Genomic DNA, 72,089 nt, shown 5'->3' with positions numbered 1-72,089 from the left:
CCGCTCGACCATGAAATCCAAGTTTGTTCCCCTGGCCTAAGTGTCACAGTACCTGCAGTGGATCCTGAAGCAGTTTTGAATTCCTGTGTGATGGTCCGGATAGATTTCCTATTACACATTACAACCCTCTTTAATTGTCAGAGGTCTCTGTCAGTCAACAGACGACGCCGCCCTTGCGATTTTGTGCTGTAAGTGTCCCTTCACGTTTGCACTTCACTATCCCATCGGAAACAGTGGACCTAGGGATGTTTAGGAGTGTGTAAATATCCCGTACATACGTATGAGACAACTGACACTCAACACCTGGCCACGTTCGAAATCCGTGAGTTCCTCAGAACGCCCCATTCTGCTCTCTCACGATGTATGATGACTATTGAGGTCGCTGATATGGAGTACCTGGCATATGTGGCAGCACAATGCATCTAATAAGAAGAACGCATGTTTTTGGGCGTGTCCGAATACTTTTAATCACAAAGTGTATATACCTCAATGAAAGTGTAAAGGCGAACGGCGGACACATTCCCTATTTCTGTCCACTGACAGGCGTCCAGATACTTTTGGTAAGACAGTGTATCTTACTGGGGTGTGGCATACACAATCGAAGGGAATGTGTCTGGTAACGACCGCCCCTCGAGCGTTGTGTTTTTAACGATGGTATTCGCACCGCCACTGCAATGCGAGCAGGTGAACTTCTGTTACGTCCTGCTTGCGTCTTGAGTTTCAACGTAAGAACGTCGGGGTCAAACGTCTGCAGTAGGGAAACCTTCTCAAAACAGTGACCTTTACCTCCTGATGTCGGTCTTCAGGGTCTGCTGTAGTTCAGTGCAAGCTACCGCACGAATAGTATTTGACGTATAAGCGAGATCTGTGGTACATAACGTCAGCATTGCGAAACGAAACAATGTACAATTTTTACTTGGCTTCATTGTTATGGTATAGTTCTGTCAGGATGAAATTTCCTTTAATGCTCCCACAGGTTTTGGAGGCTTATTTTTATTAAAATTTACGACTGTATTAATTTCAATGAGGGATTGCAATATTTCAATTTGTTATAGATATTTCGTTCATTTGGTTAGAAGTGGTACTTGTGTCCTGATAGTCACCTTGCTACTCATGGTACAAATCCAAAATACCCTCAGACAGACAACAGTTTGTGGCTTTTGCTTTTAGTTTATTGTGCTACAATTTGAGTAACAATTTGGCTCTCGCTTCCTCTATAAATGTTTCTCCAAGAGAATGGTTTTGTTTTAAAGGTGCTGCGTTATCCACTAGTAATCGTTTCCTGGAATTGTGTATGTGGGAGAACCTTGCAGAACCTAGTTCTGCAAGGTTCGCAGGAGAGCTTCTGTAAAGTTTGGAAGGTAGGAGACGTGATACTGGGAGAAGTACAGCTGTGAGGACTGGGCGTGAGTCGTGCTTCGGTAGCTCAGTTGGTAGAGCACTTGCACGCGAAAGGCAAAGGTCCCGAGTTCGAGTCTCGGTCGGGCACACAGTTTTAATCTGCCAGGTAGTTTCATATCAGCGCACACTCCGCTGCAGAGTGAAAATCTCATTCTGGTTATATCTGTTCTGTTATAATTATCTGTTTCAGTAGCTGTAAGGAGTTAAATTGTAATTTCTTCGTCGCCCACTTACGGTGAAAGAGGTATTAGCTCGAGAATATGAGCAAACTCCCCCGTCAGATTTACAGTCGTGTACTGTGATACGTGGTCAGTCTTGCTGTGATTTTTAATCAGTTTCCGGCAACGGTTAAAGTGAAAGCCATTCATAATCTCTTCCATTACTTCAAAAATACTACTAACTGTGTGAATTCGATTTCTTGATATGATACGGGCGAGACTTTGCATTAAAATGACGATGAAGTGTCATGCAATCTGACTAGTGAATTATTTGCCTGATACGACGTGAAGCTTACAGTAGAAGTAAGATAAACCCAACTCAGAGGAAGGCTACTTTATTTTAATGAATAATACGCCAAACAAATGCTGATTTCGAATATTTCACTGGTCACTGTTTGAAAGAATGTTTATTAGCCTCAGTGAAAGGTTACATACCAGTCGGAATTAAACTGTTATTGTGATGATATCTGGTCTTTCCTAAAACATTTCCAGGTATGAATGTTGATTTTCATGTATAAGAAACAGTAAATTCAGTTTTTGGGTTTCAGCAGCTTAGTATTGTTCTGTGCAGATCACCTAGCCAATCTAATTAAGCTAAACTAAACTCCGTCCGAACAGCCCTTGGAAGGCCCCACGGTACCGACCGGCGGCCGTGTCATCCTCAATCCACTGGATGCGGATATGGAGGGGCACGTGGTAAGCAAACCGCTCTCCCGGCCGTATATCAGTTTCGAGACCGGAGACGCTACTTCTCAATCAAGTAGCTCCTCAGTCTGCCTCACGATGAAGTGTCATGCAATCTGACTAGTGAATTATTTGCCTGAAGCTTACAGTAGAAGTAAGCGTTTGGCAGACCGGATGGTCATCCATCCAAGTGCTCAGTCCGATACCGCTTAACTTTGGTTATCTGACGGGAAACGGTGTCACCACTGCGGCAAGGCCGTTGGCTTGCCAATCTAATTACTTTTAAATTGAAAGGAAGGTCAGCGTTGGCCGTAATATTGATGTTCTATTGATAGAAGAATCGATTTTCGATCACATAGTGATCATCTTCAGTGCTAGAAGCTGTGGTGTACAAATTAAACTCAGACACTGGTATCAAGTTATCAATAACCAAAACTGGTCGCTTCTCCGATGGTCTTCAATCTGTACAACTAGCAAGCAATAAAGGAAACCTAAGAAAAATTTGGAGAAGGAACTGAAGTTCAGGGAGAAGAAATAAAGTAATTAAAGGTCGCCGATGGTATTGTGATTCTGTCAGAGACCGGAAAGGACTTGAGAGTGCGTTTGAACGGAATGAACTCTGTCTTGAAAAGAAGCTGTAAGATAAGCATCAACAAAAATTAAACAGTAGGATAGGAATGTTGTAGAATTAAATCAGTTTAGTTGCTAGGGAACAGAATAACTGTGGTGGCCGTAGAAGAAAGGATATAAAATGCATCTGGGTGTAGCAAGGAATACCTTTCTGAGGAAGAAGAATTTTCTAGTATCAACTATATATTAAAGAGCGAGGAAAATTTTTCTGAACTTATTTGTTTGGATTGTAATGTCATACACAAGGAAAAGGTAAACAATAAGAAAATCAGAAAAGAAGAGAACAGAAGCTTTTGAAGTTTGGTGCTATAGAAAGATGTAGGTAGGTCTCGAAACTAATGAGGAGGTGCTGAATCGACCTGGAGAGAAAAGAAATTTTAGTATAGTTGAATAAAGGAAGTGGCTCTTAGATAAAACGCATTCTGAGGCATCAAGGAGTTGTCACCTTGACAGAGAAAGGAAGTTTGGTGCCTAAGAATTGTAGAGGGATTCCAAGGGATGAATACATTTTGTCGGTTGAAATAGTTGTAAATTGCAGTGGTTACATAGAGATGAAGAGGGGCCAAGGGTGGAAAGGTGCATCAAATCAGTCTTCGCACGGAAGGCCACGACAACAGCAACAATAATTACAACCAAGATTAGACTTTCGTATGATCATTAAAATTTAAATTTCATAACTGTAAAACCCAAAAAACTAACGGGAATTCTTTACAGACGAATGGAAAAACTAGTAGAAGCCGACCTCGGGGAAGATCAGTTTTGATTCCGTAGAAATATTGGAACACGTGAGGCAATCCTGACCCTACGACTACTCTTAGAAACTAGATTAAGGAAAGGTAAAACTACGTTTCTAGCATTTGTAGACTTAGAGAAAGCTTTTGACAATGTTGACTGGAATACTGACTTTCAAATTCTGAAGGTGGCAGGGGTACAATACAGGGAGCGGAAGGCTATTTACAATTTGTACAGAAACCACATGGCAGTTATAAGGGTTGAGGGACATGAAAGGGAAGCAGTCGTTGGGAAGGGAGTGAGACAGGATTGTAGCCTCTCTCCCTGATGTTAATCAAATTGTATATTGAGCAAGCAGTGAAGGAAACAAAAGCAAAAATTAAGAGTAGGTATTAAAATCCATGTAGAAGAAATAAAAACTTTGCGGTTCGCTGATGACATTGTAATTCTGTCAGGGACAGCAAAGGACTTGGAAGAGCAGTTGAACGGAATGGATAGTGTCTTGAAAGGAGGTTATCAGATGAACATCAACAAAAGCAAAACGAGGATAATGGAATGTAGTCGAATTAAGTCGGGTGATGCTAAGGGAATTAGATTAAGAAATAAAACACTTAAGCAGTAAAGCAGTTTTGCTATTTGGGAAGCAAAATAACTGATGATGGTTAAAGTAGAGAGGATATAAAATTTAGACTGGCAATGTCAAGGAAAGCGTTACTAAGGAAGAGAAATTTGTTAACATCGAGTATAGATTTAAGTGTCAGGAAGACGTTTCTTAAAGTATTTGTATGGAGTGTAGCCATGTATGGAAGTGAAACATGGACGATAAATAGTTTGGACAAGAAGAGAATAGAAGCTTTCGAAATGTGGTGCTACAGAAGAATGCTGAAGATTAGATGGGTAGATCACATAACTAATGAGGAGGTATTGAATAGAATTGGGGAGAAGAGGAGTTTATGGCTCAACTTGACTAGAAGGGATCGGTTGGTAGGACATGTTCTGAGGCACCAAGGGATCACCAATTTAGAATTGGAGGACAGCGTGGAGGGTAAAAATCATAGAGGGAGACCAAGAGATGAATAAACTAAGCAGATTCAGAGGGACGTAGGTTGCAGTAGGTACTGGGAGATGAAGAAGCTTGCACAGGATAAGCATGGAGAGCTGCATCAAACCAGTCACAGGACTGAAGACCACAACAATAATAACAACTGAAAACCCTCAAGATGGTCCTACATTGTATTCTCTGACCAGGCACCTACTGCACCTGAGGAACACATGTGCCTCGGCTAAACCTACATCCAACGCCTTCTGTGGATATTCGCTGTTGAAAGATTTAAGACTGACTTAATATAACAATAGCTTGTAAATAACTTTTGCGATTGTAGTATTCCAGTAAAAGGTCATATTAGAATCATCTTAGTATCCTAGCACTATGGATAGTATAATCAATGACTAGGTGTTATCTGTTGGTGACCTGCATAAATATTTGTATTCATTCGTATAAATATATTCTTTGTAAGGTTTACATTCCTATTTTCATTGGTACCGGATGTTCTGAAGCTCTTGTTTTATTTGACATTTGTCATAACGTCCACAGTAGAGTATTGCATCAACTGAATGGCAGTAATGTAAAACTCATTAATATTCTCCATGAGATTGCTGCGCTTAACCAAATTTGGTGGTGAATTTTATTGAACCTTTGTGGTGACAAGCATACTTCGCGTTTACTTAATCGCTGACATCTTTCTCAATACTCACTTGACGACTGAAGAACACTACTTGTAACGAAGGTTTAAATAAACCTGGCACTCTCATGAATTTGAATAGAGCGTGAATGGCACCATGCTGCTTGTGTACACTCTTGAGTCTGTCAACAGGCCTCGAATAGCCAAGACAGTTATCGACTGTGCGCGCATTGCCGCAATACGGCAAGGAGAACTGTGGGGAATGAGCTGTTGTCAGTCGATTTGGCACTCATCACAGCCACGCCTTCGAATATCCAACTATAATTGCGAGGAGTAAAATATTGATGATCTTCCTTGTAGTGGTAGCCAACGGTAAACATCAGCTGATTAGTGCTACGTGCAGATTATGGCTTGTAGGTACCGCGATAACAATGGAACAGTGCGCAGGCGCCTGGGAATGGCTAAGGCGATCCACACAATACGCAGCCGTACCCACGCGATCAATTTGACCGACAACGGTCCCATGATTTTTTCGTCCTTCAAGATAATAATGGACGATCACACCACGCCCATATTGTGAACACTGCCCTCTACTAGCCAGGAATCAACCGAATGCAGTGGTCTGCGGTATCACTTCTCTGTGACAGACTTTCTTAAACTGATTTCCACGGAATCCCTGAAATTCCGTGGAATTCGTTGAAGGGTTCCGTGATTTTTTTTTACCTTTTTTCATAACATTCTTTATAGTAAGTAAAAGAACAAAAATAAGGTACCCTCTCTACGCAATCAAGAAAGAATTACAACTAATCTTCGCTTACATTTACTAATTTTGATGGTAGGTAGGAACACGACATCAAAAGCCAATGAGGCTGTATTTATCAGAGAGCTGAGGGCAAACACAGCAACGAGGGAACTACTGTTCAATGCGTCATTGTAGCAGACTGTTCGAACGGCCATCATCGTCCGTGTCTCAGTGCATCGACATCGACAGTGGTGTATATCAGTATCGTCCATTATTGGAAAGTTAAGCTCCATTACACTTTGTAACCTTTATGTGTAGTACATAAACAAAAAAGCCTCTGTGTAAGGAACATTACTGTCTACACAATATTTCGAACCCCCCCCCCCCCCTCCACACCTACTCGTAGTCCCTCCTCGTGCTCCTATTTTCTCACACCTTTAAGCAAATTATATAAAAATTATTATTTACTTGTATTATTAAGTGTGTATTAATAGCTTGTTTGAGTTTTATATTACACCTTTAAGGATACTACCAATGTAAGCAAAGATTTAATCCTTTCAACTTTTTTAAATGAAGGCATTCTCAATCACGAAATCGTTTTTATTCATACCAATATCGTGTTTGCCTTTGTCAGGCATCATGAAATTATGTAAAAGAAAAGCAGAAGAAATTTCATTTGTTGATTGTCACAGCAGGTCATGAAATAAGAATAAAAATCACGTGCATAAGGCATCCGCTAGTTAAAAGTCTGATCGGAACAGAAAAGAATCTTCCATGTGTTCAGACCGTATCAGCATGACGTATACAGCTTTGATCTTTATATATTTTATTAACTTATATTGTTCTCCATGTACGGACACTCCTTGCCCGTCAGACAAAAGGTTTCGAAAATGGATTAGTAGAGTATAGATATTCTAAGACTTGGTTTTAATGCTACATGTGTTCTATACACAGTCCGTCCCGAAAGCTGAGTGGTCAGCGTGGCGGCCTGTCACGCCAAGCGGGACCGGGTTCGATTCCCGGCTGCTTTTGTGTTATCCTCATTATCATTTTATCATCACCAGTGGAATGCAACGGGAAACCACCACTGCAATCACTTCCCTAAACGCTCATGCGGTGGACCTCGCTGACGAGGCTTCCCCCATGACAAGACCTGCCGTCAGGCAGAACACAAACTTCAAAGTTCTACATATTTTTGTCTTACTTGAGTACAACGCAGAGAACGTTGTTACAATCCAGAAAGCCCTTCTTTGAGCTGTAGTTCAGATAGCGCGTCACGTTCTTTTGAACGGCGGTTATGTTGCCAAAAGGTTGACACTTCATTAGAATTTTTGCACTTTCTGATTTTGTGGTCCTGATTTATAACATCAAGTCTTGTCCTCCGTGATGATATTTTACAGGAAATAATTTTCATTTCACTCAAGTCGCGACAGGCGTCAACGAATCGTTGTTTTTATTCAGGAATCAAGCTGTGCAAGGCAAACTTTCCAAACAGATTCTCTTCTTCAAAACATTCTGGAGAATGCATTGAACACTTGACCTACAGGTATTGCTCCGCTGCAATCGATGACACACTATGGTCGAACATCCGATACTTAACACATCCTCACAACGGAATGGTACAATGTACATTTGTTGATTACATTTGTTAGTTCAAGCTGCCACGGTGATTACTGTAATTAAGTTGCTTTATAAACCAAGAAAAACTCGGAACGTTTCGGGCGAACGATGTACAAATGATGGCAGATCAGCATATGCATGCTGATATTGCGTCAACAGTAACTGCAGTGATACATCAATAACAAAGGTAAAAACAGGTTTGACATTTAATTTTGTCCTTGTGTAAATTCAAAGATAGGTTTTTCATTGCGCTTTATGAGAACCCGTTCCTGGTTGTGCAGGTTGGTGAAGGCTGTGTTCATATTCTGGCAACTAACACACTTTCTTTATTTCGAGGTAGCCCACAGCCACATATTTCATTCCTATTCAGGTAAGCCATTTCTGCAAGATTCGTTTTACCTCTTGAAACTCGCGTCCTCAGTTAATTAAGAGACATCCTAACGTGCAAATCAGCAGATCGATCTTCCTTGAGCTCCATAGGGAGGGCGAGTACTTGCTCACGGCAGAGTTACAATTTACATTTTCTGAGTTTCTGCCTTTATTTGTCGTTAAAAAAACTTGTTTCTTGTTCTGCGTTTGGATGGAGACACCTGATTGCCATGCAGCGGACAGCTTAGATAAGCAGTTTGATTTTCTCGCTGAACTGCTGATGCGGCGCACCGCATTATAAGAGACGATACAGTACTCAAATGCCTGTGTTGTTCTTAATTACGATGCAACGCAATTCAAAATAACGCAGGTACTGCAATATAGTATTTATCTGTCGTTACCGGGCAAGAGACTTTCATGTAAAACGTCTTACCCATACGGGAATATACATAATGACTGTGCGGTACAGGTTGCAAACGCATGGTGAGCGACATATGGAAGTTTGGGTCTAGCCGTAAGTTCTGCACGGATAGCCAAATGGTAAGGCGACCCCTCGCGATAAGCGGGAAATCCGTGTTCGAGTTCGGTACGGCGCAAATTTTCATTGTTGTCATTCCATTCTACAGCTGATTAATGTACTCCTTGTACGGGGTTGATTACTTTCTATAATGAGATAAATTTTCTCAGTGACTGTACGTTGGAAACACGCCGTCACTATATATCTAGTCCCATTGACAGCGACATACATTTCTTTAGCATGGGTGGAATTTTTCCAAACCGGTGGTACATAGCAGACAGCAAAGCGTACTGGCTGACATGGGCAGGATGTGGTGCTACGCAACCCAACTAGTAGCGGTTGGTTTTCGGTTGATGTTCCTTGCGCTTAACGTTTTTGTAACATCACAGTAGTATTGCATGAAAGTAAAGTTTTTTCTGGTTTTACGTCAAGATATTTATAGTAGTGATCAAGGCCTTAAAAGGGAGCAACCACTGTACCTATTTGTTATTTTAACTGCTTCGTCCGTCTGTTGTAGTTAGAACAACTTCATAATTACAAAGAAATATGACGTACTGCAGTATTAATTTATTTCGTTAACTGGGTTTCGGCTTATAAGTCAACTTTGAGCCTTAAACTGACTGTCATCGTCAATGACAATACAATGTTAGTGAAGAATATTCAGAAAGATGTTAGACTTCACGACAGAGGTTAAAGTTATACAGAAAATAAGAAAAGAAACAAGTCAGAAAACATTAATAATAAACTCTAGAAAACAGAGCCAATGTAATAATTTAAATTACAAAAAATGTATCAAATTAAATCTCCAGATCACTTTCCATTCTTTCCATATGACCAGTCTAGGGCCAGCTGCCCATCTTCACATCTCTTACAAAGATATTATTTTATAACTACAATTGCAACAAATTGCAAGTGGTTTAAAATTTAAGTTTAGAAAGCTTCAAGATTCTTAAAAAGAATTTGTCATGATACAGATTTGTGCAACAGTCTCTCTGTTACAGTTACAGTGTAACCTGTCGAGTGTGGAATTGTGAGTTTACTGTCATTACTAGGCATGTACTACCGTACTGCTACTTCATAAAAAAATTTTGAGAAACCAGATTGATGCAACAGCTACAGCGCTGAAAAGCTCCCTCTATATGTAGAGAAATGCTCCTAAAAGTAGCATAAAGCATTGATGTTGAATGTAACAGAATTAAAATATTTTAAAATAACTTCATAAAAAATTCTTATTTTTTTATTATTTGATATTGATGCTAACCGGAGCAAAGCTTTTAGGGCATATGAACGAATTATTTCCCTTGGGCGCTACTGGCTCTATGATTGTCAAGTGGAAGGAGTAAAAAACATTTTGGATATTTTAAGCCTCTTTTGTAGTTCTTAATAATAATGCCCGCATTGAAGTTTCACCTGTTACATTTAGGAACATCTATTCTGCAATAAATTAATCGACACAGGTCATTTTCAAGCACTACAAACTTTGTACCAGTTACGATTCCTGTAAAATAATTTTTAAAAATTTAATAATTATTTTATAAAGTTCTTTTAAATTGTTTTAATGCTAACAAATTCCTCCCCGGTGCTTTCTGCTATACTTAGCAGCATGCCTTATAAATAACGACGGTCCAAATACCTGGCGGGTTTTTCATGCTGTAGATATTGCACCAATGAGGTATCTTAAAATTATTTTATAAAGCCACAGCAGGCAAGTGTCTGGCTAGTTACAACAGTGAACTCTCAGTTCTACATTCTACAGGTTACTCTGTTAGTCTGTGTAGCAATTTTGGATGTTGCACAGCTATGTATTATAACCTATTTTCTAGGATTCTTGAAGCTTTTTAAACTTAATTTTTAAACCAGTTGTAATTTGCATCAATTGTAGTTACAAAATAAATTTTTGGTAATAGGTATGAAGATGGCCAACTGGTCCGCAACCTGTCGTATGGAAACCAAGGAAAGCGATCTGCAGACTGAATTTACACATTTTTATGTAAGTGCGATTGTTGTAACTTCACCAAGAGGAATAAGTTTAGTTTTCATAAATTTAGATTATATCGGCGGTCCCAATAAATTATAATTAGTTCATGATAAGTGTACTGGAGAATTGCTTGAATAGGTATAACGTAAGTAAGTTGATAGAAAACTGACTAAATAGGAACTGATAGTTGTAACAAGAGAAGATGTAGATAATCCCAATAAAATAAGTAAATGCAGGAAAAACACAAGAGTAGAATGTGAGAGGAGGCGTGGAAAACATTGGGAAATTGTGATTATGAAGTGAAGTTTATATGGTGAGAGTTGGGAGCTGTGGTTTGATCATATTACACAAGCTAGCACGCTATGCGTAACAGTATATAAGTTAGTCAACTTCGTATTGTGCATTGTCGTGTTACGCAGTCACTCAGACTCTGTGTACGGTTCTCTTTGACTGCAGTAGCAGTTAATATGCATTGAAAACAGTAACCACTCTATAGCACACTATTTGGATATTCCATAAATTGTATCTGCCGAACTCGTCCCGTCGTTCGATGGGAACACCTGACGTTGGCGACACGACAGCTCTGAAGCTCGTTACTAGCGGGCGCGAGTGCCGAAAGAGAGGCGCAATTCCTCCGGCTGGGAATATGAGGAAAGGGAGGGGGAGGGGGTAAGGAAAAATCTGCGTGCAGAAGCGCCGGCGGGCAGACCGCGGCCCGAGATTTCCCCGCGGACCGCCGCCACCTGCTCCGCCGGCTGCGCCGGTCCGCCGCCCCTGGGCGTCGCCGCTGCCGCTGCCGCTCACACGGCGGCTTCTGACACACCCGCAACGTCTCCGCACGGTCACCGCAGCAGCCGTCACGGCGATAACAAGGCGCCACCTGCTGCCGCCACACCGCCCGTCAGCGCACCTAATCATATTCTTCTTCACAGTAAGGAAAGATTCTTCGCTGTTCAGTCGCTGAACGTACTGAGCCTGAGGTTGAACAACACGTCACGTAATACACTGATTGTGACAACGCGGCAGTACTTTACCTGTCAGTGAGGTACACTGATGAGCCAAAATGTCATGACGACAAGCTTAGCGTGTTAGTCCATCTTTGGAACAGAAAACAACAGCAATTGAGTTTGGCACTGTTTCGGTAAGTCCTTGGTGGATTTTTGCAAGTATCTGGCACCACATGTTTACCCAGAGGTAACGCAGTTCCTAGAATTATGGGCCAGTGATTTGTTAGCACGCTGCCACGCTGCACGGTGCCATACAGTACCCCAGATGTGGTCTGCAACTTTCGCATCAGGCTAATTTGCTGGCGATGATATCAACCACAGTTCAGTATCCTGTCCCTCAAACCACTGTAGCACGATTCCAGCCTTGGGAAACGGTAAGTAATCCTTCTGAAACTGCCTTCACTGTGGAGGAATACATCAAGCATGAACGGATGCAAACGGCCATCGATAATGTACGCGTATAACAGAGGTGTCACGGTGCCCTCGATTACTATCACAACTCACAGGTATGGTGAATGTGCACCAGACCACAGTACTACCTCCACTGGCCTGCATCTATGGCGCGGTCCTTGTTTCGTGCACTTGTATGACGGCGTATACGGACACGAGGGTTGACCTCTTGTGTGAAGGAACGTTACCCATCAGGCCAAATGAAACATTTTCACAGATTCGCGGCCCAATTATGCCTCACCTGCTAAATTTGCAATTTAAGAGATCATTGCCTCAACATGTTGACACGTAGGGTTCGTCTGCTGTTCGTCTACCGTTCAACAACGTGCTATGAATGGTGCGCTCCGAAACACCTATGCATACACTAGTAGTGTCCGACACAGTCAGACCTGTAACAGCACGCCACCCACCGTTCCTTACAGAGTGGGTAGATCTCTATGTTCATTGAGGAGCCGAGAACATCCAGCCACCTATTGGTGGTTTCATAGTTCGTCAACTACTTTCCACATGTGTTCACAGCAGACGACGTTTCTCCATTGGTGCCGGGCCATAACAAACTGCCCACTGCCTGACTCGCTTATGTGTATGGACCATTTTCTACTCATATCAGCATTATAATGATGCCCCATTCCCCTCTGCTCCGCTTACACATTTACCCAATCGCCAAACATCCCCGAATCAGTATCAGCCAGTGGTCACTCTCGCGGTGGTCAGAGGTCACAACGTTTTGGTCCAGCACTATGTATCCCCGCATAATCTGCACTCCTTTACAGCTAACGACGCATGTATAGTGAGTCGTGTAAGATGTAGCTACCCTAATGTTTCGTCAACGGTTCAAGATATTAGAACTAAGTTACCGGCAAATGATAGTATTCAGAGAGATGTACGAGGTGCATTCAAGTTCTAAGGCCTCCGATTTTTTTTCTCCGGACTGGAAAGAGATAGAAACATGCGCATTGTTTTAAAATGAGGCCGCGTTCATTGTCAATACGTCCCAGAGATGGCAGCACCGTACGGCAGATGGAATTTTACCGCCGGCGGAGAGAATGAGAACTGTTTTAAATACTTAATATGGCGACGTTTTCCTTACTTGAACAGCGTGCAATCATTGGTTTGCTGAATTTGCGTGGTGTGAAACCAATTGAAATTCATCGACAGTTGAAGGAGACATGTTGTCATGGAGTTATGGATGTGTCGAAAGTGCGTTGGTGGGTGCGACAGTTTAATGAAGGCAGAACATCGTGTGACAACAAACCGAAAGAACCTCGGGCTCGCACAAGCCGGTCTGACGACACGATCGAGAAAGTGGAGAGAATTGTTTTGAGGGATCGCCGAATGACTGTTGAACAGATCGCCTCCAGAGATGGCATTTCTGTGGGTTCTGTGCACACAATCCTGCATGACGACCTGAAAATGCGAAAAGTGTCATCCAGGTGGGTGCCACGAATGCTGACGGACGACCACACGGCTGCCCGTGTGGCATGTTGCCGAGCAATGTTGACGCGCAATGACAGCATGAATGGGACTTTCTTTTCGTCGGTTGTGACAATGGATGAGACGTGGATGCCATTTTTCAATCCAGAAACAAAGCGCCAGTCAGCTCAATGGAAGCACACAGATTCACCGCCACCAAAAAAATTTCGGGTAACCGCCAGTGCTGAAAAAATGATGGTGTCCATGTTCTGGGACAGCGAGGGCGTAATCCTTACCCATTGCGTTCCAAAGGGCACTACGGTAACAGGTGCATCCTACGAAAATGTTTTGAAAAACAAATTCCTTCCTGCACTGCAACAAAAACGTCTGGGAAGGGCTGCGCGTCTGCTGTTTCACCAAGACAACGCACCCTGCACATCGAGCTAACGTTACACAACAGTTTCTTCGTGATAACAACTGTGAAGTGATTCCTCATGCTCCCTACTCACCTGACCTGGCTCCTAGTGACTTTTGGCTTTTTCCAACAATGAAAGACACTCTCCGTGGCCGCACATTCACCAGCCGTGCTGCTATAGCCTCAGCGATTTTCCAGTGGTCAAAACAGACTCCTAAAGAAGCCTTAGCCGCTGCCATGGTATCATGCCGTCAGCGTTGTGAAAAATGTGTACGTCTGCAGAGCGATTAAGTCGAGAAGTAACGCCAGTTTCATCGATTTTGGGTGAGTAGTTAATTAGAAAAAAAATCGGAGGCCTTAGAACTTGAATGCATCTCGTATATACAGTCCAGACCCATTGAGGCAACCACCACCTATGTTCGACGTCGATGTGTAATAACTACTCACAGATGAGAAGTGGCAACACTAGCAGTGGAGGGTGCATAATGTGTGTGTGTGTTAAGGGTGGGGAGGGGAGGGGGGGCACGCGGGATTCAGTGCAGCCGTTGTCGTAATGTGGGAAAGGAGAGATCTGACATCCAAAAGGGCATGACCGTAGATCATAAGGATGAACAGTGGCTACAGAGACGTGAACATTTGAATTGACGTGCAACAGTTGAGCAACTGACCACCTAGATGAACGAAGGGCGACCATCTGTCTCTGATCAACGACCAATCAGCAAACGTTGCTGAGAATGGACCTCCTCACTCCAGTTCATCGGTGATGAAGTTTGCAATCTTCACGCCAGTACCGCATCTGCAAATCCACTGTGTAGTGACAGGTTGCCTCTTCAGATGATCACGTTTTACGCTCCATCGGGCAGAAAGCAAACACCCTGCAACAATAAATGGAAGGGTTTAGATATGGGGAGTGAGCATTAGACCCTGGTGAACGTTTTCGTGGTATATGCTTGGTGATCTCGTCATTCTGAAAGGCACATAGGTTCAACCAGTATTCATCTTTCCTGAAAGACCATGTTCACCCCTACATGTAGTATAGTTTTCGCCGGCCGGGGTGGCCGAGCGGTTCTAGGCGCTACAGCCTGGAACCGTGCGACCGCTACGATCGCAGGTTCGAAGCCTGCCTCGGGCATGGATGTGTGTGATGTCCTTAGGTTAGTTAGGTTTAAGTAGTTCTAAGTTCTAGGGGACTGATGACCTTAGAAGTTAAGTCCCATAGTGCTCAGAGCCATTTGAACCAGTATAGTTTTCCTTGGGACGATGACACTTAGCAGCTGAAAAATGCAACGTGCCACACTGCACCAGAGTGAACTTACTGACTTTACTGGCGAAAAAACTCTGCGGATCTAAACCCAAAGTGTGTGTGGGACCACCTTTATTGGACTGTTCGTGCCATGAATCCTTACGTGAGGAACTTACGGCAGCTAGCCACCGCACCTGACTTGGTATGACTCCACATCCATTCCAGAATCTCATTAACCATCTTTCTGCATGTGGTGTAACGGTCGCCGCAGTGAAAGGCGGTTATTCTGGCTTTCGGCAGGTGGTCATTTTAATGTGGATGGACACGGTAATTTTATTCCAGGAATATTACCTTAACTTATATGTTAACTAAGACACTACCGAAAGTAAGGATTTTTTTTTAGGAACGGTACAACTTTTTCATTCGAAAGCTCCTGTAAATACGAGTAAAGTAACATAGCACTCGTTAATCGTATCCGAGAAATATCGTAAAATAAAAAAAAAATAAAGCTTCCTGAATTGGCTTATGTATAAAGACACCGAAGTGGGGCTGTCGTACGAGGTTCAGTCTTCGTATCAATCCTTTAGAATTTTTACTGTTTTCCATAATAGCTGTACCGACAATCGGGGATTCATGACGTTATCAGAGCGCTGTATGCGACGTTTACACTGATGGGTCTAAGCAGGGTAATTCAATCGGCTGAGCTGGGTTATTTGAGGAATATGTTCTCAACATCTGCGCACATGGTACATTCACAGAGTATGACGCTAAATTACAGGCGATCATGAGGCGAATGAATTAGGTGTGGTGTCTCACGCTTGTAAGATGGCTTAATCATTCAATTAGCGCCACCCTACATACCTTTATTCATATTTTTATGGTCTCATAGTACTCCTCCGGTCTGTTAACATAAGGAGATGTTCTTTTCATAATTCATATCGTTTTTGTTGTTGTGGTCTTCAGTCCAGGGACTGATTTGATGCAGCTCTCCATGCTACTCTATTCTGTGCTAGCCTCTTCATCTCCTAGTGACTACTGCAACGCACATGCTTCTGAATCTGCTCAGTGTATCCAACTCTTTGTCTCCTTGTACGATTTTTACCTCCATGGTTCCCTACAATACTAAATTGGTGATTCCTTGATGCTTCAGAACGTGTCCTACCAACCGATCCCTTTTTCTAGTCACGTTGTGTCACATATTCCTATTCTCCCCAATTCTATTCAGTACCTCCTCATCAGTTTCGTGATCTATCCCTTTAATGTTCTGCATTTTTCTGTGGTACCACGTTTGGAAAGCTTCTATTCTCTTCTTGTCTAAACTATTTATCGTGCATGTTTCACTTCCATAATAGCTACACCCCAAATACTTCCAGAAAGGTTTTTCTGGCATCGAAATGTATACTCGATGTTAATAAATTTCTCTTCCTCAGAAACGCTGTCCTTGTCATAGCCCGTCTTCATTTTATGTCCTCTCTACTTCGAACATCATCAGTTACTTTGATTATCAGGTAGCAAAATTCATCTACTACTTTAAGTGTCTCATTTCCTAATCTAATCCCCTCAGCATCACCTGATTTAATTCGACTACATTCCATTTTCCTCGTTTTGCCTTTGTTGATGTTCATCTTATATCGTCCTTTCAAGACACTGTCCACTCCGTTCAGCTGCTCTTCCAGGTCCTTATTTCTCCTCCGTGAATTTTAGTTGCTGCTCCAGTTTCTTTTGTTTCCCTTACTACTTGCTTGAATAACATCTGGGATAGGCTTCAATCCTGTCTCACTCCCTTCTCAATCACTGCTTCTCTTTCGTGCCCATCGACTCTTATAACTGTCATTTGGTATCTGTACAAATTGCAAATAGCCTTTCGCTCCCGGTATTTTACCCCTGCCACCTTCAGAATTTGAAAGTGAATACTCCAGTCAACATTGTCAAAAGCTTTCTCTAAGTCTACAAATACTGTAAACGTAGGTTTGCCATTCCTGAACGTATCTTCTAAAATAAGTCTTAGGGTCAGTATTGCGTCACGTGTTCCAACATTTCTACCGTCTGCTTGCAAAATGCATATGCCACATATTGCCGAAGGTCAGGCTAGGAACTGATTTAGCTGTTCACTTTTGTTCGTGAAAGGCTGTGTTTTCCCGTTTATGTGGCACAGCAGACTAGGAGAGAGAGACGGCAAAGGGAAGCAAGGAACCGACTTTCGGCATGGCTATAAATGTGTAAGCGGGATTCAGGGCCGAAGCTGCCTCCAGCCTCATTGTTTCTCTTCGCTCGGAGCTGGTCATTTTGTCACTATGACCAACGGATAGCAAGCTCTCATGCAAAGAAGCGTGGGATTTTTGAAAAATGAGAAAAAGAAAGCAGTGGCTGAAAACTTGTCAGTGGAACTGTAAGACACAGCAGATCAACGGCTTCGCAATGTTGCTAGGAAGACGGTTAGCTTCTGCCATTGTCCCCGTCTAAAAATAAATCAAAACTCTCTCTCTAGCAAGCACTCTGTCGAAATCTAGAAATTAAATTGCGGCAGTGGCCGCAATCTCGGAAAAACTTGGCTAGAGATTGGACGGCGCTCATAATCATTACCGTCATCGTTGGATGACTTGGAGTTTTTCCATAGCTAGCACGAAGTCAGAATTGTAGTGTGGCCACACTCACTGTCTTCTACCTTCTAGAATGATGGTCTAGCTGGAGCATCTTGGCCCTTGCATGCGAAAATGTGTCCCAAACGCTGTAAACCGCCATATATTGCCGGCACGCATGAAGCCACGAGTGTTGAAGCTTATTTGGCGAGATTTGGGCAGCAATGCTTTCCTGTTATATGTTTCAGGGAGGTGGTATTTGTTAATGTTGCGGAGTTAGCTGTTGCGGTAATGATGATCGCCATTAGCTGTTTGATTTGTAATACGCAGTTTGCATGTTTGAACGGTGTTTGCTCATCCACGTTCACTTTTCATTAGCACTTACTAAGATGCTTTTCGCTTGACCATTAGCACTACTCACCACGTAATCCTAAAATCGGTACCAAGATGGGAGTTCAACATAGTTGTTTCTTTAACTTTGAATTCATAGTCATCTTGTTGAAGGTTTTCCCAGCTCTGTGAACATTAAGGAATGTGAATAGCATCTTTATAAGCGTGCATATCATCCAGTAATTATAAGCCTCCCTTAAAAGATATGTAGTATTGTGTTGTGGTTGATCTGTGCGTTTCAATCCACTTAAATACAGATTTAATAAGATGTTATTCATTGCACAATTTGTTTCATTACCTTTTAAAAGTAAATTTGCATGTTTGCACTCCGTTTTTTGATCACGGGGACTTAAATATTGCGTCTCAGGGGTATTAACCTCTTCAACATCTAACCCACCTCAGAAAGCTACCAAAAGTTCTTATCTACAGCGACTTCCTAACCACGGTTCAGCCTACCCATGACATGTATCCAGCAGAAAAGAATGTTCAGCTAGTTTACGACACTTTTTTCCAATTTCAGAGGCAGAATGACAAGTTGTCATTCTCCTGTGTACCAACGCATGTGGACATTCAGAGTAAGGAAGCCGTGGATATAACAGTTAAAATGCCTGTTTGAAATATACAATTTATGAATAAACTGTCCCCGTACACGAAAATTCCTGGCTGTTAAGGCACAAGATTATGTGTCTATGGAAGAAGTAGGGGTTAATAGTTGAAGAACAACAAGCTCTGGTCGGTGAAACTAACGTTCCACCTTCCGACCACTACACCGCACAGTGAGCCAGTTCACTTCTAAACCAGAATATAACAGAAGAATTGATATAAAATTCTGCAAAACTGTGTTCTTTCTACATTGTTTGAGCCGCTGAATAGGAATCCTATGATGGAATTACAGAATTCAAAATGGCAAATCCAGTTCGGCAAATCAAAAATTTTAAATTTTGTAGATTAAAGCAAAACTTCGGGTATAAGTATTATGAGGTCGCTGAATACGAATTAGGAGTCGAAATTGCCATATTAAAATGTTTTTCAATAGAGATGAAAGTTACAGTCGTCACTTTTGTAATTTTTGCTTTGAGAAGGGTCATTGTCGGTTAGTCCTGTGAGAGATGTTTCGAAAATAACATCTTTTACCTCACGTGGCATCTGTTTAGCTTCTTCAGTTGTCATTTTCTTGACTCTCGAAATAAATGGACGTGTAGACGCCAGAAGGAGATGGAGTACGACATGCTTCTTTTTCTCGCGTTAATATTTGCGTATAAAGTACTCTCGGCAATGCCTGGTACCCTCATTCCGAACTTCCTATGCATATTAAGACTACTGACCAATCGGCTTCAATTATGGCCTATCCGTGCATCAAAACTATGTGGACCGATGTTAGCGTCGGACAGAATTCAGGCATAATATTCTGTGCCCAGTAAAGTCGGAATTCGACTTACGAGAAGTACTCATTTTTTCAAAGTTCTTGATAGATATACTTTAGTTCTACAGGTCTCTGTGCAAAATTTTATAGTTACGTCACATTTCTCGAAAAGAACTACTACTTACGGAAATTTGTGAAACATTGAAAACTTCCTTTACAAATTCTTTTCGTTGGAACTTTTGGACTAGTATTGGCTTGGTTGTTGGTTCTAACCGTGCTGTGGTTTAGCTGCGAGTGACTTTGAGCATTTCCAACTGCGAGAGTAACCAAATACATCAGCCTGCGAGCATAACACATGAGTTTGGCCATATTATATAATCTTTCTAAAAAAATCTGCGAACTGTTTAAATTTTGAACTTTTTTATTAATCACTTTAATTAAACAGATTGGTCCCAGTGCGTTAATGATCTGCCTAAAATGCTGTTCATGGAAGAGATCCTGTGCTTTGATAATTTTCTTAGCTTACTGGTCCTGAGACGAAAATAATTCTCCTCGTTAAGGAATTGCTTGGAAACGCGCTGCTTGCTGCTGTCAGTACGCCAGGTGCAAATTCTAACTACAGTTACTGAGAGCTTAATGCAATGCTCCAGACAACAAGTACACTATTTTGTGCATATGAATGGGAGACTCTTTGTAAATAAAAATGACTTGAACCGAGGATGTAGATAATGGTCTTATGTGAAATATTTCTTTAACAAACTGTATTTAAGTTATTATTAATCATAAGAAATTAATTCAGGGAGAGCATAAGGAAACAATTGACAGGAATGGGGGAAAGAAATACAGTAGAAGAAGAATGAGTAGCTTTGAGGGATGAAGTAGTGAAGGCAGCAGAGGATCAAGTAGGCGAAAAGACGAGGGCTAGCAGAAATCCTTGGGTAACAGAAGAAATATTGAATTTAATTGATGAAAGGAGAAAATATAAAAATGCAGTAAATGAAGCAGGCAAAAAGGAATACAAACGTCTCAAAAATGAGATCGACAAGAAGTGAAAATGGCTAAGTAGGGATGGCTAGAGCACAAATGTAAGGATGTAGAGGCTTATCTCACTAGGGGTAAGATAGATACTGCCTATAGGAAAATTAAAGAGACCTTTGGAGATAAGAGAACCACTTGTATGAACATCAAGAGCTCAGATGGAAACCCAGTTCTAAGCAAAAAAGGGAAAGCAGAAAGGTGGAAGGAGTATATAGATGGTCCATACAAGGGCGATGTACTTGAGGTCAATATTATGGAAATGGAAGAGGATGTAGATGAAGATGAAATGGGAGATACGATACTGCGTGAAGAGTTTGACAGAGCACTGAAAGACCTGAGTCGAAACAAGGCCCCGGAGCAGACAACATTCCATTGGAACTACTGACGGCCTTGGGAGAGCCAGTCCTGACTAAACTCTACCATCTGGTGAGCAAGATGTATGAAACAATCGAAATACCCTCAGACTTCAAGAAGAATATAATAATTCCAATCCCAAAGAAAGCAGGTGTTGACACATGTGAAAATTACCGAACAATCAGTTTAATAAGCCACAGCTGCAAAATACTAACACGAATTCTTTACAGACGAATGGAAAAACTAGTAGAAGCCGACCTCGGGGAAGATCAGTTTGGATTCCGTAGAAATACTGGAACACGTGAGACAATACTGACCTTACGACTTACTTTAGAAGAAAGATTAAGAAAGGCCAACGTACGTTTCTAGCATTTGTAGACTTAGAGAAAGCTTTTGACAATGTTGACTGGAATACTCTCTTTCAAATTCTAAAGGTGGCAGGGGTACAATACAGGGAGCGGAAGGCTATTTACAATTTGTACAGAAACCACATGGCAGTTATAAGAGTCGAGGGACATGAAAGGGAAGCAGTTGTTGGGAAGGGTGTGAGACAGGATTGCAGCCTCTCCCCGATGTTAATCAATCTGTATATTGAGCAAGCAATGAAGGAAACAAAAGAAAAATTAAGAGTAGGTATTAAAATCCATGGAGAAGAAATAAAAACCTTGAGGTTCGCCGATGACATTGTAATTCTGTCAGGGACAGCAAAGGACTTGGAAGAGCAGTTGAATGGAATGGACAGTGTCTTGAAAGGAGGATATAAGATGAAGATCAACAAAAGCAAAACGAGGATAATGGAATGTAGTCGAATTGAGTCGGGTGATGCTGAGGGAATTAGATTAGGAAATGAGACATTTAAAGTAGTAAAGGAGTTCTGCTATTTGGGGAGAAAAATAACTGATGATGGTCGAAGTAGAGAGGATATAAAATGTAGACTGGCAATGGCAAGGAAAGCGTTTCTGAAGAAGAGAAATTTGTTAACATCGAGTATAGATTTAAATGTCAGGAAGTCGTTTCTGAAAGTATTTGTATGGAGTGTAGCCATGTATGGAAGTGAAACATGGACGATAAATAGTTTGGACAAGAAGAGAATAGAAGCTTTCGAAATGTGGTGCTACAGAAGAATGCTGAAGATTAGATGGGTAGATCACATAACTAATGAGGAAGTATTCAATAGGATTGGGGAGAAGAGAAGTTTGTGGCACAACTTGACCAGAAGAAGGGAACGGTTGGTAGGACATGTTCTGAGGCATCAAGGGATCACCAATTTAGTATTGGAGGGCAGCGTGGAGGGTAAAAATCGTAGAGGGAGACCAAGAGATGAATACACTAAGCAGATTCAGAAGGATGTAGGTTGCAGTAGGTACTGGGAGATGAAGCAGCTTGCACAGGAGAGAGTAGCACGGAGAGCTGCATCAACCCAGTCTCAGGACTGAAGACCATAACATCAACAACAAGAAATTCATGTTACAGCACTCATTGACACAAGTGGCAACAATAATATCAAGCTCTTACTCTCACGCATGTTAGACAAATAATTGATAAACATAAAAAATACCTTACAGTGGAAGTTAGACGATCTTTAATGGAACACTTAAAGTTTCCTGATCCTGATGTGACTGTCTCATTCAACAATGTTTCCTAACTGCTCGCGACTGCAAACCAACTAAATAAGAAACATTACCTTCAATCCACTTCATACGCTTTTCTAATCTCATTATATCTCATTTCATCCCTAATCACTAATCGAATCTTTCTCCTCTGTTTAACAATATTAAAACACAAATCATTTTACTTAAACATAGATGCATACAACTTTTCGTCTACGTTGCCAAGAGTCCTGTGCTCGGCGTCTGTCTCACTATCCCTCTAACGATAGAACTTTCGCGCGCCTCGCTGCCAAGCAGCGATAACAAAACAAACGCACCTTCCAGCGGCACAACAACTCTGACCAAGGACTGTGCGCGATAATAAACGATTCAAAATTGTCGCTTTGTGATTGAGACCACCAAAGTGTGTACAATTCCAGAAATACAAGTAACGAACTCCCGGTATACGTGTTTCAACACTGTTAGCGAATTTACGAAAATAATTATGATCAAAATTCGGAAAAGCTGTACAGGAATTCTGCAGAAAACCTTAATGACATTTTTTTGTGAGATGATAGTTTACGAGATAATTGCAATAATGAATAGTTCATTTTTACCGTGTGGCACTGCCTCACTGTAGATAAATGTGTGTACTAAAAAGTGCAAATATGTGCGCGAAAACTACACCGGTTACTAAATTTATAATAAACATCTCTTCTGTATTTCATTTTATCCTGACAACTAGGCAGGATCGCTGTCAAAACTGAAAGAGACCACACAAACAATTTCTGAAAAATGTGTCGCCGTCCGATTCTCTGTTTACTGTCGACTGTCACGACACGTATCATTTTGACAGAGTGGAATGACACCGCAACACTAGACAAGTACGAAACAGGGCAATCGACGCAAGATTTCGCTGAACTGAATTCGGAACGGCCACCTTTCTTTTGTTCTGTCCAGGTTCTGAAGCGGGTTGGTCTACTGTGCGGCGGGAGGAACACGTCTCCGGATAGGGCACTGTTCTCTGATGCATCGATATCTGCTCCAGCGCGAGGTTCCATAAGTATGAAGTGCTTGTGGTGTACAGGCACCTGAACCAAACGATTTAAAGGTATGCGTCTTATACTAAGCCATGACGGTTGCAAGAAATTTACCAGATGACCTGTCCTCTGTTTTAAGAGACGATGATTCTAATGTGGTTCTCATTTTAAGATTTTGTGTGATGTCCGATCTTCTCAGTAGTCTCTTAGGTGGAAGATATTAATGTGTTTCCAAGGTATTTTCTTTCACTATTACTTTTCAACTGTTTATGTTTCTATTTTGGATGTTGTGTTGTTACGATCTGTGTATTTTAATCACTGACTGCCTTGATGCTTACATTTTCTGAAGTTCTGTGTGATAACTTGAGTGTGGGGAAGAGAGGGAGAACTGCAGGGCGCTTGAGGACTCCATTTTGTGTTTTACCTTGTGGTGCATAATTTTCACAAAAAATATCACATTCGCTACCAATTAGTAGAGTAAGGACGCTGATGACGTCGCTGTTGAGCGTGCCATACGTACTACCACCATCACTACCACCATCTTGCTTTTAAATTTAAGGAAATTTCTCGGATCCTTTAATGCAACATTTAAACGTCAACAATAACAATCTTTAAGTGACTATACTCTTATTTTCTATTGTTCCACTGAAAGAACGATTTTTCTTTCAATATATCGTTTTCTACAAGAGTTTAAAATATTAACCGTACAACAAAGTCACGTGCCACTGTGCGTATCGCAAAAAAAATGTTCAAATGTGTGTGAGAACTTATGGGACTCAACTGCTAAGGTCATCAGTCCCTAAGCTTACACACTACTTATCCTAAATCATCCTAAGGACAAACACACACACCCATGCCCGAAGGAGGACTCGTACCATCATTTATCAAAATCTTTGTTTCGCTATCTAAAATTTTCCACGATATAAAAGGAGTGTTTCGTCTTATGCGATTCATCAATTTATGTGGCAGGAACTGAGCGTGAAGGAAGTGGTAACGTCGCATATATATGTTACCAAGTATTCCTAGCGATTTCTTACAGTGTATACATGTAGCAGCACGTAGCGCTCCATCAGGTTTGTACGAATAAGAGGCAAAATCAGAACAGTCCTCGATCAGTTCTAAAGGGTTTCTGTTCCGTAAAGCCTCCAGTTCTTTAAGGAACGCTTGCCTTTCAAACAGTAGGGGACGTCTAAGTGTATTCGTTTTGGCATCGGAACTTTTGATTGAAAAGGGCCGTTTATGGACGACGTGATGGATCTATGCCGAATTTTCGTTGAGGAGTGGGACAATCTGGACCAACAGTGCCTTGATGAACTTGTGGATAGTATGCCACGACGAATAACAGTCATGTGTCAATGCAAGAGGACGTGCTACAGGGTATTCGAGATACCGAAATGTACAGCGATCTGGACCACCACCTCTGAAGGTCGCGCTGTATGGTGGTACAACATGCAATGTGTCGTTTTCATGAGCAATAAAAAGAGCGGAAATGATGTTTATGTTGATCTCTATTCTAATTTTCTGTATAGATTCCGGAACTCTCAGAACCGAGGTGATGCAAAACTCTTTTTGATGTGTGTAGTGCGCCTCGCAAGCATTCTAAGGTGGGTCGCAGGAGTGTGTTGCCTATCTCCGGTGTAGATGGATTGCATTTCCCGAGTGTTCTGCTAATGAACTGAAATCGCCCATCTGCTTTACACATGCTTGAGTCTGTATGATTGTTCCGCTTCATGTCCCTATGAATTGTTACAGCCATATATTTGTATGAGTTGATCGACGCCCATTGTGTCTCACTGATATTGCAGTAGCAGGATATTACGTTTTCTGTTTTGTGAAATATGAAATTTTCCATTTTTTAATATTTAAAGTGTGGAGTTTCTTTCACAGAGCACTCCATTATAGACCACTGTGTCATCTTCGGAAATTTCTGGGGTTGCTATATCGACGTTATAGGGATGCAGCTGCTTCACTTTTTTTTACCTGTCACTGAAGGTGGCTCGATAAACCAACCACACATGCAAGAGTTTTCAGAGGATCTGAGTTAGGAGCGGATAACTCACATTATGACATCTTACGACAAATGTAACTTGGAAACTTGCTACTAGCATATACCCATCACATGTTATTCCTTTCTTCAAACAGATACTGGTCTGTTACATCTGTCTATTGGGGAGGCAAAATGAGAGTTACGTAGGCGAAGAAATTATTATTTTATACAGTGGTGGATGAGGGCATATTAACTCTCCTGTTTTTCCCACAAACACAAATCAAAATTTTTCGTATCTCATTTTCTCAAATGCAAATACACTTTCTCAACACTTCCACCCACTTTTTCGTCTCCCTCTTTCATGTCACACCTCACTTACGTCCTGTATTCGCCTCATCTACCCCTCTCCTCCCACAAACACAAAAATATCATATGCTATGTTATTTCTCCTCTGTATTGTTTTTGTCTGATTTTTTAGGGTCACTCAGTTCTCAACTGGAAGCTATTTCATTCTAATGCCTCTATTTTCTTTAGACAGAATAGTATGATCCACCGTTAGTTTGCACACAGAAATGTATAAATTACGTACTTCTTCACGGAAGCTGCAAACTGTGAGTGCCGGCCACACACACACACACACACACACACACACACACACACACACACACTGTTTCAGCTGACAACAAGACCTTGAAGATAGTTTCGCATGTCTACTGAACTCTTCCTGTTCTTCAAATGGCCCATTTGAAGTAGCTGACTCAATATCTCACCACAATGAGTGAAATGATTAGCTGTAAAATATGTAAAGTGGTTAGAGCTGCCCATCGCAGATGCTTGGCATAGCACTTCACAGTAAGATTAATTAAACTGTAACAATTTATTCTTGAATGACAGATGTTAATTGTTGAATCCTGCCTAGTTCTCAACTATGGGGCGTCTAGGGAACCTGGTTTCTCAGGTCGCTAGACAACACACAAACTAATTATATTATTGAGTTTTATTACGAAATGAACAATGGCAATACTTCCCATTGACAATAAGACAGAAGTGTCGCAGGGAAAGGGCGACATGCAAATAAGAAACCTCTTCAGTATACACAACTGAAGTAATACAGTTGACTCTTCTTACAGATTGCAAGTCGTGAAGCTTCTGCAGAACTGGCCGCGGCGAATAGGGTGAGCCGCTTCTCTTCGCATACAGGCCACTGCTGTCACATTGTCGTCCTGGAGAGTGGTCGGTCAGAGTGCAATTGGCTGGCGTCTTGTCACACCTCTCCGCTCGATCGTTCCAGACTGGCGAGCTGGCGCTTGACTTTACACCGTAACATTCCTCCCCCCCCCCCCCCCCCACACAAAACGACGGACTGTCGTCGAAAAGGGAGCGCGAAAATGTGAGGGGAGGCAGGAGCGTGGATGCTGCGGTGGACTGGAAGCTGTGGCTGCAGGAAACGCCAGGCTTCCAGTCGAACGTCGCCATCCGGTCTGCGATCTGATGTCCCCCGGAAAACGACCAGACGGGTACGCGTCCACCTCCTGAGGTCCATAAGAAGATGTAGAAGGTGTCGGCTGCGGCGGCGTGGGAGGATCTAGCTCCAGCGGTAGGACGAGAGGAGGCGGAGGAGGCGAGGGCTCTGTCTCAGTGGGGTCGTCCCGCGGTGTCGTGATGACACCAGAGTAAATGGATCAGGATTAACAAGCATTAACAAGAATATACTATACTCATCGTAGAATAGCAGTCTTAACTAATTTTTTCTTTCAGAATACAAGGTGATTGATGCAGGCTGTCAGACAGAACTACACGTCTTAGTTTTAGTGATGAAATATGTTAGAGATAAGGAATAGTTGTGTAATGAGTAATGAAGTGATTTTTTGCAGATGATAATGAGTGATGATGAATAATGATGAAGAGTGTGCTACTATGGATAATGAAGTTTTTCTTTACAGGTGATGATAATAATGAAGTTATGATAATATGGATAATGCTGTTATGAATAATGAAGTTTTTTCTTTATAGATGAGGATAATGTTGAAGTTATGTATTTATGCTACGTAGTTATTTAAGTATTTGTTGCAGTTTGTTTTGACAGCAGGTGTTATATTGCATAGTAGGATGACGGAAAGTTTTGGAAAGGACAGCTATGGAGCACATTTTATACACATTTCACTACTTGTTAATTCGAAGTTCACCACTTTTCAGCATAGTGTGCGTTTCTTCTTTCAGGTCAATAATCCATTTTCAGAGCACTTCGGATTTCTTTATGCTATGCAATGAGAGAGGACGTGATATGCAGCAAAACGTTCAAATCAGAATCAGCTTCCGTGGCCTTTGCAATTTTCCTATAGTTGAGAGCAAAGAATTGAAGTAATTCAGAATCCTGAGCATCGACGTGACAACAAGATTCAGCAGAAGCGTCGAAGTCTGTATCAGGTCCTATCGGAAGACGTAAAAGTGCGTCCGCGTTACCATGTTGAGCTGTAGGACGATACACAATCTCGTACTGGTACTCAGACAACAACAAAGCCTATCTGAGCAATTTTTGGGCAGTTTCAACTGGAACCTGCTTCATCGGATGAAACAAGGATTGCAGTGGATTGGGATATGTTACTAAGTAGAATTTTCGGCCATACAAATAGTGGTGGAATTTGATGACTCCATACACAATAGTCAACGACTCTTTCTCTATTTGAGAATAGTTACACTGAGCTTTGGATAATGCTTTTGATGCGAAAGGAATTATCCTGTCTTTATCACCAAATCTGTGCGAAAGCGCTGCACCGATTCCGTAAGAGGAAGCGTTGACTTGTAACACAACCAGTTAGTCGGTATCAAAGTGAACCAAGCACTGATCACTGAGCAGTGCATCTAAGTTTTTGAAAAGCCTCTTGGCATTCGTCTGTCCAAGCAAAACGGACGTTCTTGCGACGCAAGTGATGCAATGGAGCTGAGATTTTTCTCTAATTCTGACTGATATTCTGTGACATTACAAGGAACTGGCAGGTCATGAATGACTAACAAATATGACTGAAGAGGATGTACACCTTGGCTGTCTATGACATGATAAAGATACTGTAACTCATGCTTAAAAAAAATACGCTTGTCCAGGTTGCACTTTAGTCCTGCATCAGACAACACTCGAAACAAAGCCCGCAGATTCGCAATGTGTTCTTCATGTGTACAACTAGCTAGGACTATATCGTCCAAATAGTTTAAACAGTTTGGTACTTGAGTATTCAGCTGTTCAAAATACCGTTGGAAAATGGCGGGTGTGGAAGCACTGCCAAAAGGCCAACGGAAATATTTAAACAAGTCCAAGTGACTGTTTACAACACACACTTTTTGAGATGCTTCATCTAGTGCTATTTGTAGATATGTGTCGCAAAAATCTATTTTTGAAATGTAGCGACCAGCGTCTAATCTCTCCATGAGATCCTCTGGACGTGGCAGTGGATAAGTATCAACCAGTCTGTGGGTTGACTGTAGACTTAAAGTCAACACAGAGGTGAATGTGACCTGAAGGTTTGTGGAACAAAAGCAGTGGACTTGCCAATTGTCTAGCTTGTATGGGGCGCAATAGTTCCGCTATCTTGCAATTCGTTACGTTCAGCTGCGACTTTGTCCCATAATGCAACTGGAACAGTTCTGGCTAAGCAAAATTTCGGCTGAGCGTGGTCTTTCATAGTAATATGTGCATCAAAATCGTTAGCCTTGCTTAAGCCTTCAGAAAAGAGTTAAAGGAATTCTTTCAGCAATATAGCTGCACTGTCTGTCTATTGTATTGAAATCAATCCCTGACAATACATTGTCCTGAATTTTAAAGCGAAACAAATCAAAAGAATGAAGGCCAAATGTGTTCTCACAGTCGTGTAATTGTGGCACAGTGTAAGCTACAGTTCATATATGCTAGTGATACATGGCAGGCAAAGAACATTTTCTTAGAACAGGAATGTCTTGTCCATTATAAGCTATCAGATGCATGCAAATTTTAGACAGGCATTGGGAGCCTAATAGTTCATATGTTTTACGGTGCAGCAATGTAACAGAGGCACCCATATCCAACTGACATTTCACACATTGTCTACTAATATGTAGTTGAACAAAAAGTTTGATGGACTGGCTAGCACTGAAGAAACTGTTCGATTTGTGACTTTATTTTTGTGAGTGGGCAGAATTCATAAGTATGTTCCCCTGAAACATACATATTGTACATGATCTTTCTTGCCACAAGCTTGTCTTGACGGGCAGTCTTGACGTTTGTGTCGTGAATAGTACCGAGAGCATAAGTTAATTTTTTTCACCTGTGTAGAGAGCAGCTTACACAGCACGGTGCACGTGGGCTGTCGCTGCCAAATGGGCCAGTCACAAGCAAGGGACAACTCGACCCGACAAATTGGTGACTGCTCAAATTTGTCAGCCGACACGGCGCCTGAATCGTACTGATATAGAATTTGCTTTACATGCTGAAATGACGTATCTGACTGTTTCAAAATCCATTCTCTGTCTGACATCATGCATTGTACACAACTCCCTATCATGCAACACAACATCTGAATATAAAGCACACAAGCACATATGAATTTGCATTTCCTTGTCATGCCCTGCAAGTCTGGTAACCACTCGGAGTAAGTTTGTTCTGACTGTTTCTTGCAAAAAAAGAATTGGTAACCAGCTGCTGCCACATTCACTTGTTGGTCATAACAGTCAACGAATTTACAGCCTCACCATAGGAAAGTTCATTCAGTGTGGCGTTAGGGAACAGTTTCTGAATAAGGCGAAACACTGCACTTGCTACTTTTGACAATTTCACGCTACCCTGTACGTTGTGAGCAATTACGTGAGCTGTGTTGCAGCCGGTTGAGCCACTCCTCATCTTTGTTGTTAAACTGGCAAAAAAGTGGTATGGCACTCCGAACTACAATTGTGGTATTTTGCATTGCAGTGGTTGCTTGTGTGGTGAGGGGTTGTGCACCATGTTTAGCAGTGAGGCCATTTGCTGGGTCTCAAACTGAAAAATATATGCTATCTGTGTTGTATTTATCGCATGCAGCTGCGACGCATCAGCAGGGTGTTGGAGAGTTGGGTTGCTCATTTTGGAAGAGACAAATGCAATAAACACACAAGGCAAGCAACAAAAATAAGCACTCAAGCAAAGAACATTTCCGCAACGCCCACGACAAAATACTAATCAGCAAAAATACTATAGGAAACACTGTTAAAGCAAGTAAACATACTCCTGAAAAGAAACAAGGTAGAATTAAGGCTCCAGCAAAACACAAAAGAAAATCCATTGCAACAAGGCACTGGATTCTTCTCAATACTCTTCGCCAGGTGTTGAATCTTGCCTAGTCCTCGACAACGGGGAGACTGGGAAACTTGTTTCCTCGTTTTGCTGGACAACATTCAAACAAATCGTATTATTGAGTTTTATTACGAAATGAAACAATACTTAACTTTGACAGTCACAAAGAAGTGTCGCAAACAAAGGGCGTCATGCATATAAAAAATTTCTTTAGTATATACAGTTCCTAATACGATTGAAGTAATACAGTTGACTCTTCTATTCAGGTTGTTAGTCGTGAAGCTTCTGTAGAACTGGCCATGGCCAGTCAGGTGCAATGTTTATATCCTCTTCACATAGAGGCTGCTACTGTCACGTTGTCATCCTCTAGAGTGGTCGGTCAGGGTGCAATTGGCTGGTGTCTTGTCACAGTCCTCTCCACTCTATCGTTCCTGACTGGCGTGCCGTCGCTTGCCTTTACGCCATGACATTCATTATTAAATAATTTTAATTTTAAACAATCCCTACTCTGTGTTTCTAAATAATCCTTGGATTTCTGTTATACATTATTTAAGGGATATGCTTTAACAGATTTTCTGATTATTTTCATTTCAGATTGCTGGTTAACTTCTTTAGGCACTTTATTCTACAATTTTATTCATGTGGGAAAAGATTGTTGTTTGAATGTTTTTTTTGTTTTTTTTTTATGTTGGTAACCAAAAATTTACTCTGGATCTTATTCCATGACTGTGACTGCATTTGTCTATGAGATAATAAGGTCTACTGGTGTTTTTCTGGACATGCACAACAGACTTGAGGACTTATTCATATGATGCAGCTACAGTCCCCAGCTCTTTAAACTGATCGGAAGAGAAAGCTTGCTTACTATTTTTAGTTTTTATCATGGCCACTTCTTGTGGTCTGAAGACTATTCCGGTAGTTTGTGTATGAGACTCCGAAAAAAAAAATGCTTCCAGAGCTAAAATGGTGTGCATATAGTCAAATAGGAATAATGTGTCATTATATGACATTATGTGTGTAAGTAGGCTGTTTAGGTTTTCTTATTGGCAACGTTACGTAGCGCTCTGTATGAAAAATCACTGGCTGTGCTGTGTGCAGTCTGTGGCTAGTTTGCATTGTTGTCTGCCATTGTAGTGTTGGGCAGATGGATGTGCGCTGGGCAGTGGGAGGTGAGCCGCCAGCAGTGGTGGATGTGAGGAGAGAGATGGCGGAGTTTTGAAATTTCTAAGACTGGATGTAATGAACTGCTATATACAGGGCTATTACAAATGATTGAAGCGATTTCATAAATTCACTGTAGCTCCATTCACTGACATATGGTCACGACACACTACAGATACGTAGGAAAACTCATAAAGTTTTGTTCGGCTGAAGCCGCACTTCAGGTTTCTGCCGCCAGAGCGCTCGAGAGCGCAGTGAGACAAAATGCCGACAGGAGCCGAGAAAGCGTATGTCGTGCTTGAAATGCACTCACATCAGTCAGTCATAACAGTGCAACGACACTTCAGGACGAAGTTCAACAAAGATCCATCAACTGCTAACTCCATTCGGCGATGGTATTCGCAGTTTAAAGCTTCTGGATGCCTCTGTAAGGGGAAATCAACGGGTCGGCCTGCAGTGAGCGAAGAAACGGTTGAACGCGTGCGGGCAAGTCTCACGCGTAGCCCGCGGATGTCGACGAATAAAGCAAGCAGGGAGCTAAACGTACCACAGCCGACGGTCAACAGGATGGTGCTCCAACGCACTTCCATCATGATGTTCGGCATTTCTTAAACAGGAGATTGGAAAACCGATGGATCGGTCGTGGTGGAGATCATGATCAGCAATTCATGTCATGGCCTCCACGCTCTCCCGACTTAACCCCATGCGATTTCTTTCTGTGGGGTTATGTGAAAGACTCAGTGTTTAAACCTCCTCTACCAAGAAACGTGCCAGAACTGTGAGCTCGCATCAACGATGCTTTCGAACTCATTGATGGGGACATGCTGCGCCGAGTGTGGGAGGAACTTGTTTATCGGCTTGATGTCTGCCGAATCACTAAAGGGGCACATATCGAACATTTGTGAATGCCTAAAAAAACTTTTTGAGTTTTTGTATGTGTGTGCAAAGCATTGTGAAAATATCTCAAATAATAAAGTTATTGTAGAGCTGTGAAATCGCTTCAATCATTTGTAATAACCCTGTATATTATGACTTTTGATGACTATTGAGGTAAATACACTGTTTGTTCGCTATTAAAATCTTTCATTTGCTAACTATGCCTATCAGTAGTTAGTGCCTTCCGTAGTTTGAATTTTTTTATTTAGCCGGCAGTAGTGGCGCTCGCTGTACTGCAGTAGTTCGAGTAACGAAGATTTTTGTGAGGTAAGTGATTTGTGAAAGGTACAGGTTAATGTTAGTCAGGGCCATTCTTTTGTAGGGATTTTTGAAAGTCAGATTGCGTTGCGCTAAAAAAAAATATTGTGTGCCAGTTTAAGCACAGTCAGGTATAATTTTTCTAAGGGGACGTTTCATGTGTTACACTCTGATGGCAGGAATCTAAGGGCATAGCACTCTCATGAAATTTTCCTTGCTGGTGTGTCTTTGTGTTCATTGTATGTCAAATGACAGTGAATGTTAACTCCGAAAATTTGTTTGCTTTACTATCTATGAAATCTTTGTTACATTTAATCTTACACAATGAATTTTCCTCTTTAAGCAAAAATCACGCTCTTTGATTTTCTTATAGACTGTGTAGCTTTACTGTGTGATGACAAATTACAACATCATTTAGGATTACATTAACTTTCTCAACTAAATTTTCTGATACTTTATCTGTGGCCGGCCGATGGTGGCCGAGCGGTTCTAGGCGCTTCAGTCTGGAACCGCGCGACCGCTACGGTCGCAGGTTCGAATCCTGCCTCGGGCATGGATGTGTGTGATGTCCTTAGGTTAGTTAGGTTTAAGTAGTTCTAAGTTCTAGGGGACTGATGACCTCAGATGTTAAGTCCCATAGTGCTCAGAGCCATTTTTAGCCACTTTATCTGTGGTTACAGCAAAATGAATTTTTCGCTGTCTCTAAAACTGTGTGGAAAGTCATTCATGGACCTAAGATATTGCCTGATGGACTCTATTTGCTTACGTACTGGGAATATGGTTTATGCTTCACTAAAAATATTTCGTTATTTGAAGGCTGAGCTACCTCTACCCTATGCACCCTGTTTTTCATGCGATCTCAACCAGTCACTGGGAATTTCTCTTATTCACTTTGATCCCAATTTTTCTGTAGAATATTATGGCAAACAGCACCAAAGATTAGCAGATTTAAAAATATACATGTACATTCAAATGAGGGAGATTCTATACTTGAACTATTCTGGAAAGCGAAGTGTGCTTCCCTGAGAAGATTATTTTTATTCAAGTAACACTCTTTTCTGTTTTATGTTTGTCGTAATGGATTCTACTAGTTTTGCGGATGGTGGCAGCATAGAAATGGGCCTGTAGTTTTCTGTATCCTTTGCGTGATCTTCCTTTAATATAGGCACAAATCCTGTCCGTCTCCAGTGCTCCAGGCAGCTATCTGAGCTGAATAACTTATTTTTTATATCAGTTAATGACGCTTCGGAACTGGCTATGCATTATTTGAGTGCAGAGAATAGTATTTTATATATAGCTTCTGTCCATTTACTTATTAATTTTTGTTGTTTTTCTGTTAACTTCACAGAATGTGTTGGCTAACAAATATATTGCTACTGTCATATCACATTTTCATCGTACAACAGTTCATTTTCCAAATTCTTTGCAGTTTCTCTCCATAAGCGCAAAATATTAATTCACAAAATTTGATAGTTGCTGGGATTATTATCGGCCTACCCCTGCCTTTTAAGTTATTCTTAATCTGTTTCCTTCTTTCCGTCCTTCTTGTTTTAAAATTTTCAAGGCTTTACTTTTATTTATTTTGAGCACTATGGATTGGTTTGTGATTTGGTGAATTTTTGTGGCAGTCCACAATCTTCTGCTAATGGTTTTGCATCTTTGTTAACAGTGTAGGAACTTTGGCTCAGACGGGTTTCCTCATAGAACTGAGGTACTGCACGGTTGGACTTTGTTATACCTGGTGTTATTCATTTTATTTCCGCTCATTGCTCATATGTGGATACATTCGGAAATGACTGCTGTAAGTGTACTTAATATTGTCCAGAAGAGAATTTATTCTACATTGTTTTGTGTATACACTTAATTCCAACTTTGGTTTAACAATACCCTCGAAAAATCTTAGATCTGGGATTTTTAAAAGAGATCTTTTGTGGGACTGTAGTCTGGTGGGACTGTCCCATGTAGTCTATAAGTTCATTAATTGATGTAAATGAATGAGACTCTAAGATCTTTTATAAGTATGCACAGTGTTCTCTGTTTGTATTTGCAGAAATTTTATCGATTTTTGTTTCGATGATTTTATTAACCTTGTAGCTCTGTTCACCAACTGTGGCATGCCAAAACTGTGAAGAATCTTAATGAGACTCCTACTGGTTTCATCCATGATATTAATGTTTGTATTTCTTTTCCTATGCGTAAGGTTACCTTGTTATTGGGCATTGAAAGTCGCTCCACAATCTCAATGAAATTGTTAAAAACGGTGTCTATATTATCACAACTCTTTTTATGTAAATACCAAGGTCTTTTAGTTCAATAGGCACTGTATACGTCGATAATCTGTGCAACAGTGCAAAAGAGACGAAGATTAGCTTCCATTCTTACGAATTATTTTATTTCATCTGCTCTTGTAAATGAAGATAATGTGACATTTGCTGTTTTAACGTGCCCTTGAATCATGAAGATTTTGTAACTGCAAAATGTAATACAATCATAAACATCTTAAATTATTAGCACTTTTAGTGTGAAACTGGAACTTTCTTGCCACTATAGAAGAAAAACATTTTTTGGTCAAATCAAGGAAACCACTAATCTGTATTTGTATCTGTTGGTTAATTTCGCCTGGTGCTCTTTCGTTACAGAAATAGCGACCATGTTGATCGTTTACTGTTGGTGATAAACCCATGCCACAAAACGTCGTAGTAATTCTTGATAGTGGAGTTATTGGCTTCGAAAGTGATTGCTCTTGAAAGAAATATTTAAATAGTCCACTGAAGACGGCACATTCCTTTTCAAAATATAACGAACCTAGTGGGTCACTATTTACAATGCTGTCTTAAAGATAGCCGGGTGGCAAACCTATTACAGGATGTAATTTTAAGCAACAAAGGGGTACATAGAGAGAGAGTGAGAGAGAGAGAGAGAGAGAGAGAGAGAGAGAGAGAGAGAGAGAATTAGGAAATGTTTGTCATACCTCGCTGAGGCGTGATTGTTTGTTACCCTTTAACTGTCTACTTACGGGATGACTGTTTCAGATTGCTCATCTGAGTGGTAGTTGACGTGGTCTAACACCTCATCAGAAGATGATTTGTTAGTCGTCCAGTGCAGAAATTTCATTCATAACTTATGGACGCAGTTGTACGCCAAGAAACAGACGTGACTTTCTTCCCCGTTATGCATGCTGCGACGATACATTGTTTTTCCTTTTTTTTTTCCAAACCTAGCGAGTCGGTGTAGGCGAATCCTACATATATTATTTTGTTTTCAATTCAAAATTTACTGGAAAAGATTATGATTTCACTGTATTCTTAAAGCTTGGACAGAATAGATTTGTAATCGACGTAAGCAAAGATAATTAGAGGAATTGCCAGATGCACTATTGAAGTCCCGTTACTGTTCACGATATACAACAACGACGTACTTAATAACGTCGGGATTTCCATCAAGGTGCTGTATATAGGAAGATAGCGATGTTAGAAAGTAAGCCTCAGAATTGTCTGTTCTTCTATGGAACGCAAAATCGACAAACAAGATTGCTTTAGTGTCCTAAAAATATGATATCCGCAACATTTCTTTCTAAAAATAGTAGGCATTCTTACAGGGTTATTACAAATGATTGAAGCGATTTCACAGCTCTACAATATCTTTATTATTTCAGATATTTTCACAATGCTTTGCACACACATACAAAAACTCAAAAAGTTTTTTTAGGCATTCACAAATGTTCGATATGTGCCCCTTTAGTGATTCGGCACACATCAAGCCGATAATCAAGTTCCTCCCACACTCGGCGCAGCATGTCCCCATCAATGAGTTCGAAACGGTAAGGCTTCTGCTTTAGCCTTTTCGGTAAGATTTTTCAAACCGTCGGCTGTGGTACGTTTAGCTCCCTGCTTGTTTTATTCGTAGACTTCCGTGGGCTACGCGTGAAACTTGCCCGCACTCGTTCAACCGTTTCTTCGCTCACTGCAAGCCGACCCGTTGATTTCCCCTTACAGAGGCATCCAGAAGCTTTAAACTGCGCACACCATCGCCGAATGGAGTTAGCAGTTGGTGGATCGTTGTTGAACTTCGTCCTGAAGTGTCATTGCACTGTTATGACTGACTGATGTGAGTGCATTTCGAGCACGACATACGCTTTCTCGGCTCCTGTCGCCATTTTGTCTCACTGCGCTCTCGAGTGCTCTGGCGGCAGAAACCTGAAGTGCGGCTTCAGCCGAACAAAACTGAGTTTTTCTACGTATCTGTATTGTGTCGTGACCATATGTCAATAAATGGAGCTGCAGTGAATTTATGAAATCGCTTCAATCATTTGTAATAGCCCTGTACTTTGGTGTGTTGGGTGAGTTAGCAGGAATTCTCACCAATGACTTATTTTCACTCCGCCTTATCATAGGATACCCGTGTCCCGTCACTTGTCACGATTCTGTTCAATAGGCCTTTTCTTTCCATACTGCAAACAAATTAGAGAGAAGCAATCGTGCCTAATAAATGAATCTATTACTCCTTGGAAAGACGTCTCGTATTTTCTCTATGAATCTCATGTGACAAGGGTCCTAGGCTGACGAACAACAGTCAGGCAATGATGGAGGGAGGGTCCTGTAAGCCACCTCTGTCGTCAATGAACCACATATCCTGAGCTCTCAATCAGACCGACATCAGCCCTTCCTATGATAAGTCCTATGAGGTTGTTTTAATTCAAGTCATTTCCAAACCTATACTTTATTTTGGATGGCTGACAAGGGGAGGCCGCCAATTGTGAAATTCAGATTCGATTCATACTGCGCATAATAAAAGCTCATGGCCAGAGGTGTAATGTGGCAAAGCACCAAGATGCACTTCTCAGCCGTTGTCGAGAAAATCGACAGTTAAAAGAAACCGTTGCCGTGAAATACTCTCTACGATTTTTAATTTTCCACAACGTGGTGGCGCAGCGGTAAGCGCTCAGGTTTGTAATCCGAAGGTCGCCGGATCGAATCTCGCGCCATGCAATTTTTTTTTATTAGTTTTTTCTAATTCAAATATATATATATATATATATATATATATATATATATATATATATATATACCTAAACTACTAATGAATTGCTTATGCATGTTGGTGAAGGTGGATCGCTCTCCAATTATACCGCCTCCATTTTTCCAACAGGGTGTATCAAAGCTCTCCCGTCCGCACTGATTTTCGACGATGTTATAAGTTGCGCTAGGGACCGTATCTACCTTCTTTCGAAGTTAGCAGGCAACTACGCTGTTATACGGCGGCTCGTTTCGGCCCATTCAACATCTGTCCTTCAAGTGTAACGAGCGAGTAACGGAGTTTATATTTCATACCTGCCACAGCGAATTTGTGTTCGAGGGGTCTCTATTCTAATTCGAACGTTTGACTTACGCTATACGTATTCGTTTCGGAATATCGTTTCTACGTCTTCCGTTAACTATACGTGGTTAACATTATGAAGACAATTAATAACATTTGTGATATACAACTATGTTTGCGGAAAACATAATGATGTTCGAAGTCGCCAGTTTTTCCACGACAAACGACTTTCAACAACTTATTATATGCATAATTGTTGCAACTGATTGCAGGGAAATATATATATTTGAATTACAAAAAACAAATACTAAAAAAAAAAGTTGCATGGTGCGAGTTTCGATCCGCCGACCTTCGGATTACAAACCCGAGCGCTTACCGCTGCGCCACGACGCTGTAGAAAATAGTTAATCGTAGAATTTCACGGCAACGGTTTCTTTTAACTGTCGATTTTCTCGACAACGGCTGAGAAGTGCATCTTGGTGCTTTGCCACATTACACCTCTGGCCATGAGCTTCTATTATGCGCAGTATGAATCGAATCTGAATTTCACAATTGGCGGCCTCCCCTTGTGAGACCGCTTCCAGTGACTCTTCGACAGTCATGCCATCGTACAATAACAGGAATTTCCACCTACTTCTGCTGTAAACGTTACTTTGGTTTACGTTGAGAGTCAAGCGCCAAACCCCCCCAGCAATGGCCGACCTTCAGCTGATCCTGCATCCCACAACAGAACCCCTTGATTTAGATGCCGTGATGTTCAGTTGTTATGTTCGTTTTGAACAAAGGCTTTTTGTGCGTTTGTCATCAATCTTCTGACTGGTTTGATGCACTCCGCCACGACTCTCTTCCATGGACAGTCTTTTAATCTTAGAGTTGCATTGTCTCCAATTGTTCGTTGGATATATTCCAGTCGTTGTCTTCTGCTACTAATCAGTCCTCTACAACTCCTTGCCCTGCTGAACTATTTCCTTGATACCCCTACGCATGTAGTCATTCTGCCCTCTATTATTGTCAGTGTTCTCCGTATGTTCCTTTCCTCGTCGAATCTGCAGAGAATCTCCATATTTCTTATTCTAACAGTGTACCTAATTTCTAATATCCTTATGTAGTATCATAATTTTGAACCAGTCGATTCCCTTCTTCCAATTTTCCTACAGTCCTTGATTGTATTCTATACAACGCTGGGGTCCTAATGCACAGTTTCTGAAATTAATTGCTTAAACTGAGGCCGATATTCGATACTCGTCGACTTGTTTTCGTCAGGAAAACCATCTCTGCCTATAATAATCTGCTTTGTATACTACCCTAGATTAGCCCATCATGTGATATTTTTCTTTCAATTTACCTACTTAATGATCTACAATTTCAAAGTTAAGCTTAAAGGTAATCTCAATCGTGGGGTTTCTAATTACTTTAATATTTCCAAGGCTTACCTTCCAATTCATATTTTGCACACGCCGGACTATTCATTCCACTGTATAGGTGGTGTAGTTCTACTTCACTCTCACTGAGTGAGAGTCATTACTTCTTCGAGATACAGACTGATCAGGGGTGATAGAGTTTACATGCCGTCTGTATTATTGTCCCGTCTTAGTTTTTGCGCGGCTTGTATGTTACCCATCCTCTGCTACAGATTAGATCTATTTTTATGAAAATTTCGAACATTTTATTGGTCGAAAAATCCCATGAACTTGTTTTGAGTTCACTCAGCTCTTAATTCCGTTATCAAGCGCAATTGTAGGCTAACGAGCTGCTAGTTGCGTATTAGGTCTACAACTTTATTTCCGCCGTTTTGTAATAGACGGCAGTAGCGGGAAGTGGTGGTGCAGGTGGTAAGTAGTAAGTGTTATGCAATAAGCTTAGTCATTTGTAAAGATAATGTCGTCAACATATTAGTCTAACTGCGATGGAAACATAAAGTGACTCTAGACTAAATGTGTCAACTGTCGAGTACAGTTCTCATCATTTGTAGAAAGTTTTATTTTTCGTCTTAGCATGAAGAATTCTGTGTTTGAGACTCATAAAATGGGTGATAAGAGCTATGGTGGGGCACCTATTACTAAAATTATGTGCAGAGAATGGTTTCAGCGCTTCCACAACGGTAATATCGATGCCGGAGACCGGCATGGCGATGGAAAAGACAAGGTTTTCGAAGAAACTAAAACCAACAGAAACAATTACAGGAGACCATTAACGAAAGCAATTCATGCATTTTAGCCGAGCAATGAAAGACAGACGACCACAGTACAGCGAGAGACATGAAAAGGTGATTTTTCAGCTTGACTGTGCTCGACCCCATTTCGCAAAAACCCGTCAAAACATACTTGGAAACGTTGAAATGGAAGTCCTATCCCACCCGTCGAATTATCCAAACATTACTTAGTTTGACTCTTGCAGAGAAGACAACAGCAACCTGCCACTTTTTTCAATGTTATCTGCTTATTTAAATAACGCCATTACCAGTTTAGAACCGAAAGGTTCATCTTCAGACGGCTAGTTCATGTTGAACCGTGAATTTACTTTCAAAACCTTTTCTTAAGAATTTACTTTATTTACTAACGATTCATCAAGAACAATAACACATTTAATCACACAATGTGAGCGTGGAAGTAGTTGTCAGTGGGTAACTGATGAAAACAAATTAAATTTCTTTCAACAAATGGAAAATTTATTCCTAAAAGACCTTTTTTTTAAAACAGATTTAAAATTACAGTCATAAAGCACCCTCTAAATAACAAGTTACCATTTATTCAGAGACAAAAAGAACTAATATTTACAGTATGAGCTTTCGGGCTGAGAACCTTGCCACTCCCTTTTGACACGGCCGTAGTCACGATCGCTCACAACAACCTCTGAAAGACTACACTCGTGCTAATCTGCAACACACCAGATTACTTTAAACTAAAAATTTTAACAACTCACACAAGCACATACACTATGTGATCCGTAGGAGGGATAGAAATGGTACAAAATATTAACATTGAAAATATTAACTTGCCACCGAAGGTGAAACTTAATATTAAAAAAAAAACTCTTACGGTGGAAGGGTGGCAACTTTATAGATAAAAATTAGCATTTAAATAAAAACCCATGATATGCAGTCTTACATAAAATTACAAACATGCTCTACATTACACATATACCGCCTCTCAAGATGATAGGCAAGATAAAAACATATTTCAGGAATTCGGCCGTTACACTTCAAGCAATAAATTCGTTAACTCTGAATCCGACAAACATGACAGAGGTAGCTATTAACGTATGGCAGATTGACAAGGGAGATTACTGAACAACCCGAACCCCAGGTTGCTCTAACCCGGCCCTACTCCACAAGGGAGAAACGGATCACCCTATACATAAATAACCACCTTCCCGCGGGTGTGCAAACGGAGAAGAATGGCGGGAAGACCCCAAAACAAGCGGTTGGTGACCTCACCGAGAAAACAAGTAGAATTTAACAAGTAAATGAAACAACATATCTCACAATCACCTAACTTTTAATAAACTGCGATTTCTGGCTAAGACCTGGCGCAGCACCCTCAACGCTCTCCCGAACCGTCCGCTGCCATCCGCTTCAACGGACGAAGGAAGGCGCGCCGATCTCCCGTCTCACGGCGTCGCAGCTCGCACCTGCCAGACTGATGTCGTGGGTTGACTCCTGTTGCTCTCGTGTCGACCGAGAAGCCACTACCCCTCGCTATACGGCGCAGTCCACTGGACTGACGTGGCGACCTCACATGCGCCGACGCTCAAGGCGGCCAAGTCAGCTTGTGTCTCAGTGCGCGACCGACCAACCGATCGATCCAACCGCAAATGACCATTGCCTGAGAAACTCGAGCAGACTGGCGGCCTAACACATACTAGCACTCCAGACGACAGACAGACACTGACTGTCCCACACTGAACCGGCTGACCAACTGACCAGACTCGCCGCCTACCGACGCAGACGCAGATGCAGACGCACATGACCGAGGGCTGAACCCTCTGATGGGGACGAAGTTCTAGCGCTGTAGGGCGCTTCGCCTTCTTATATGATGTGGTGAGGATGTGGGTTGACATGATGGTTGTGGTAGATTCTTGGCTTTTGTGCTGGTGGTTTTTTTTCTTTTTTCTTTTTTTTTCAATGAAAGAAGACAGAACAGTAGAAGGGACAGTAGGAGAGTGGAGGAAAACGAACGGCCCATTGACTAGCCGGGAATTACGATTAAATTACAGAGTAAAGGAGAGGAGGAGGAATAGTGAGTGTTAGTGAAAGCGAAAGGCCATTATCCTGGCCTCTTTTTCTTCATAGCTGCGTCTTGATGGTGGTGGCAGACAATCTTGAGTGGCGGGTTGGGGAGGGGGGGGGGGGAAGAGAAAGAAGTCAGAGGGTGATAGATGAAGAAGTGGAAAGAGGAAGGGCATGTCGTGATCAGGCCAGCATTGGGGACTGTGTGGGTGGAAGTGGGGGTGGCGTGCTGGGGGGGGGGGTGAATAACATGACATGTTTGGGGGATGATCGATGATGTGAGGGAGAGTAATTGACATGAGATGAGGTGGCTTGTGCATGCGAAGTTAAGGGGGGTGGAATAGAAGGTCAGGCCATCTAGTGGTGGCTAGACGGTGGACACAGGTACCCAGGGAAAGGATTAAGGGATTAGGAGAGTGACGGGTTTGTTGGTAAAAGGAATTGGCTGCGGAGAGGATGCAGGTACGAAGGAGCGGCACCTCGGCCAGGATGTGGAGCTCTTGGGTTGGGAAGTCGAAGGGGAGGTGGAGGGCACGCCGGAGAGCCCGCTTCTGGACGGTTTGGAATCGGCGGAGGTGGGTGGGGGCAGCATTTCCCCACACCACCACCGCGTGTTCAAGGATGGGGTGAACAAGGGAGGTGTACAATCGAACAGCAAGGTGTGTGGTAAGTGAAGAGGTTGGATTGATGAGAGGGCCGCCTAGCGAGCTCATAGCGCCCCTTAAATGCACGTGAGCAGGCTGCCTTTCTCCTTTCCCACCAGAGGGAGACACCAAAAGTTGGGATTGCCACAGCGGCGCCACAGCCAGAAACGGAAGGCGACTGCTTCACACTACACACTGCGGCGCGCTCTTGCAAACAGGAAATTTTACCACGGCTCACACGTTAAGACATATTTTTCATTACACATCTTAAGGTCAACTAGCCGTCTGAACCTTCGAAACCGGTAACGGCGCTACTTAAATAAATTAATAGCATTGTAGGAAGTAGCTGGTTGCTGTTATATTGTCTGCAAAAGTCAACCTATATTTTGTACTCAAGCACGAACACAGTATATCGATTTTCGACAAAACAGCATATTCAAATATTCCTTCCTCTGACTATCACCTTTCTCGATCAAAGGCACGCGGCCTAGCTGACCGGCATTTCTGGTCGTGTTAACAAGTGCAAAGATGGATTGATTAATCGATCTCCCAGTTCTCCCGTGTGCCATCGTAGTCAGAAGGACCAATGTTTAGGTAATTCGGCGGAAGGGGTAGGACTTCCCATTTCAACGTTCCCAAGCACGTTTCGACAGATGTTTGCGACATGGGCTCGAGCACTGTCTTGCTACAAAATCACCTTTTCATGTCTACCGTTGTATTGTGGCTGTTTGTCTTTCAGTACTTGATCAAAACGGAAGTTTCCGAAAGATTGGAGGAAATAGTAGTCAGCGATGACCAATACTTCGAAATGAAGCCTCGAACTAGGAGATAAAATGTTCAAATGTGCGTGAAATCTTATAGGACTTAACTGCTAAGGTCATCAGCCCCTAAGCTTACGCACTACTTAACCTAAATTAACCTAAGGGCAAACACACACACTCATGCCCGAGGGAGGACTCGAACCCCCGCCGGGACCAGCAGCACAGTCTATGACTGCCGCACCCCAGACCGCTCGGCTAATCCAGCGCGGTGAACTAGGAGAGAAAACGGCGGAAGGAAAGTTATAGATGTAACAGGTAAGAACAAAAATTACGGCATTTCCAGCCTGATACTCTGAACATGTTACTTAATGCGATTCAGCGTGGAGTAACGGGAATCAGGGGCATCAGCATCAGTGTTGAGCAGCTGCCGCTGAACGCCGTGGCGGCGTCGCAGCTGAGGCAGTACGTGCCTTCTGCCACCGCGGCGCAGCTCCTCGCCGGCCCGAACGAACACCTTGTTTGCGGCGGCGGCGCTTGTGTTTTGTTAGGCGCGCCCTCGGCGCCGCGACCGTGACTCGAGGGCGCCGCCCGCCACCGCCCCCTTCCCCTCCCCTCCCCCGCCCGGCAGACCCTCGTCGCCTTAAAGCAGAAGCACGTCGTTGACCTCACTATTTTTGCCCACTAACGCATCACTCGGTCGCTCGTTCGCTGCCACCTTAACGCTGAGCGCACTCGCTTGTTATTTCCTGACGTCCCAAGAGAAGGCTCACGTATGTGTCTGTCGATACACGAATCCCTCGTTTATTACACACTGATTAACACTTTAATTAAGTTAAAAATCTATTAATGTTTTACCTATGTCTCTCACAAATTTAGAGGTTTGTGGAGGATAGTTTGACAAAACGTTTTTGTTGTTGTGGTTTTCAGTCCTAAGATATACTGCACCACTCCACGAAATTCTACCTTGAAGAAACTTCTTCAACACCGATCAACTGCTACGACCTACATTCATTTGAATCTCCTTACTATATTCGCCCCATTATCACTCATACAATTCAGCCCCATCTCCCTATCCGAGTTTTCGATTCCGTGGTGTCTGAAGATATGTCAAACCAATCGATCCCTTCTTTTAATCAAATTCTACAATGAAGTTCTTTTTTCTCCAATTCGAAATCATCTTATTTTCAGCATTCTCGTGCAATTAAATTTTACTTGGAAATATCAGGAAAATCACAGAGAATTTAATAAAATCTCAGGGAATTTTGCATTTTTAAGCTAGCATTCAAACTGAATTTAATGAGTTTTATAAATCAAAAATTTTAAGATTAACTGTGTGTTAACTGTATGAGCATTATTCCCTATACATTATCGATGTTTAAAAACTGTCGTTAAACTGCTACTTATGTCTGGTATATAGCTCAGGTCAGAGAAAGAGGAAAGAAAAGTCGTTATTGTGGTACACTCTCTCGCCCCCGTTCATCACTTGTTTCTCGGGAGCTTTTTGACACCATCTTATTCCTCACATCTCGAAATCTCAGAGAATTTTTTTCCAGCTGTGAATAGCCCCACTGATAGAACCACATTTTACGAGCTTCTATTTCCATTTTCACTGCACTATTTATCATCTACGTTTCATTTTCACACAACGTTAAACTCCAGAAAAATACGTTCACGAGAAACTTCTTAACACTTAGGTAAACATTAAATATTGCGAAATTCCTTTCTTGCTGTGCCTCTCTGCATTTCATATTATCTTTACTAGGGCTCTCATCAATTATTTCGCTGCACAGATGGCGAAACTAATGTACTATTTTTAGTCTGTCATTTCATAATGTTAATTGCTTCGTCATGGCTTCATTTAATTTGCTCGCTTACCATAACACTTTTTTTTACTATTTAGTTGGTTGTAATACGAATTCTCTTCGGTTCCACTCATCGAAGAGAGAAAAGGATGTACGTGGAAGCCTTACCGATAAGAAAACACAAACTCTTTTCTAATGTTTAGACCTTTCCACATCTCCGATTTCGGCAACAGATTTCCTGTTTCATTACTGATAACTCTCTCCCTCTCACATTCAGTCGGCTGAAAACTGTTGCTCGGTGGACAAACCTTACAATTTCCGGTTCACGATAGAGAGAAACTGAGGCAACATCACGATTAGACATAAAGAATGATCCATTTACAATTTATTCAATGTAAATGCAGTTTGCAGGCTCGTGAAGTTGCCGAAGTACTCCCAGACTGCGTCATGCGCCTAAACTCCATATTAAAATGTCTCTGTTGAAGAAATATGGTGATTCAATAAATACTGCGCAGCCCACAGATACTGCATTGCTCTATCCAGCAGCGTCTGGTGCCTAATACAGGTGATAAATTTTCCGTATGACGTATTTTTTGCGTAATATCTTCTTCTGTTGTCCGGTGAGACCACAAATGTTATCTCCATTCACTTGGTCTCTCTACCCATAGCAATTGTTCACAGCTTAGTTTTAGAGCAGCGTAAGAGGTGAAAAAGAGTCTTCCTTGATTGCTACCAGTTATTCGGACTTCCGTTTATGGCGAGCTGGGACTGCGTATAAAAGTTATACAGCGGTGAGAATAGAACGGAGTTCTTCCGCTGGCAACTTACGTCATTTCTTTGCGCTTCACGTCTCTGGAGTCGCGTTCCCGTAGTGGAGTGACGCTTAGGACCTTGTGATGGTCTTACAACTTCAGTCTGCCTCGGTTCCATAAACAATTCCTTGGAAAAAGTGACTGTGTTTGTACGTCTCGTCATGTTAATAACCAAAATGGAAATATTTCACTAATATTACTAAATCGGTACGGGAAACACAATTTGTTTATAATTATAAGGGAATTTAGTTTTTAAATTATTTAATTGCTTTTATATCACAGTTTGTAGACTTTTCAAGAGACTGGGGCATAAAAATGACAGAGATAAATCACTGATTAGGTTTTTTCATACGTAGAGTGGCTGCGTTCTCCTTACGTATCAGGACATTAACTCACGTTAATACTTCCAGGAAGCGTCGAGCAGCCGCCTCACAAACAGTGGCAAATCCATCAGAGAGACTATATATACATACCACCCTTAATATTTAATAAACTAGTTATGAAGCAGCAAATATTATCGTTTAGGATTCAGTAAGTAATAGCCGGCCGCTGTGGTCGAGCGGTTCTAGGTGCTTTAGTCATGAACTTCGCGACCGCTACTGTCGCAGATTCGAATCCTGCCTCGGGCATGGATGTGTGTGATGTCCTTAGGTTAGTTAGGTTTAAGTAGTTCTAAGTTCGAGGTGACTGATGAAATCAGATGTTAAGTCCCATAGTGCTCAGAGCCATTTGAATCATAATAGTTTCAGCACAGGGTTCGGCAAAAAACCTCCAGTATTTCAGAATGTGGTTACAAAGAAACAAAGTAAGTTACAGAGAAAGTACTTCTAAATGTGAACAACAAATGGTGTGCCATTTTACATTAGCTGGTTTTAAAAATTATTTCCGGTAAATGGCGTTTTCTCTTGTTGATACACTGACGAAGATGTCCATAGTTCTTCGTTTCGTTTCCGGTGGATAGGCATTAAGTGCCACCAAAGAAATAAAATCACAAGGTCAAAAATCGGGTGACCGTAGAGGTCAGGCGATATCTCATCGCGGAGAGAGAAGATGTCAAGGAAACAACTATTTCAAAATTTCTGCAGAACGCCAAGAAGCTTTGCCTCCGTATTGTTTCAGCCAACTTCTCCCTATTCATTGTCCCAAAAAAAAAAAAAAAACCGTTTGACTCAGATCTCTGTCATGTGACAGTAGCAATTTGAATTAACCGTTGTTGTTACGCCATCTACGTCGAAAAAATGTAATACCGAAATTTGAATAGTTTTTCCATTAGGAACAGAATTACAACGGCCAAGTAGGAACCGAATATGAAATGCTCGCTGAGCAGTAATTATAGAACTACCATAACGAGTGTACTCCACAACAAACGCATCATGGTCGCCTAGCCAAGCCATTGCACCTGTTGGTAAATGGCAGGTTCACCGCCATCCATCAATACCTTCTCCACATCAATAAGCCCACCGCAACATACAGAAGCCTTTTCTAATATGGGAGGTCTTTTTACGGGACCCTGTTGAACCGTGGTACTACTCAGTTCTTTAGATAATCAAAATTACAATCTCACCACAGTTATTTAAAGGAAATAGGAATCCCGGGATCACTAGTGATGGACAAGCATGTGATTGTTTCAGAATTTTGATTTGACTCAATACAGACTTTATTATAAACTTCAAAACAATGTTCAAATGTGTGTGAAATCTTATGGGGCTTAACTGCTAAAGTCATCAGTCCCTAAGCTTACACACTACGTAACCTAAATTACCCTAGGTACAAACACACACACCAATGCCCGAGGGAGGACTCGAACGTCCGCCAGGACCAGCCACACAGTTAAAAACTTCAATTCGGACATTTGCCCTCTTACTGATGCAATATCCAAATCTTCACTTTAATTGAATTACATAATTACGAATAAGAATCGTATTTTGCGTCCGCAACCATAGTCATATATAGTAGGCCTGGTGAAATAACCATTCATAAACAATCGTTCTTGCTTAACCACATCTCAAAAGACTAGTAACACTCTACACTTCCAACCAAAGTTACACAGCCACATAATACCACAACTTCATTAACAAAGATCTTAAAGCTTAATAAAACTGAACTGCCCTCATAAAGGTCCACAGTGAAACATGCTTATACTAAAAATGTGAAAGGGGGCCAACCGAGATCGCAAAACTGGCACACACGAAAAATAAAAAGTTGCACATTCATTAAAGATCCACAAATGATTAATATAAGTGTTAAATAAGAATGGCTACTAATAACTCAACCAGTAAAATGACTTACAGAAACGCCTTTGTTAACAAAGTGGCCTCACTTAACTAACGGACATAACGCCTCAGAATGATTCGCAAATTGCACATAACTTTAGAGAACAGCGTTAAGCCCCACAGCAGTATTTGGAAGCAACAACGCTACGGCCGGCAGGCAACACGAGCGTTCACTCCCCACGGCTTGTGCACAGGCTCACTAGCACGCGGTATATATTTATTATAGTCCGACCGGCCTCACAATGAGCGGTCCTGACAAGAATCCATAAACGCACCGACGCCAGGATACGAGCAGACTTAACAAATGGCCTGCAGCATAAATAGATTACAATGAAAACAAGGTCAAATCACATTCACACTGCAATATATATAAGCATACTCCCAAATTCTTATGGAGCAATACTGTAACATTATCCGTCTCCCAGTAAATTAGCAGGAAACCTGGGGATCACTTCCAGCTGCCTTAAGGCACTTGCAACATTAAATAAACATACCAAATCCTGCCGTGACAAGCAGGCCGGTGTGGCCGAGCGGTTCTAGGCGCTACAGTCTGGAACCTCCCGACCGCTACGTCGCAGTTTCGAATCCTGCCTCGGGCATGGATGTGTGTGATGTCCTTAGGTTAGTTAGGTTTAAGTAGTTCTAAGTTCTAGGGGATTGATGACCTCAGCAGTTAAGTCCCATTGTTCTCAGAGCCATTTGAACCATTTGAACCTGCCGTGACAAATGATTAAACCATTAAATCTACGGCTGCCGGGCGCGTACACAACGGCAACCAGTCCCAAAGCGGTCAATATGCCCTAAAACAAGTTAAAATTTGCATAGAAACCACATAAAACACACAACAACGAAATGAGGAACAAAAGCCTCCTTAAAGTAGCCACTGTGGACCCAATTTCAGAACCATATCCATCAGCTACCCACCCCACAATAAGTTTCAACAATCTTCTTAGTTAAACACAGAATAAAGGTATTACGTAACTTGGAGCTGGCAAATTACGAGCTAGGAAACTGTTCAGCGTGAGACGAAGAACCTACCACAATTTTGCACGTCATGGCGCCCAATGATCGGCACCGTACATCCGGCGCGACAAAAGGAATGGGCGGCGAGCACGGCGAGGCCCATGCACCACGGTTAGCGACGCGGGCTTGTTTTGAACAGAAGTTGGCTCGTTGAAAGCCGTCACACGTTCAGCCGGAAAACCGCCGGGGGGAGCAGTCAGAGATAGCAAGACAGCCGAATATCGATATCAGCGATGCAAGAGGATCACCCTACCGCCAGACACCGCGGCTCACCTTCTAATTGCATCTTTCTATCGACTGAGATAATGAATCGTTGCTACACTCATTAAACATCACACATTTTGGTTGAAATGTGGCAGACGTTACCTTTACGTTTAGATAACATAAAATATTTTAAAGAATTTTATAAAAATTTCGTTACGAACATTGGCATGTATCAAATATCATGACCGTGTACTGCAGCTTTAATGATCTAAAAAAGAGAGAGAACGTAATTACTTAAAAAAGAAAAATAGTTAAATATATATCTTAAGAGTATTAAGAGAATGACAAAAGCTTTCATTTTACTTGTTGCTCCAAGGATTAACCGTAGGCTGCTGTAAGTAAGCTGTTTAGGTTTTTATATTGGTAACGCCACGTAGCGCTCTGTATGAAAATCACTGGCGGTCCTGTGTGCAGTCTGTGGCTGGTTTGCATTGTTGTTGTCTATTGTAGTGTTGGGCAACTGGATGTTAACAGCGCGTAGCGTTGCGCAGTTGGAGGTGAGCCGGCAGCAGTGGTGGATGTGGGGAAGTGTGATGGCGGAATTTTGAGAGCGGATGATCTGGACGTGTGTCCACCAGAAACAGTACATTTGTAAGAGTGCATGTCATGAACTGCTATATATATTATGACTTTTGAACACTATTAAGGTAAATACATTGTTTGTTCTCTATCAAAATCTTTCATTTGCTAACTATGCCTATCAGTAGTTAGTGACTTCAGTAGTTAGAATCTTTTATTTAGCTGGCAGTAGTGGCGCTCGCTGTATTGCAGTAGTTCGAGTAACGAAGATTTTTTGTGAGGTAAGGGATTTGTGAAACGTATAGGTTAATGTTAGTCAGCGCCATTCTTTTGTAGGGATTTTTGAAAGTCAGATTGCGTTGCGCTCAAAAATATTGTGTGTCAGTTTAGTGTTGATCAGAATAAGTAAAGAGAGTAATGTCTGGGTACGTTCAGTTTTGCTCAGCTGTTTGAAAATCAAATAATGTAAGAGGTTTTCAGCACAGTAATTCATTAATTTTTCTAAGGGGATGTTTCACTGCAGCAGTTTGAGGAGATTGCTTCCACATATGATCCCCCAGAAGGCGCATCTATATCAGACTGACGGCAGGATCGTTGTGTAATAGTGGTCTGGCCTGATCCTCGCTTTCAGATGCGGAATGGACAGCTGTAGGTATAACTGGTGAAACAGATGCACGATGCTGTTGCGTTTTTCCTGAACGTAGTATTTGAAGTGGAGGGGTTCCGGTCCAGTACCTCTCCCAGGCATTTAACCTGATTTGTTCAACGGAATGCGGTGTTATACAGTTTGAGAGTTCGACCCGACGACGCGTAAACGTAAAGGCCTGCATTTTCTCTGCATTCAGGGTAACGTTGTTTACTGCTGTCCATCATTCGAAAGAGTAAGGCGACGTCCGAAGCGCCACATTGCAGCATCGACTCTGTGAATGCTGCTGAGGACGGCCGTATCGTCCGCGAATTGCACGACTTGTGAAAGGCACGGCAGGTCATTTACATGCAAGACGAATAGAATCGGGGACAGAACAGAGCTTTGATGGATGCCCTCCAGTAGTTGGTAAATGCTGGACCGCTGACCGTTATTCGCAGGAAGCAGCACCTGTCTTGAAGATAAATGTCAACAACACTCGTGCAGTAGTCAGGATCGGTGAGAACGCAATGTAGTTTGGTGAGCAGCTTATAGGTCCGTATTCGAGTATATACCTTCTCAACATCGAGAAAGGCAGCCACTGTATTGTTCGCATTGTTCACATTATATTCTATATACACCGTCACCCAGAGAAGCTTGAGGTTGACCGACAGGAGTGTCTGGAAAGCGAACTGTTCTGGGTGTATCACATTCCCTCCGCTGAAAGGTGGGTGAAATCGTTGGAGTATGAACCTTTCCAGTACTTTGGAGAGTGTTGGCAGACGGCTGATGGCCCAATAGTTTTGCAGTTGAGGGTGGTTCCTCCCCGGCTTTCAGTGGTACTATGGAAGCCATCTTCCACGAGGATATGAAGTACTCCAGTGTGAGGCAACTGTTAAAAATGCGGGTTATCAATACAAGAGGTTATCACGGCAACTTCTTCCATTGTTCTTTCATTATACCACGTGGTCCGGGGACTGGTTGTCGAGACGTCGCAGCATCGAGCGGACCTCCTTCAGAGTCGTTAGTAAGGTTTCCCTTCGCCCATCGTGCTATCCGTCGGATGTCTTCTGGCTGGCGTCGTAATCTCACCTCCTCCTCTTCGGCGGCATCTCCATGTGTTAAGGCATTTTGTGCCACATATGAACTGTCATAAACTTCTCCTCGTTGAATAGGTCGAACTATGGGCCTGCTAATACCTGAAGCGCCACCTTCGCTGATCTTGGGTTTCGGAGGTCCCAGACCAGGCTCCATTCATTCCAGACTTCCCCCTTTCCTGTCTGTTGAGTGACAAACATTAATGCTATGGCACACCTGATATTGGATTAATTCGTGGCCTATGGAACCAGTAGCTGTAGATGTTCCAGTGCCTCTGCGATTATACTGACCACCAGTTTGCAATTGGACGTCAGATCGTCAATGGTTTGAAGAAGCAGATCGAGTCCTCGAGTTTTTACGATAGTTGTGTCCAACACTTTTGGCCTGTTGGCTAGACTGCCTGGTTTGTAGTTGGGTTGTCCGCTCCTAATGTGATGGCTTCTAGTCGTTCTTCCAAGTCACACAGCTAATTGGCTCAAACGGCCCTGAGCACTATGGGACTTAACATCTATGGACATCAGTCCCCTACAACTTAGAACTACTTAAACCTAACTAACCTAAGGACAGCACACAACACCCAGTCATCATAAGGCAGAGAAAATTCCTGACCCCGCCGGGAATCGAACCCGGGGAACCGGGCGCGGGAAGCGAGAACGCTACAGCACGACCACGACACAGCTAATTCCCTCCTTGCAAAGTTCCCCGAAGAACAGAATTTTCTGGTGTTGGGCAGACAGCAGCGCGAGATCATAATGGACGAACGGCTCTAAGGGGTAGCACGCTGCGCAGCCTATGTGATGATGCCAGAACGGGTGGGGATGTTAAGTGCAGTTGCTTTCACGAATGTAAACTTCGGCAGTGCGAGAGGAACGTATGTCATCGATCGCTTGATGTATATGGTCGTGCCGCCCCCTCGGCCATTTGTTCTGTCCGTCCTGTAGCACACAATGCTGCTTAAGTTGACAGGTTGGGTGGGGTGCAGGCGCATTTACGTCAGGAATTGAATGTCGGTCTTGAAATGCATGATGAAATCCTCGAGTTGAATATACAAAATGAAAGATTATCCAGCCTTGTTGGTCTACGGGCCATTATTGTGAGCGAACTTCTTCGTGACTCCATCTTCTACGGTTAGTAGTATTGATAAGATGTCTGGTCCTTCATTATACTTTCGTAAGGTCTCATGAATGACGGTTAAAATGTTCTTCTGGCGGAAAGTCACTAAAATTTGTGTTACGCTCGTGACCTACTTCATAACTTCCGAGAACTCGAACGGTAAGTGTGTGTTCATTGTAGTCGCAATAGGTTGTTGACATGTGGTGCCAACTGAAGTGCTCCAGGCTGCCGTCGACTATGTCGGTCTCCGACGTACAGACGGAAATTCTATCTCATTGACAACATTCATATGAGAGGGGGTGGAAACCGGTTGTTGGGGCGTGTTCCGTGCTGCTTGTCCCTCCACAGTATAAACCCACAGTGCTTCCTAGAATCTGGGGCAAGCTCCCCATGTAGCAGAATGTTCGCCTTCACAATTTACATATTCTGCCTTTTGGTTTGGAAGTGTTTGTGCAAGTCTTGGAAGGGGATGGTCCATATGCTTCGCCTCACTGAGGTGGCTGGTTGAAATAATTGGTGGTATGGAACAAACTTTGACGTCTTCTGCAATGTGGAGGCCCCTCTTATAATAGATATGTTTCAGTTACCACTTTGGTTTCGAGAAGATGTGACGTCACATGTTGATTCGATAGCTGGTCCTGCCAGCAGGTTCACACAGTAGACTGGCTGTGGTATTAACTTGTTGGTTTCGTCGTCTCTCGATATAAACTGGTCGGCTGAGGCTTCTTGGAAACGAATGATGCACAGAGTTTGAGCTATCTCGTCTTCTGTGATTTCCGCGGGAAGGTACTTGATGACGACTTTGAAAGACTTGTCGATTGGCAATTGGTGTGTAAAAAACGGACTTTTTGATGCGTGGAAGAACTGCAGGCCCATCGTCTGGTCAGGGAATGATGAGAAGTGGTACTTGATTGCAGTTCCCTCATAAATTGACCGTATGAGTCCTTCAGAATGTTTCTACAGTGACCTGTTCGGGAGTAGGTATTGTCCTGAATATTGGGTGGTAACAGATGGTACCCTCGCTGATGGTATTGGACGGTTTTGCATCGTTGTTGAACTCAGTTGTTGCTCGTTCCAGTTGTACTTTGTACTTCCATCTGGTCGTCGTCAGGGCGAGTATTTTTTTTTTTTTTTTTTAGGTGGACACGTATAATTTTAAATTGTCTTTCGGTTCAGGCGTGTTTTTGCGTTTATTTCTGATCTTTGACCTACAACACGTTGAAACTCTTGGTCTTCTCCTGATTGGGTGCTTGAGCATCGTCATTGTCCGACATTTACGGTAGGTCTGAATCTGACGAACTTGGTAGCTCTGGCGATTCCGCTACATTAGGTGCGTTGTCCTCTCCGCTATCAGTGGTAGGCGATATCATTTCACATTTGCCTGAGAGTCCTTCAGCACATTCGTCTCTGCTGTCCTTGGCGGTGATGCGGTTATGTAGTACTGTCGACAGCGGGTAAATTGTCTGGGAAGGAAGAGACTGTGGTCCTAGTCTAACGATACTGTTTGAATGTGCCTGCCGGGTTCGCGAAAGTGTCCTTTGTCTGAGAATGTGATGGCTGACCTGCCTGAGGTAGGAGCCTGTCAATCCATTGTCCTCTGTGCGAGCTGCTCCTGCGTGAACTGTCTCCGTTGCCTGGTTCGTCAAAACCGTTGTGCCTTCGCGGTTGCAGGGTCGACCTAAGTGAAGTGGCCGAGGATCGCAGGTGCATCGTGTGAAGCCATGCAAAACAGACTGAAGTTCATGCACGAGCTGCTCGATCGCTGTCCGGTGTGCTTGTCCCACCTGCGCTCCCCTCGGCCACTTCACTGAGGACGACCATGCAACCGTCTGCCTAATGTTTTCTATACAGTCGTTAGTGCCCCACGAAGTGGACTACTCCTGTCATTATGGACTACCTGTTTAGCGCCAAAGTGGCTATATTTCAATACTTGAGCTGCTTTCTGGGAGAGAACGAACATTAATGGCTTGCTTGTGCCACACGTACCTGGAGGTACTAACCAGTCCAGAACACACTACTCGTAGTAACTGTAACTATTAATCTGCAAATGAAATAGATACTGATGTAATTTTGTTCAGTACACCATATCCTGTCATCAACAGAAATATCTGGTCTTATAACCCTTGTACACTGTATATATACAGGGTATCACAAAACGGTACCGAGAGACTTGTAATGGTTTTAAAGGGTGTTGTGACGAAGAAATTGACGATAGGAGCCCGTCTCCCGAAACGTCACCCAACTACGCTACAGAACGTTGAAGTTATAGTGCCGACACCTGCCGCTAGGCCGTCGCATCAGCAGGAAACATGGTTTTATACACTCCTGTATACCTAAAAAGTGGACGTTTTAGATCATTCCAGGAGAAAAACAAACTGTGGATGGAAACCTGAGTCCGGGACAGTCATTTATTAAGGCACTGATACAGCAACTAATTCCATCTTTTCCACTGGCGAACGTGGCAATCCGTGGCAATCACTGAGTAACAAAACAACATTGCGAGCCGTTCGGCATACGGTCCGTTAGCGAGTGAAGTGGCGTTTGCTCCTGCAGGCGCCGGTGCCTATAATTTCGACGCTGCGTCGTTGGATGACGTTTCCGGAATCGGGTTCCTATTCTCAGTTTGTTCCTCACGGCGTCCTCCACAGGTCCTCGAAATCTGTCAGTATCGTTTTGTAATACAGGGTTATTCTAAATAACGGACCCATTTTCAAAAAATAGTATGTATTCAAGAACAAATCCAAAATGAACAAGCTTCATACCAATGAAAATTGGAAGTTTCGAAGTTTTAGGCGGGCGGCGGCTGGAGTGCGGTGATGGTTTCCGAAGCGGCCGGTAGAGTTCGCGCGGCAATACGGCAGTCATTCCGTTTCACCAACAGTTGTGAGTGAGATGGCGATTGTAGAACACAAGGCTTCCTGCGTTCTTGAGTTCGAGAAAAGTGAGTCGCAAATTGCAGTGCAGAGGGGATTTCGTACCAAATTCGGTATTCAACGACCAACTCCCAAAAGCATAAGCCGTTGGTTTAAGCCATTTAAATTTCAGGTAAAGTAGTGAAATCGAGCTCCAGAAGTCCATAAGAGCGAGTACAGGCTCACTATTCAAGTGCGCACACACGTACAGGAAGAATCAGATGTCACACTGCCCTAATGTGGGCGCAACCCTTAACAGGATATCGGATACACTTTACTGCCGGTGAACAGTGGGGTCAGGCTTTCGGACGCGGACACCACACAAAATGCCTGCTATCCCCACACCTGAAACAAACATTGGGTTTAACGCCCCCTAACGCAAGGCCTGCGGCCATAAGTTGACTCCCTCGAATGAAACAGCTAAGCGACTGCCCGCCTCCCGTTGCTCATCGGCAGACCTCAACCCCACCATATCGGGAACCAAAGTGGTATCAAATTCCATAAAGGTAGTAGCTTTCCCAGGAAAGGACACAGGTAATCGATCCTCGCGTTTCATGCCTTCTAATATAGTCCTGTCTATGGCTACATTCGACTCCAAGGCTAGTACCACAATCTGGATCTTATCAGTATACTTAGGTCTGGTCTCGTGCTTTTGTTGCACACACCAGAAATGCTTGCGCTCCAACTCATGTTTAATCCGGAGTAACTACTTTAATTGAATAATGCACTGTTTCAAACTACGAAGTGACCCCACCGCAGATATAACCTCAGAAAAACAATGCATTAAATGAAAACCGAAGTGACAACCGTAACATGAATTCCACTTGCGCAACCAGCTCAACAAAAAGCTTGTTAATCTCCTGTTGCAAGTGCAAAATGGGGTTAGGTAACCTGGCAAAGGCATTAGAGGAGATTGCAATTACTGGTCCCTCGGTTTCCTGCGCGGTCTCCTGAGGCCACGGATTATCAGATACTTCCACCCCATCCCTTTCCTCAGTTACAAGGACTAGGTTATCTAATGAGAGAAGACTGAAATCAACCTGTTAATCCTTACGCCCCATACAACCCTCGTTGAGCACAGCACCGACATCGTCAGTGCAGCTGGGATTTAGATCCCAGGGTTTCCCTAAGGCGATACGAGCAGCCAGCTCAGGTAGGGCATCGTCGTCCGACTGCTGGCGAATTCCCAGCGGATGATCCTTCCTGAGATCGCCTATCCCTGCGCATGGTCTGGACTCTATACTGATCTGGCGCCCATACTGACGGTTGTTATCTGGACAATAGCGCACAAATAACCAAAAACACGAGACGGTCAACTCAAGTACAGGAGTAACAGAGAATGCTGAACAAGTGCTTCTCAGAAAAAAACCGCTTTCCGGGTCATCAGTTGCAAGGTGGATTTCGGGTGGAAACTTAGCATTAGGTCACCGTATGGCTCATATAGTTGCTTCAGCATTCACTGCCCTGTAAATACAGTTTCCTTTATTGACTTACTGAAAGGTTCCGGCAGGTGCCACAATTTAAAAAGCAATAAACGGTAATTAAGCTGACAACTCATATGACCCTGCACTGTACAAGAGTTTAAGTACAAAATATTCTAAGGGCTCCCACATCTTTTTTTAAAAAAATAGTGAAACAGTTACTAAGCAGACAGCTCTCATGGCTTCTTAGTAGTCACCAGTTTAAGAAAAATATTCTAACAGCTGTAGAATATTTTGAAATAGCAAAACAGTTATTAAAGGGGAGGTGAAACAGCTACTGTGTACCAGCTCAAGCCACAATTGTGTTTCAAGAAGACCCCTATACCTGACTACCACCAGTTTAAACCCAAATAAAGAAAAAAATCAGAAACCAAGGAACATGAGTGAAATTACTTCAACGCTAGGGCGCCGTATTTGGTTCCATGGTTGTATGTTCAAACCGCGTCTACAGTCAGAACTTAGACGACTGTAGCATGCCCCTAGTAACAGACACTGGTCTGGTCTCCGGAACAGACGATCGTAGTCGATGCAAACCAGGCTCATGACCCTTCCCAGAAGAAACTGATTGTGTCCACAGACGCCAGTATCTCAACTCACTAGCTCACCCTGCCGAGAGGCGCCTCAAACTCTGGCAAGGGAATCACCTCCGAAGGCAGCGTTTCACCTTCGCGCCAGACCACGATGAATCAAACTCCGTTCCGCCTCTCCCCCCTCTTTCCGCGAGCGAGTACCTATGGCCCCACCAGCAGCGCTCCGCACTATCCAGGCAACGGTGCCGAACCAGAGCAGAAATCAATGAGGGACACAGCCGCCACGACTCACTATCAACGTCCAGTACGTTAATTCCGTTTTGATAAAGGCGGTATATGTGCTCTTAATGCATGGTCTGGGATCTATTCTGTCACAAAAGCAACAGCTTAAGTCATTCGCCATGTCGGCTGTGTTATGCATTACAGTATCCGGTGACCTTTCAGAAGAAAGTGAATACTGGTGTCTCAGTGTTCTCTAGTCAGGTACGCAGAGAACATTTGTTAGTTGTGGATGTTGTATTCAACTAAGCACGTCGATTGCGACATTTTAATGCAGTGCAAGTGACAAGAACACTTTATTTTCTCTAAGAAGGATGGAAGATCCGTCGTGCTGCCGCAGATGCCAATGTTTCTCCAATGTTATCCGTTGACTGTGGACGCCCTACGGGAGGACACGTCAGTACGCAAGGCGAATTGGGCGAGTTCGACGACGCATTACAGACCCACATGAAGAGCTCCTTCTCTACGATGGGGCGTCCTACTGCAGGAGGATGCAGAAGGCAATGGAAACCACTGAATTAAGGACACACAATGGGTATCCACAGGACATGTGGCTTGTAATTAAAAAACTGTCATAATTATGACTATTGGCAAATCTTTTCGGACTGGTCCCCAATTCAGATCTCCAGCTGGGGACTGTGAAGGGAGACGTGACCATGGGAAAAAGGTTGAATAACCGACAATAGGTATCGTTCTACGAATCTGAGCATGGAATATCAGAAATTGGAACGTAGGAGAGAATCTAGAGAATCTAAAAAGGGAAATTCTAAGGTTCATTCTACACTAAAGCGCCAAAGAAACTGGTATAGGCATGCGTATTCAAATACAGAGATATGTGAACAGGTAGAAGACGGAGCTGCAGTCTGCAACGCCTACATAAGATAGTAACTGTCTTGCACAGTTGTAAGATTGGTTACTGCTGCTACAATTGCAGGTTGTCAAGATTTAAGTGAGTTTGAACGTGGTATTACAGTCAACGCACAGCGTCTCCAAGGTAGCGATTAAGTGGTAATTTTCCCGTACGACCATTTCACGAGGGTACCGTGAGTATCAGGAATCTAATAAAACATCAAATCTCCGACATCGCTGTGGCTGGAAATAGTTCCTGCAAGAACGAGATTCAACGAAACATCATCGACCTGGGCCTTCAGATCCGAAGGTCCACTCGTGTACCCTTGATGAATGCACGACACAAAGCTTTACGCTTCACCAGGGCCCATCAACACTGACATTGGAATGATCATGACTATAAACATGTTGCCTGGTCGGACGAGTCTCGTTTCATATTATGTCCAGTGGATGGACGTGTACGGGTGTGGAGACAACCTCATGAATCCATGGACCCTACATGTAAGCAGGGGACTGTTCGAGCTGGTGGAGGCTCTGTAATGGAGTGGGGCGTGTGCAGTTTCAAATTTTGACCAGTGGATGGACGTGTACGGGTGTGGAGACAACCTAACGAACCCATGGACCCTACCTGTGAGCAGGGGACTCTTCGAGCTGGTGGAGGCTCTGTAATGGTATGGGACGTGTGCAGTTGGAGTTATATGTGACCCCTCATACATCTAGATACGGCTGTGACAGGTGACAAGTACGTAAGCATCCTGTTTGATCATCTGCATCAATTCATGTCCATTGTGCATTCCAACGGACAGGGCAGTTCCAACAGGACAAAGCGATACCGCACACCTCCAGAATTTCTAGAGAGTCACTCCAGGAACACTCTCCTGTGTTTAAACGCTTCCGCACGCTACCAAACTCCTCAGACATGAACATTATTGAGCATACCTGGAACGCTTTGCAACGTGCTGTTCAGAAGGGATCTTCACCATGGATTTATGGACAGCCCTGCAGGAATTATGGAGTCAGTTCCCTCCATCACTACTTCATACATTAGTCAATTCCGTGCCACGTCTGTTGGGGCACTTCTGCCTGCTCGTGGGGGCCCTACACGATATTAGGCAGGTATAGCAGTTTCTTTTGTTCTTCGGTGTATATTACATCACGATGAGGCAGAGGTTCCGATACCAGGTATCGGATTGTAAGGCGAACCCAGGAGCAGATGTAGACTTATCACAATTTACTAATGATGAAAAGTAGGATGAAGTTTAAGAGACTAGGTAGGAAAAATCAGTGCACTAAGAATTGGGATGCAGAAGTGTCAAGGAATGAAGACATACGCTTCAAGCTCTTTGACGCTACAGATACTATGATAATGAATAGTTCAATACGCAGTTCACGCGAAGAGGAGTAGACATCTCAAAATACGACAGTCGCAGTAGTTCGAAAGAAACACATAGCTAAAAGGAAGGTAACTGCAAAGAAACCATGCATAACAGAAGAAATATATCAGCTGATCGACGAAAGAATGAAGTATAAAAATACTGAAGGAAAAAAAAATACATATAGACACAACTAGAAACGCTAAAAGAACCTTCGGTGAAACTAAAAGCAATGGTGGCATTATTAAAAGCTCAATGGAAATACCACAGTTAAATACAGAAGAGAGAGCGGATATGTTCAAACGTGTGTGAAACTTATGAGACTTAACCGCTAAGGTCATCAGTCCCTAAGCATACACATTATTTAACCTAAATTAGCCTAAGGACAAACACACTCACCCATGCCCGAGGGAGGACTCGAACCTCCGCCGGGACCAGCCGCACAATCCATGACTGCAGCGCCTTAGACCGCTCGGCTAGAGAGCGGATAGGCGGGAAGATTAAATTGAAAACCTCTGTGAGGGGGAGGGCTTGGTTGATGTGATAACAGAGGAATCAGGAGACAGGAGTTATGAGGGGGAACATAGATGTTAAACATTATAATCAGAAGGTGAAAGATATTTGCTTGAGTTATGATCAAATAAGGCAGGCGGGATAGATATTCCACTGGATTCCTAAACTCAATGGGGGAAGTGGCCACAAAATGGTTTTTCACGTTGAAAGAATGTTTGAAACTGGCTACATGTCAACAGACTTTCGAGAAAAGCATCATCCACACAATTCCGAAGACAGCAAGAGCCGAAAGAGCAAGAATTATCGTACAATATGCTTAACAGCTCATGCATCCAAGTTACTGACAAAAATAATATAAAGAAGAATGGAAAAGAAAACTGATGATCAGTGTGGCTTTAGGAAACTTAAAGGGACCAGTTCTTACGTTGCGGTTGATAATAGAAAAAAGACTGAAGAAAAATCAAGATACCTTCATGGGATTTGTCTGGAAAAAGCGTTCGGGAATGTCAAATGGTGCACGATGTGTAAAATGATGTGAAAAATAGGGGCTAACTATAGAGAAATATGGGTAGTATATGATGTGTACAAGAACCAAGACGGAACAACAAGACTGGAAGACCGAGAACGTAGTGCTCGGATTAAAACAGGTGTAAGACAGACACGTAGTCTTTCGGCCCTATTGTTCAGCCTATACAGTACATCGAAGAAGCAGCCTCAGAAATAAAAGAAAGATCCAATGGAGGAATTGAAGTTAAAGGTGAAAAGATAACAATCACAAGATTCGCTGACGACATAGATACTGTCAGTGAATGCGAAGAAGAACTACATGATCTGTTGAATGGAAAGAACAGTCTAGTTATAACAGAATATGGACTGAGAGTAAATCATCACATTTCTCAGTTATTTTCTGCATATAACATAGTGGTTCCTCCCGTTTCTCACATGTGCATTGTTTTCTCCTTTAAACTGTTATACATTTGATCCCTCTGTCCATTGCAATACAAGGTTTTCTTGTGCTTTGCGTCTTTGTGTATCTTAATATGCTTGTGTTTTGCTTATAGATTTGTAATCGTAAAAAGTCCCATAGCTGCGGAAAAACAATCTTTCTGCAACTGCCAACTCTCGCTGTGTTGTGAAAACTAGGTGTTTAGTCTTGTCAGCGGATGGCCTAGGAAGCCGAAAACCGACTAACAAAGGACTGTATAATAAAAAGTATGTATTTTACACTGAAGAGCCAAAGAAACTGGTACACGTGCGTAATATCTTCTAGGACCCCCGCGAGCACGCAGAAGTGCCGCAACACGACGCGGCATGGACCTGACTAATGTCTGAAGTAATGTTGGAGAGAATTGACACCATGAATCCTGCGGGGTTGTCCATAAATCCGTAAGAGTACGAGAGAGTGGAGAACTCTTCTGAGCAGCACGTTGCAAGGAGTCCCAGATATTCATGTCTGTGGAGTTTGTTGCACAGATGAAGTGTTGAAAGTCATAAGAGTGTTCCTGGAACCACCCTGTAGCAATTGTCGTGCTCTAATTGCTAATGTCCGTCGCAATGCACAATGGACATGAATGGATGCAGGTGATCAGGTGGGGTGTTAACGTATATGTCACCCGTTAGAGTCGTATCTAGGCGTATCACGGATTCCATATCACCGAAGCTGCACATGCCCCACGCCATTACAAAGCCTCCACCAACTGGAGCAGTCCCCTGCTGACATGCAGGTTCCATGGATTCATGATGTTGTCTCCATACGCATACACGTCCATCCGCTCAACACAATTTGAAACGAGACTCGTCCGAAATGTTGCCAGTCATCAACAGTCCAATGTCGGTGTTGAGGGCCGGGGGAGGCGTAAAACTTTGTGTCGTGCAGTCATCAAGGGTACACGAGTGTGCCGTAGGATACGAAAGCCCATATCGATGATGTTTCTTTGAATGGTTCGCACGCTGACACTTGTGATGGCCCAGCAATTTGCGGGAGGGTTGCACTTCTGTCACATTGAACAATTCTGTTCATTCGTCGTTTGTCCCGTTCTTGCAGTCTCTTTCTCCAGCCGCAGGAATGTTGGAGATTTGATGTTTTACCGAATTCCTGATATTCACGGTACACTCGTGAAATGGTCGTACTGGAAAGTCCCCACTTCATCGCTACCTCGCATATGCTGTGTCCCCTCACTCGTGAGCCGACTATAACACCACCTTCTAACTTACTGAAATCTTGCTAACCTGCCATTCTAGTGGCAGTAACAGATTTAACAACCATTCCAGACACTTGTTGTCTTACATAGGCGTTGCCGACCGCACCGCCGTATTGTGCCTGTTTACATATCTCTGTATTTGAATACGCAAGTCTATACCAGATTCTTTGGTGCTTCTGTGTAGTGGAATATAGGTGCTGGGTACTCATTTTTAATATTATATGCGGTGTCGCTCCGAAGAACTGCCAGGACCATTGCCTCCGAATTTCTGGCAGTTATCAATAGTCTTGTTTTTGCAATTTGAAGCCTGTGTCACAGCAAATAACTACTGCTCATTACGCAATTCCTGCGTGCTATGGTAACCAGGCGCAACAGTCGCATCGCGCAAGATGGATGTAATGCGCAAGTGACGGAAAGCAAAGCTCACGCGGTCCGGGATTTTTAAGCATACTTCCAGATCTCCTGGAGGTGCACCGAGAGTTACGAACCATCTCCACAGGCAACAGCAAGAGGCCGCTGGCTGCATCTCAGGATCAGGCCTTCGCCACGGTATCGAGTTACTAGTGGGCAGTACGTCTAATCACGGAGAACAGTTATTTAAGGTAACCCAGCGACAACTGCGGAAATTTGTCTACAAGGAGAGCTAGCCCATCATGCGCCGAATGCTTGCAGTCCCGCTATTAATCTCTCGTCGATTGCCATTTGTAACGACAGTGTACCGCCGAGAAGTGGGGTTCTGCGTTGGAAAACAGCTCTTCGAGTGTTCGTCATTACAGTATTTACACTCCTGGAAATTGAAATAGGAACACCGTGAATTCATTGTCCCAGGAAGAGGAAACTTTATTGACACATTCCTGGGGTCAGATACATCACATGATCACACTGACAGAACCACAGGCACATAGACACAGGCAACAGAGCATGCACAATGTCGGCACTAATACAGTGTATATCCACCTTTCGCAGCAATGCAGGCTGTATTCTCCCATGGAGACGATCGTAGGGATGCTGGATGTAGTCCTGTGGAACGGCTTGCCATGCCATTTCCACCTGGCGCCTCAGTTGGACCAGCGTTCGTGCTGGACGTGCAGACCGCGTGAGACGACGCTTCATCCAGTCCCAAACATGCTCAATGGGGGACAGATCCGGAGATCTTGCTGGCCAGGGTAGTTGACTTACACCTTCTAGAGCACGTTGGGTGGCACGGGATACATGCGGACGTGCATTGTCCTGTTGGAACAGCAAGTTCCCTTGCCGGTCTAGGAATGGTAGAACGATGGGTTCGATGACGGTTTGGATGTACCGTGCACTATTCAGTGTCCCCTCGACGATCACCAGTGGTGTACTGCCAGTGTAGGAGATCGCTCCCCACACCATGATGCCGGGTGTTGGCCCTGTGTGCCTCGGTCGTATGCAGTCCTGATTGTGGCGCTCACCTGCACGGCGCCAAACACGCATACGACCATCATTGGCACCAAGGCAGAAGCGGCTCTCATCGCTGAAGACGACACGTCTCCATTCGTCCCTCCATTCACGCCTGTCGCGACACCACTGGAGGTGGGCTGCACGATGTTGGGGCGTGAGCGACAGACGGCCTAACGGTGTGCGGGACCGTAGCCCAGCTTCATGGAGACGGTCGCGAATGGTCCTCGCCGATACCCCAGGAGCAACAGTGTCCCTAATTTTCTGGTAAGTGGCGGTGCGGTCCCCTACGGCACTGCGTAGGATCCTACGGTCTTGGCGTGCATACGTGCGTCGCTGCGGTCCGGTCCCAGGTCGACGGGCACGTGCACCTTCCACCGACCACTGGCGACAACATTGATGTACTGTGGAGACCTCACGCCCCACGTGTTGAGCAATTCGGCGGTACGTCCACCCGGCCTCCCGCATGCCCACTATACGCCCTCGCTCAAAGTCCGTCAACTGCACATACGGTTCACGTCCACGCTGTCGCGGCATGCTACCAGTGTTAAAGACTGCGATGGAGCTCCGTATGCCACGGCAAACTGGCTGACACTGACGGCGGCGGTGCACAAATGCTGCGCAGCTAGCGCCATTCGACGGCCAACACCGCGGTTCCTGGTGTGTCCGCTGTGCCGTGCGTGTGATCATTGCTTGTACAGCCCTCTCGCAGTGTCCGGAGCAAGTATGGTGGGTCTGACACACCGGTGTCAATGTGTTCTTTTTTCCATTTCCAGGAGTGTAGTTCTGGCTCCACGGTTCAAATGGCTCTGAGCACTATGGGACTTAACATCTGAGCTCATCAGTCCCCTAGAACTTACTACTTAAACGTAACTAGCCTAAGGAAATCACACACATCCATGCCCGAGTCAGGATTCGAACCTGCGACCGTAGCGGTAACGCGGATCCAGACTGAAGCGCCTACAAGCACTCGGCCACTCCGGCCGGCTCCACGGATTATAATGGATCCAAAGGCACAGAACTGTATTTTGGTTGGAACCGCGGAAGAGGCGGAGTTAGTTTGTAATAATAAATCCTGACGAACTTGTTTTCGGAAGGACAATAAAGAAGCTGTGGCTCTCTCACTGGGACTCTCTTTCAATTATGAGTAGTAGAAGGTTTTGTAATGCGAATCCCAGTGTTGACGGGAAGGATCTGTTATTTCGCTGTGCAAGGAAAATCATTTTTAAAGAGGTCCTTTATGAACACATTCCATTTAGTGTCCCAAATTAGTGCAGTGCGACATTCCCTTTATCGTTGCGTATTAACAGACACATTAAAACACCTTGAATAACTAGTACTACTGTGCAGACTGAGCAACACTTCTGCCCAGCTACAGCCGCCGACACGGGTCATGGTGCTGCTCTGTCTAAACGAGCCACGATTACTGAGTAGCGAATTGACACAAGTTCAGGATTGCATACGGAGGATTCACTAAGGAAACACAAGTTCGTAGACACTTGTTGATACAGTTCTGATAGCGTTGACGGTTAGGCACGGTTCTCTCCCCGATGCTTGACGCTGGCTACGTCACAGCGAGTAGGCAGCACGACGACGTTACTCCGATATTAACTCCCTGGAAGTGGGCAGCATCCTACCTCGAACAGAACTGCCCTGCTGACGTCAAACGACGCTGTCTCAAGGCAGAGGCGCGGCGGTTGTGCCTCGGAACTAAGGGGGGCACGACTTCTTGCTAGCCTCTCATTGTCCTCTCGCAATACCGCTTTGCTCTCCACCATCTCTGCGATGGTCGATACTTTTTGCACCTCTCTCGGTACTAGCTGTACATTTCATCTGTGCTTTATTTTGTGCAAAAAATAGTTTTATGTGGAGAAGCACTGTGTGATCTAAACATCAGTGGTAAATGTTTGACCTTAACGGACATGCTATTGTTTCCCAGTGCATTTTCTATTATATGTACCGGGTGCTTAGAATGACATGGAGTTTTACTAGAACAAAAAAAAAAAAACAAAGTTCACAAAATGTCCGACAGATGGCGCTGGACAGCAAGACGTCAGTGACTGCACCAGACAATCGTTTATAAAAGGCGCTGTAATGAGAGAGAGAATCAGATGCGCCAGCAGTCACAGCATGTTGACGTTACCTGAAAAGGCGCTTTTAGTGAAGCTGTATTATCAGAATGGGGAATGTGCTAGTTCAGCGTTACGATCCTATCGCAATAGGAACGGAATTCGAACGGGTAAAGGTCCGTTAACAAATGCAGCTGTGGCGAGAATGATTTCAAAGTTCGAAGCTACGGGTTATTTAGACGACAGACCCTGTAGTGGCCGACAAAGCACAAGGCGTAATGCTGCTGAGACAGTTCAGGAAGAAATGCAGACTGTAGCGGGTTCGTCTACGTACGGGGAAGTCAGCGCTCGTGCAGTCGAACGTCGCACCGGCATTCCATACACTACTGTTTGGTTGCCACTGAGGCTTACCCTCCGATGCTATCCGTACAACATCCATCGGCATCATGAACTGTTACCTGGCGATTTAGTTAAGCGTAGGGCATTTGCGATGAGGGTGTTTCAAAAGATGGCGGAAGATGACGATTGGTTGAGTAACGTGTTGTGGACCGACGAAGCTCATTTTTCTCTCCGAGGGTCTGTCAACGCCCACAGCTGCAGAATCGAGCTACCGAAAACCCTAGAATTGTCGTGGAAACTCCATTGCACGACGAAAAAGTCACAGTATGGGTTGGATTTACCACATCTACCGTTATCGGTCCTTTATTCTTTGAGGAAATGCGTGATTCTGCTTTTGTAACTGCTACCGTGAAGGATGAGAGGTACGCCGATATGTTACAGAATCACATCATCCCCAGCCTGGCTGATAAACACCTGCTGGAACGTTCGATGTTTATGCAGGATGGCGCTCCACCCTATATTGCTAGACGCGTGAAAGATCTCTTGCGCGTGTCGTTTGGTGATGATCGTGTGCTCAGCCGCCACTTTCGTCATGCTTGGCCTCCCAGGTCCCCAGACCTCAGTCCGTGCGATTATTGGCTTTGGGGTTACCTGAAGTCGCAAGTGTATCGTGATCGACCGACATCTCTATGGATGCTGAAAGACAACATCCGACGCCAATGCCTCACCATAACTCCGGACATACTTTACAGTGATGTTCACAACATTATTCCTCGACTACAGCTATTGTTGAGGAATGATGGTGGACATATTGAGGATTTCCTGTAAAGAACGTCATCTTTGCTTTGTCTTACTTTGTTATGCTAATTATTGCTATTCTGATCAGATGAAGCGCCGTCTGTTGGACATTTTTTGAACTTTTGTATTTTTTTGGTTCTAATAAAACCCCATGTCATTCCAAGCATGTGTGTCAATTTGTACCTGTCTACATTATTCCATGATTTATTCAGTTTTCAAATTGATACTGACTTTTTGATCACCCGGTATATTGACAATCCATGAACAGTACTACCAGTCGCATAAGAGGATCAGCAAAATGCGATCTTCTAGCACCAGGAAGCGAACCGGGCCCCCTTGACTGATAGCAAGTTATCCCAGCCAGTAGACTTCACCTGATAACAGCGCAAGTGCCACTGGAGGGAGTGTAGTAATCACTCACCCGCTATTCGACGATGACCGCAAAAAATCAGTTTTTCACATTGTCGTACTTCGTGTGGCTGTTGTCGGAAACACTCGGTGACTTCATAGTAGAGAAATGACTCAGGAAAACAGAGTCTACTGGCAGTGCTTACTGGTTTGTTCTGAATAAACCGCCAGGCGTCTCAGCGTCCCCGTGAAATATCGCCAGTAGTATAGTGCGATGTTGTTCAAAATCATGAATACCCCAGAGAGTACTGGAATTTTAACGAGCAGGGCGACAATAGCCTCAATTTGTACGTAATATTACCATCTATGATTTTATTTGTTTATGTTAAACTGTTTAGCGCAGCACACATCGTTTTGTGCGTAACACAGCGTAGCATTTAATCCTGGATATTTTGACTACCGTGTTATACTTGCTGTAATCTTGATGATATTACGGTGGGTCGGAACTAGGGGTAGTGGAGGCAATTCCTGCGACGTTGCGCAGGCGGCCAGGTCGCGGCCGTTAAGTTGTATCTCCAAGTCTGCGAATTCCAGTGCCAACGGCGGTAACTGCACGAGCTCCAGTAGCCGTGTTTACAGCCACGTCCTCCCCACCTCGCTCACAAGCGCGCGTCTCTCGGCGAGAACACAGAACAGAGCGAGGGAGATGCGCGCAGAGTGGTCCATAAAAGCCACTGCCGTGTCGGGTCGGAGGCGGCGCTCCGTTTATGGTAGGCCACTGGCAATACTCATCCCGAATGTGCATACATAGCGGCTTATACATAAATACTGGCCGGCTGGCGCGCTGGTAACTGTTGTGCGTCGTACGTGTGCTCCTGGTGAGACGCCGTCACTGGAGGAGGTCGGAGCAGCGGCCCGCGGGGCAGGCGCCCGGGTCGGCTACAGCGATCGCAGCGCCGCGCTGCGCCGCGCCACGCCGGGACAGGAAGCCATTAGTTGGCGTCATTAGGCCGGCGCCCGGCCGAAATATTGTGATCCCGCCGGCTTCGGCGCAATTAATCTGCGCAGCGCAGGCGGACACTTGTACTTCCGGCGCGAGCACGGCCATTACTCTGCGCCACTCCCGGCGGGGATCAGCCCGCTCCGGCCGCTCTAATAAACACGGCTCGCTGACCCCGAGCGTCGTGTCCGCCGGACTTGGCTCACGGTGTCTCCTCCTTGGTTAGCGACCTCGGCCCACGGCACTCCGTATCTCCGCTGGCTGCCGAGCAGCACGATGTCGACACAAGATAACCAGAGAAGCAATACGTGGAGGCCACAGCAAGTGTCATTACCCGATTACCCAGCAGACCCTTCATCCTATTCAACTTGTCCCCCTATAAAAGAGGACAAAAGTGTAATCAGTAAATTACTGACATCCTTCCATGCTGAAATTTAAGTCCGCTTCTGAACTTGTTTTTGTTCACTTCATTGTTTTCTCTACACACGGTGGTCCATTGATAGTGACCGGGGCAAATATCTCATGAAATAAGCATCAAACGAAAAAAACTACAAAGAACGAAACTCGTCTAGCTTGACGGGGGAAACCAGATGGCGCTATGGTTGGCCCGCGAGAAGGCGCTGCCATAGGTCAAACGGATATCAAAAGCGTTTTTTTTTTAATAGGAACCCCCATTTTTATTACATATTCGTGTAGTACATAAAGAAATATGAATGATTTAGTTCGACCACTGTTTTCGCATTGTGACAGATGGCGCTGTAATAGTCACATAAGTACGTGGTAATGTTCAAACGTACCTACGTTCTGTATTTTAATTTAAAAAACCTACCTGTTACCAACTGTTCGTCTAAAATTGTGAGCCATATATTTGTGACTATTACAGCGCCATCTATCACAAATCGAAAAAAATTGTCCAACTGAAACATTCATATTTCGTTACGTACTACACGAATGTGTAATAAAAAAAAAGAGGATTCCTATTTTTAAAAAAACGCAGTTGATATCAGTTTGACCTATGGTAGCGCCACCTAGCGGGCCAACCATAGCGCCATCTCGTTTCCCCCTTCAAGCTAGACAAGATTCGTTCTATGTAGTTTTTTCGTTTGACCCTTATTTCTTGAGATATTTGGCCCTGTCACGATCAGTGGACCATCCTGTATACATTATCAGAAAGATTCATCCGATTTAAAAAATTTTATCTGAGATATGTGCGTGAACAACGTACTGTTAGAAAGAGCAAACTCTGGAGTTTTGCATGGTTGCCGCTAGGTAGCAGAAGCGTGCGTTCAGTTCTGGTAAAAATGGTGTCGGGAGAACAGAAAGCGTTTTGTGCTCTACGTTTAGCCCATTGCGGGTCAGTAATAACTGTTCAGTGTGACTTTCGTACTAGATATGGTGTGGATCCTCCTACACCACAGAGTATTAGACTGTGGCAAGAACAACCCGGAGAAAAAGTTTGTTCATGTGAAGGCAAATCGCCGGGACGTCCCCGAGTGTCTGACACATCCGCCGTAATATCACAAGGAGTCTGCAGAAATCCGTCCGCCGTGTAGCTCGACAGGTCAGCATGCCCCCGATGTCCGTCTGGCGAATGTTGCGTCGACTTTTACACATGAAACCATAAAATATTCAGCTGCCGCAAGCTTCTCGTGAAGGTGACAAACAAAAACGTGTGAAGTTCTGTAACTTCAATTTGGCAAGATGGAGGATGACAGTTATCTTCCCGCTTAGGGTTTAGTAGTGAGGAAACACTCTATTTAAATGGAAATTGAACCATGATAATGTGAGAATATAGGCTACGGAACAACCACATGAAATTGTACAACATGAGAGGGCCATTCCAAATTTTAGTATGTTTTGCGCAGTTTCACGGGAAAAGGTGTATGGTCCATTTTTCTTTGCCCAAACACTGTTCCAGGAAGCACATATTTCGATATGCTTGAGAACTTGCTTTTAGCACCGTTAGAGACTGATTCGAACGGCTTCATTTAGGAACAGGATGGGCCACCGCTACGCTGTGATCTGGAAGTGTGGGAATTTCTAAGTCAAAGGATTACTGAACAATGGATCGGTCGCACTGAACCAAATAATTCAGCATCACATTACTGGCCTCCAGGGTCACCAGACCTAACGGTATGTGGTTATTTCTCCTGGGGGTTTATAAAAGACTCTGTTTAAGTGCGTCCGTTACCAACAACAATGAATGAACTGAGACATCGCATAACAGCAGCTGTGGAAGCTGTAATTCAAGAGACGCTCGCTGCAATGTGGGAACAATCTGATTACAGCATTGACATAAGCCGTGCAAATCAAGTGGGGCATACTGAACTCCTATGAAAGGTATGAAAAATAACTTTTGAGTTTCCCGTTCATCAAGAAACAAAATTCATTGTATATATTTATTA

The sequence above is a fragment of the Schistocerca cancellata genome, chromosome 8 (assembly GCF_023864275.1).
Source record: "Schistocerca cancellata isolate TAMUIC-IGC-003103 chromosome 8, iqSchCanc2.1, whole genome shotgun sequence".
Taxonomy (NCBI): domain Eukaryota; kingdom Metazoa; phylum Arthropoda; class Insecta; order Orthoptera; family Acrididae; genus Schistocerca; species Schistocerca cancellata.
This window is presented reverse-complemented; position numbering follows the sequence as displayed.